Below are 72,089 nucleotides of genomic sequence, written 5' to 3' on the forward strand. Positions count from 1 at the left end.
AGTGGCTAGTGGTGTGAGAATGAGAGCGGACCTTGGATTGGCACAAGTGAGGACTCCTCACGCATGTGTAGTAAAACCTGCTGCATGCACTGTCCCTAATAGGCCCCTACAGCGCAGCATAGAGGAAGTAAGCGAGAGATGCGTTTCTTGCAAAAACGCTACATCAATGTGGTGTCTCTTCAAGTAGGCAATGACCTTACGGACCTTCCTATGATCGTTCAACCCAAGAACATTCCAGGTTAGTACTTTGAGTGTGTCTACCTCTGGGTCGTGCCCTTCTTCAGTTACCCGTGTCATGAAGTTGTACGAAACCACCATCGCTGAATATTATGTAACTGAAGGGAACTGTGCTGCAGGCAAAACCAAATAAAGGCAATATGCAACCTTGCTTGTGACTCAAACCCCAACCTCCCACCACCCACATCAAGGCCCCCCCCCAACCAGGACCTGAAGAATCGAAATTCCGAAGTGCCCCAACATCAGAACGTACATCTTGCTAATTAAAACAAAAAGACCCCCCCCCACACCACCCTCTTCTACCCACCCGTGAAAACAGCAAAAACAAGAGTCCCTGTGTGTAAATCACTCGAGGGCAGAGGTTGCCACCTAAGCTCTAGTAGACCAACCTTTGGCAAAGTGTATGTTAGTCCGCACATCGACTTAATAGTAGTATACATTGGCTCGCGAGATATTCAACTTACAGTTCGTAGCCCAAAGAGACTGCAGTCAATACTAGAAAATATGTACCCTGTAGGAGAGTAGGGTCTGGTATCCTATGGTCACCCCATTTTTTTTGCTTTTTGCTTCACTGGTTTTCGACTTAATGTGGCTGTGGGCCTGCTAATCAGACCCACAGCCCTGCTGTTCTCTCTCTAAATTCACAACCATGTACTTTAGGTACATCACCAATTGGGATTGGGTCACCTTATGAGCCCCTGTACAGTGTACTATAGGTACCCAGGGCATAGGTGTATCCAAGGCCTACCAGGGGCTGCAGCATATCTTTTGCCACTCCTGGCTGATCACTCAGCTGGGGCAAGGTCGTGTAATCACCCCTTGCTTAGATATAGTATACCTATGTCTAAACCTATATCTGGACACCTATAAGTCACTCCTATGGCAGGCCTTAACAATCCTGGAGGCAGAGTGCTTGGTTTTATGTGAGATGGGGCTCTAGCATGAGCTGAGCCTGTCTGCAGCTTTCGGAACCATGTCCTTATAGCTGTTCTGGGATATTGCCATACCATATACTCTTAAGTGCATTATAATCTTCGCGGTTAGATGCTATCTTTGGTTTGGCTTTATCAAAACACGTCGTGTAAGGTGTCATACACTTTGGAATACTACCCCCTCGCCAGTTCTGGCGACGGGGGTAGCATTCCACCCTTCTAGAGGGAGAAGACATGTTACTAACCTTAATCCCGGTTAAAGTTAACCAGAGCCTCAGCATCACAAAATGGATGCTGCTGCAACAGACTAGTCTGGCCTCCTGCTGCTGGCCGAAACTCCGGCAGGGGAGGCATGGACAATAGGTTTCCTGTCACAGGGAGGTGCTAGCACCACCCCAGACAGGAGATAGTGGATTGGTGCAGGGAGGGCTGAATGAAACCAGACACTGCCTGGGGCACACAAGGTGTCCCATGCATAGCCCAGTTCAAACCGGTGCTGGGGCACTCCAGCCCCAGCTCTGGCGTGAAACTGGGCAAAGGGAAAGGGGTGTAACCACCCCCTTCCTGGGTCCCACCCATAGGAGGGACCTAGCAGGTAATCCAGCCCCTTGATTTGGAATAAAGGTAGGAGCTGTGTCCATAGACTTTAGATAATCCTGACTGAAACTTTGAAACGGAACTCTGGACCCTTCGACATCCTACTCGACGTAGAAGACTGAAGAATCTCCCTTGTGGTCAAGGAGTGACCACCCTGCACAAGCAGGCACCATCAGCGCTCAAAGGTTTTCTTTGTTGTTGCTCCCGCCGGAGCTTGAAAAACAGAGACCAACAAGAACCGGACTTCCAGACATCCAACAGCCCGATCCACAGCCACAGCAAAGCTGAGACCCGTGGATGCGACGTGGGACGTGGGACTGGCCATCTTGGAAAGCCAGCAAAATGCTTCCCGTGCAGCTCCCGAGGCACCCTCGAAGCTGTGCATTGGGGATTGAGAAGCCCTAGCCCCGAGCAGCTTTTGCACCAAAGATCACCTCTCCACACTCACCTAGTGCTGCGTGGGGCCCTTTTGCATTTTCCTGCTCGACGCGTCTGTCCGGTCACTTGCCCGTTGGCTAGTGGCCTCTGCGACGACTAACCTTCGAATTTTTACTGCTGGTCTGGTTGCTCCAGACTGGCCCTTGCTCCCCTGAAAAGGAGCAGCCCATCAGACCTTGCTGGTCTGCCCCAGAAGCCATCTTCGATTCCTGCGTGGGTTGCATTTGCCAAGGGCTGTTGACTCCGAATCGAGAACCAACACCGCCGACAGCGAGAGCCTTCGTGGGACAGTCCGTGTCCACCTCTTGGTTGACGTCGACGCCTCCTGGTCCACATGGCAGCGGAGACAAGCTTCACAACATCACCTGATCGCAACCCGACATCCCTGGTTCCTTCCTGGTTCCTTCCTGGTCACTGGCTAGTGACCCAGACTCTGTCCCCTCTGCTTTCAGGTACTCTACATCTTCGATCCACCCTTGGATCCAACCGGACTCTTCTCTCCTGGTCGCCTGCAGCATCTATTCTCCAAGGCTCCATAGAACTCCACGACGAAACCCGACACACTTTGACACCTATGCACCCGCTTCCTGTGGGTGAGGTAACGAGAGTACTCCCGTGCTCCTATAGAGGTTTACACCCTTAGTGTCCTAGTTTTTAGTGGTTAAGTTCTAGTCCAGTCGGAAGACTTCCAAATCTGCAACTTTCTAACTTTACGCACCCATTGACTTCTATTGGTGCACACGTGTGCATGTAGACACTGTACCCGCATCCTGTGGGCCTCCTAACTAACTACAGTTAGTCCAGTGTAGCCCCAGCGATTCCCAAGGCCCTAGGCCCTAGGCCTTACCATTGTTCGTGACGTGGTTCTTATACCACTATTTTAGTATATGGTTTTAGGGGCCAACAGGGCCTATCCATATTTGTGCAACTTTTGTATGCTATATTAAGTTTCTTGTTATACGCTTGTGTTCCTGTGCTCATAAAGAGTTAAGGGGATTTATTTAGTAATAAATACATATATATTTTGAATATATAACCTGTGTGGTGTCCTTTCATTTGGTATTAAAAGGTTTGCATATGGTAAAACAGCTGGCTTCACATGCCCTCTTGAGTTTAGCCTAAGACTGCTTTTGTCCATGCTACCACTAGGATAGCTGGTCTAGAAGGTTGACTTTACAACCATCACCATAAGGGTAGTTTGGACTGGTACAGGGTGCTCACTAGAATAGTGAACATCATACACCAGGCCAACTTCTCACATTGGTGGCAGCGGTGGGATTTGAGCTTGCTGTTGTTTTACCATTGCAATCTTTTTTATCATTTGAAAGATCACATTAGGTACCATAGGTACATATAACAAAGATTAAAATACTTAAGTTCTACTGAACTTAGTTGTTGTAGAGGAAAGGGCCTAGCACACCCTGACTACAACTCCTAAGGAGGTTTAGTGGGTAAACACTCAGTGTAGGTAGGTGCATCACCCACACCACACTAGACATGTCTGGCACAGGTGAACCCTCCAGTTCTCTACCTGTGGTAAGTGACTCTCCCAGGGCACCCTCCAGATATGATATGCCTAACTTTCGTGAGATGAGGTCATTGTGTACCTCCAGGAGGTTGAAACAGGGTTCCAACCCTACCATCCAACACCTGATAGAGGTCCTAGAGGCAGCTGATCTTGAGAAGGCTTCTAAAACAGGCCAACCAGATATTACAGGTGATGGAGTTCCATCTACAGAAGATGATCCCTTAACTCCAGAAGTAGAAGAGGAAGAGGAGGAGGAGGTAGAGGAAGATTCAGAAGATGGAGATGATAGCCAGGACCAAGTCAGAAGGCTTAGCCAGGCTAACCTAAGCCTACATGGGAATGGAGAGGTGTTTCACCCCTCCAGGCATAATAGTAGACTTAACCCAGGCAATAGAAGGGAAAGATCTCCTTCCAGGGAATCTCTCCTCTCTAATGCCTCAAGGGGTTCTCAAAGGGGAATGGCTTCCCCCCAGAGAAGAGAACATGAGGCTAGAATGAGAGCTGTCCAAATTCAGATAGAGAAAGAGGAAACAGCCCTGGCCCAAGCTAAACTTGCTTTAGCAAGGGAGCAAAAATTAAGTGGATTAGATTCCACTGGTGGCAGCAATATCCCTAAGGATAAAGACAGGTCCTATGATCATAGAAACCTGAGTAAGATTGTGCCCCCCTACAAAGATGGGGATGACATCCACAAGTGGATAACTGCTTTGGAGAGGACCTGCATGGTACAGCAGGTTCCCCCAAGGTCAGTGGGCAGCAATCTTGTGGCTCTCCTTTTCAGAAAAAGGAAGAGACAAGCTCCTCACTGTTAGACAGGAGGATGCCAACAACTACTCTGTCCTGAAGAGTGCTCTAACTGATGGGTTTGGCTTAACCACTGAACAGTGCAGGTTAATGTTCAGAGACACCCAGAAGACACAGACTCAGGACTGGACTGACTTTGTTGATTGTGCCACTAAGGCTCTGGAAGGTTGGTTACTGGGAAGTAAAGCTACAGACTATACAGGATTGTACAATCTAACAATGAGAGAACAGATCCTTAATAATTGCCAGAACCAGTTGTTGCACTAACACGTGATTGACTCAGATCTGACCTCTCCCCAAGAGTTGGGAAAGAAGGCAGACAAATGGGTCAGAACCAGGGTTAAGCAGAGACCCCAGAACCAAGGTGGTGACCAGAACAAGGCAGACCAAAAGGGTGGAGATCAAAAGCAAAAAGACCAGAAGTCTTCTTCAGGCCCCCAAAATACTTCTAATGAGGGGGGGGGGTCCCAAAATGTCAAGAAAAAGAAGAAAGAAGGTCCAAAGAAACCTTTGTGTAATTATTGTAAATCTGCCTCTCACTGGTTTAGTGAGCGCACCAAGAAAGGTACAGCCCCTACCACTGCAGCCCCTAGGGCACCTGCACCCCCTAGTACAGTCAGCAGTGGTATTTCCCAACCCAAGGGTATAGTAGGGTTAACCGTGGGTACTGAGGTGGATTCTGGCCTACTCAGGCTGTTCTGATCTGTGATGTGGACATGGCTATGTCTACTACTGTGGTCCCAATAATTTGGGCAAGTACAAACAGACACCTTTGATAAATAACAAAGTGGCTCAGGCTTACAGGGACACATGTGCCAGTGTCACTATGGTGACACCTAACTTTTTGGACCCTGGACAAATTGTACTGGGTGATAATTACCTAGTGACTAATGCTAGCAATGTCACTACTACACATAGTGTGGCAGTTGTTAATTTCTCCTGGGGAGAGGTAACTGGCCTCAAAAGAGTTGTGGTAAGTTCAGACCTCCCAGTTGAATGTCTTTTGGGCAATGATCTAGAGCAGTGTTTCCCAAACTGTGGTCCGCGGACCCCCAGGGGTCCCTGACACATTCCCAGGGGGTCCGCAGGCAGCATTTTTAAAAGCACTGCAAAGTATCTTGTTTAATTAGCAGTTTTCGAAGAACAATAAAAGTGTCAAGATAACAACAGTGATTAATTTCCCTGCTGGAGAGACATGAGAGTTTTGTCCAGTGGCAGCGGTAACTGAACTAATGTAACACAGAGGGTTAATATGCCTACTGCAAAGAAGTGTACCATGCATTTTAAAGACAGTATTTGATATGCATCGGTCAGTGGGTTACTGCTTATGTCAGAGAGATTCTTTTGTTACAGTGCAGTTCATAAGTGACAATCGTAATCTAGCACAGTGACCAAAAAACTGTCATCAAACAGCTGCTTGCAAACTGCAAGGTACAAGTTAGTGACATGTTTTTTTTCAGTCTTTCAGTATCCTGATGCTTCTAAAAAGGTTCCTTTGGGTGGAAATACATTTTTATTGTTAAAGTCAATACTAACCACTGTGTTATGTTCTGAATCCTGAGTTTGTGCTTCTCCAGACCAGCACTCCTTGAGTTTGTGCTTCTCCAGACTAGCCTCCTTGGCTTAACAACACACTCTACTACTTCAGAAACGCAAGGCTGCACCATATTTACAAGAATATGGTGCAGCCCTGTGTTTCCCCTGTGCTGGCGCTACATTTAACAGGGGAAAATTGTTTATGTGCAGGAAGGTCCACCTTCCTGCACATAAACAATCTTGAAATGCCATTTTGTCACTTCTATGTGCACTGCTTAATGCATCACACATGAAAGTTACAAAATGTCTTTCTTTTTTAAAGATTGTTTATGTGCAGGAAGGGTCACCTTCCTGAACATAAACAATCCAAGGCATTTTACAAAAACAAGGAGAAATGAAGCATTTCTCATTGTTTCGCCAAGTTAAGACCAGGTATTCCCTGGCTCTAATTTTGGCGCTGCTTCCCATTTACGCTGCTCTTGTAAATTTGTAAATAGTGGGCAGCGTCAAAATCAATGGGTGTCGCAGGGGAAACGCCCACCACAACACGCACTGCCCACCTCTTTCACGCTAAGCATTGTGTCAAAGGGGGTCTTATTTACAAGGGACCGTTAAGCCACGTTAAGTGGCTTAACCTTGTTTTGTAAATAAGGCAAAGCCCCTATCGCCACGGGAACGTTTCAGAAAGTGATGTTCCCATGGTGATAGGGGCTTGTAAATATACCACTAAAATCATTAGTAATTTGAGTATTTGTTTTGTGTGCACATGTGTGTTAATTGTTTCCGAATTACTGTTTTAATGTTTCAAATTTAAATCCTACAAATTACTTGGGGGTCCCCGGCTTCCAGTGGTGACTCTATGGGGGTCCTCAAGAGTCAAAAGTTTGGGAACCACTGATCTAGAGGACTCAGTATGGTCAGAAGTGGAGTATAGGACTCATGCAGAGATGCTAGGTATTTCAGCACATGTCCTTGCTGTAACCAGGTCCCAGGCCAAGAAGTGCCTACCTGAACCTGTGCTGGATCTAGAAACTATAGATCAGACACAACCCAAGAGAAAGAGCAAGAGGGTTAAGGCAGTGCCTTCCCCCTTGCCCCAGGTTGAGGATCAGCCCTCTCAGGAGGATGATTCTGTGATCCAAGAGGAGACTGTCCTGGAAGAGCTTGAACCTGATCAGGTTGAGTTTCTGGGGACAGGGGGACCCTCAAGGGCAGATCTGGGGCAGGCTCAGTTAACAGATCCTTCTCTTGACCCCTCAGACAGCAAGCTGGTGCTGAGGCTGCTGGGAATGCTCAAGGTACCCATAAAGTATATTGGGATGATGGGCTCCTTTATTCAGAGGCTAGAGACCCCAAGCCTGGTGCTTTCAGGAGGTTGGTTATACCTCTGCAATTTAGGGGCTTCCTTCTAACCTTGGCCCATGATATTCCTCTGCGGTACAAAAGGGGGTGGTGATGGACGGAGCATCTGAACCAATCAAACACTCACACCCAGTCAAAAGATCTAGGTTTGATCCATCACCGTTCTTTAGCCCACTCTGCCACCCCAGTTCAGACATGGCTATATGCAAATCAGTCTGACCCTGTGCCTCATGGGAACAGTCCAGCCCGAACTGCCAAGCCATGCCTTCCCTGGACCGGAAACAAGCTTCCGAGGACCGGTTTCTGGCATTACAGCCGTCTCCAGCCCGGCTTGCTTGAATCCAGTGGTAAAGTGAGCAAGGGACTCACGTCTGAGCATATCCTGCCACACTTATGGCGGCCAAAGCGGTACAAAGGGGGTGGTGATGGACGGAGCATCTGAACCAATCAAACACTCACACCCAGTCAAAAGATCTGGGTTTGATCCATCACCGTTCTTTAGCCCACTCTGCCACCCCAGTTCAGACATGGCTATATGCAAATCAGTCTGACCCTGTGCCTCATGGGAACAGTCCAGCCCGAACTGCCAAGCCATGCCTTTCCTGGACCGGAAACAAGCTTCCGAGGACCGGTTTCTGGCATTACAGCCGTCTTCAGCCCGGCTTGCTTGAATCCAGTGGCAAAGTGAGCAAGGGACTCACGTCTGAGCATACCCTGCCACACTTATGGCTGCCAATGTCGTACAATGACTCACCAAAAGGTAGCAAGGGCTCGACATCCGCGTTGCCCTGCTGGAGCAGATCCAAAAAGGGATCGGTGAGCAGAGAGTAAGAAGGAGGCTGTAACTATAAAATGTTAGCAGCTTTGCGAATGACTGTTGCAAACGCAGTACTAGCCTCCGTCATCCTTCTAAAAGGCGACAGCAAATCAGAGTTAGGAGACGGTTGCAGGCTAACACATCCACCAAAAACCAAAAGCCCTTCAGTCTGAGGATGTTCAAGGACCTCCAATTGCTCCACATCAACATGTTCTGAAGAACGCTCAAGCAACGCTGAGGGAAGGGGGGGGGGAGTGAACAGCCAGAGACCTCATCCTCCATTTGAAAAGGAGTAGGAAGGGAAATCTCATTGAATGACGTCGATGCGGCGCTGCAGCAACACTGATGAACGTCAAAGGAGCCTCCATCAACTGCCGTTGGGACGGCGTCGACTCGATATCCACCACGACGGGAGACTGCGTTGTGACACGACATCGACTCAGACAAGTCCCCTGCGGCGGCCACATCAGACGTCAACCCAGGAAGCCTCACCAGACTGTCCCCGGATGCTGGAGTTGGAGGACTGTGGCATGACGTTTGTTTGGGAGGCCCCACCAACGTTGCTGCGACTCCGTAGTTGGGGTATTAGATCGGTGCCAAGGGAGAACCCGCTGGCGAGCACCCAATCTGAGTATTTACTACCTCTGAGGGGCCTGAAGGCGTGCCAGAGAGAGGGGTCGGCCCGAAGATGGCCTGCAAAGCCTGGTAATAGGCTTTCATCTGGGCTGTAGTCGCCCCAACCCCAAGAAATAGTGGAAAGGTGGAGGTCGACTGCTGAGAGGCCGTGTCTGGTAAAGACCGGGAACCACGGGCCCCGACATCACGACTACGTGAGGCCGACGGCCTTCGCATCTTCCTCTTGTGCTTACCAGAGGAAGGTGAGCGACGTCCTCGAGAAAGATCTTGTGACCAGTCCCAGGCCGAGAGGATAACCGACGATACTGTGACTCCAAATGAGCCATCCTGGCGGACAACAATTTCATCCTACGTTCCCGCAGGGCGTCACACTTGGTGCTCGCCCCAAGCACCACATACAAATCACGTGTGGATCCGTCGCTGACATCTGCTGCGAAAAGGTCTCACACGATTTAAAGCCCAAAGGCATCAGCGCACTGTTCCTGGATGCGTAAAGGCGTCAGTAAGCCAAAAACTAAAAGAGCCCAGAGGAACCGCTTCTCCTGGACCCGCGTCGCAGCACGCAAAAGAAAACAGTAGAAAACTGACATTAGCACACCAGGAGGGACTTTTATGGCTCACTGACATCACATCCGTGGACGTCAGAGTGGAGCCATGCGACACAGTCTCCCTACGCGCAGAGGTACTGCTAAAAAAATCTACGAATCTAGACTGGAGCCTGGAGGATATTCTAAGTTAAGGAATCTGCAGCTAGATGTCTCTATCAGATTTACCAATACTATTTTGTAGCAATTGTACGCATCCTGATGACTATGTTTTAAGAGGACGCTTTTCGCATCCCATTGCCACGCTATGGCTGACAACGTAAGTTAATGCACGTCACGTTAGCAGCTAGTGATTGTGCTCTTGTCAGCACAGCTGCATATACGCTGACCTTTCGGCGTCTATTTATAGACACACTCTCCGGGAGACTCGCAGAGACGGGAGACACACCCAGAGGAATTCTAAGAACAGAGGTAACTTTATTGATTGCAGCTTGGCCCTTTAGTTCTTTAACTTGGATCAATGCATCCCTATGTTTATTTTATAATACTATACACTTGATGGTTCCCCTTTTCTGCTTTGTCCTGTTTTTTCAGATCTAGATTAGATTAATTCTGGCTCAACGTACATTGCCATGCATGTCGATTTATCAAAAGAATAAAGGAGTGTTTTCCTGAAGTCTTGGGTTTCTAGCCCTTTTTATGCAAGTACAAAAATTTTCGAAACAATTTTCTAGCTTGCTACAAACCGTCCTTAGTGTTGATGTCTGTCTTTAATTTCAGCACAACTGTCTCCTGTATCTGTTACGGACCATTGAGGTCGTTTTTGAGTCTCATTTCTTTGACTAGGAGCCTATGGGCCTAACTTTTTTTGTTCGAGCAGTTTTGTTACAGTAGCTGGAAGGTGAGCCGCAGCGCCACATAAGAAATAACTGTTACTTGCATCTATTATTCACCCACACATTAATTCATGATATCTCCTTATTAATTCTGTAAGTTGCTCCTTTTGTCCTGATGAAGACCCCCTTTTAAGTAACTATTGGTCCTTCCATCCTCATTGGGGTCGAAACTTCGACTTTATCTTATATCAACCTGTACTCAAATTTCATTCACATGTAGATAATGGCAAATTGTTTACTGTATCTTTTCTTTGTGGATTATGCTAGATCAGCACTCAACAGATTGTTAGACAGGTTTTATTTCCATTTATTGTAAATATTGTAATTCATTGTACTTTCTACCCTCATCCCTAACCCTAAACAAGCACTCCTTTGAGCACTTGCCTCCCTTCACTTGTCAAGGAGCACTGTTTCTTTATAAGTATGATGTACAAACTGATTGTAGTACAACTAATTCATTAAATTGATTTTCAAAATATTTTTGAAGATGTGTTTGTTTTGGGTGCTTTAAATTTTTCAAAGTCTATATATTCCGTTTGGACCAATTCTCCTATGTAACTTACCTGACCCTTGTCCAGTTGGATTACTAGTTTTCCCCATTGTTGTGTAATGGCCTTTTCCCCTCTGGAGCATCATTTTGTCATCTCTGGCCTTCTGTGACCCTTCTTCCACAGCTCCAAACCATGAGCCCTCATGAAATGCAAAGCACTTAAATTCTTTCACAGAAGAGGGACAGAAGGAAGAGAACATCTACATTGCATTTAGAAAAGCTGTTTTTTTTCAAATTTGGAAATAGATTAAAGATTGTGGCCCTCTCTTATAATCTATTGCCGGATGTGGGCGTTGCTTACCCAGGATGAGGTCTAGCTTCTACAGCCTCCTGAGACATCCTCTTTTCTTCCTGCCCCTCCTAAATAGCCTCTGTATCACATTTCAAACCAGACTTCAGTATGAATATGGAACTGAGGATTGGGCGGACCTTCGGGAGGCATTGGATTTTCACGCTTGGGAGGCACGATTGAAGTTCTGTCTCTGACTCCTGTAAAACTGTGTATAGCTGGCCGGTTACCTCATGCAATTTGCTAGTGCTTCTCCCACGACTGCTGTGATCTGTGGCCTTTTTGGGAAGCGGTTGCCACAACACAGTGAGATGATCAGTCTTGCTCCCTTATCCTCCTACTTGACCTCACGCACCCCCCTCACTAGATTTATCACACTGCCAATGACATACTATCTGGTTATGATCTTTGAGGGTGCGTGCCTACTTCCCCCACTTTCTTCTCCCACTCCCACCTTATCCACATCTTTCTTCGCCTCATCTTTTTCCTCTCTTCCCCCTTCTCTCCCTTGCATGTGGATGTGAGTATAGACTCCCTGTTTGCTTTTCTTCAAGATTTTTTTTTCATGTTCCACTTTTCTCCCACCCCCCAATCCTACTGACCATTCTGTGTACAGATCCTGAGTGTCCTCCTTGATATTGCCCTTCCTTGTCATTCAAGGGCCACTGCCTCGTGCGAACACCACATGACTTGTACCCAGCTCTGTTTCATCTTGCATTGTTTTTTCATACAGTATTATTGTTTCACATATGGTACCTTAAGTTCCCAGTTCCCCCTATACATTGTTTTGATCTTACAATACAAATTTGTGAAACAAAAAAGAAAATCCTGGCCTAGTGTTATGAGGATAGGTGGGAAATAGTTGAATAACTTAAGTTTGCCCTCTTTAGATAGGACTGTCGAAAGTGGTTTCCTCTAGTAAAGAAAATTGGGAGTTTAAGCATTTTTTTGTACACGGCTGCATGGTCTACATAAGTTGTAAACATCTTTATCTGCATTTTGTAAGAGTAGGTTGAATGTGGCCATACCCACCAAACTGTTCCACAGAATTATCCCTTCCCTATTGCAAAACTTCCCAAACATACCCTTGTCTACATTCTGGACTACAAGTCCCAACCACAGTGATCCAGGAGTCCCCATGTTTAACGGTTGTCTTCCGCACTATTAGTTCTCCCATATAGTAGGTACAGATTGCTCTCCATTAGGCACAGAGTTCTCAGTCTCTTTGGGCAAAAAAAAAAAAAAGCTTCTGTTCTCTCGAGTTTCGGATCACTAAATTTGTTTAATGACATGCAGGGGAGCAGAGAGAACGTTTTGGTCTAGCACAGCTCCTCCCCAACTAGACTTCTATTCAGCTAACGAAGTTCCGTTGAGATGAAAAAATGGGTTCCAAAGTCAAGTCAAGTCAAGTCAAAGAATTTATATAGCGCACTACATACCCAGAGGGTCTCAAGGCGCTTAGGGAGGGGAGGAGGATTACTTATCAAATATCCACGTTTTAAGTTGCTTTCTGAATGCTAGGTGGTTCTGGGTAAGGCGAAGGTAAGTGGGGAGTGAGTTCCATGTTTTAGCTGCCAGGTATGAGAAGGATCTACCTCCCATGGTGGTCTTGTTGATGCGAGGTACAGTGGCGAGGGCTTGGCTGGAGGAACGTAGTTGGCGGGAGGGGGTGTAGAAGGACAGTCGTGAGTTGAGGCATTCTGGTCCGATATCGTAGAGTGATTTGTGTGCGTGGGTTAGAAGTCGGAAAGTGATCCTCTTATTGACGGGTAGCCAGTGGAGGTTTTTCAGGTGACCAGAGATGTGTTTGTTACGCGGGATGTCTAATATGATCCTGGCTGAGGCGTTTTGGATGCGTTGGAGTTTTTTCTGGAGTTTAGCGGTAGTACCTGCGTAGAGGGTGTTTCCGTAGTCCAGTCGGCTCGTGACCAGAGCATGGGTGACTGTTTTTCTGGTTTCGGTGGGGATCCAGCGAAATGTTTTTTGAGCATGCGAAGAATGTTGAAGCAGGATGAGGAGACGGCGCTGACTTGTCTGTTCATTGAAAGTGAAGAATCCAGGATAACGCCTAGGTTCCGTGCGTGGTCTGTCGGGATGGGTGCTTTTCCAAGGGCTTCCGGCCACCAAGAGTCGTCCCATGCAGAGGGGGATGTACCTAAGATGAGGACTTCTGTTTTATCTGAGTTCAGTTTCAGACGGCTGTGTTTCATCCATTCGGCAACTTCTTTCATTCCTTCGTGTAGGTTAGTTTTGGCGGTGCTGGGGTCATTGGTGAGAGAAAGGATCAGTTGAGTGTCATCCGCGTAAGAGATGATGTTGAGGTTGTGTTGGCGGGCGATGGCCGCGAGGGGGCTCATGTATACGTTGAAGAGGGTGGGACTGAGTGAGGATCCTTGTGGTACACCACAGATGACTTCAGTGGCCTCGGACTTGAATGGTGGAAGGCGGACTCTCTGGGTTCTTCCGGTGAGGAACGAGGTGATCCATTCAAGTGCTTTTCCTTGTATTCCGATGTTTCTGAGGCGTTGTAAAAGGGTGCTGTGGCAGACTGTGTCGAAGGCTGCAGAGAGGTCGAGGAGGATGAGGGCGACTGTGTCTCCATTGTCCAGCAGAGTTCGAATGTCGTCTGTTGCTGCGATGAGGGCGGTCTCAGTGCTGTGTTTTGCTCGGAAGCCGGACTGTGAGGAGTCGAGGGATTTGTTGGCTTCGAGGAAGGCGGCGAGCTGGTTGTTGACAGCTTTCTCGATGACTTTGGCCGGGAAAGGAAGGAGCGAGATGGGGCGGTAATTTTTGAGTTCGGTGGGGTCCGCTGTGGGTTTTTTCAGAAGGGCGGTGAGTTCGGCATGTTTCCAGCTTTCCGGGAAGGTGGCGGAGTTGAGTGAGCAGTTGATGACGTCTCGGAGGTGCGGTGCTATGACGGAGTCTGCTTTGTTGAAGATGTGGTGAGGCCATGGGTCTGTGGGGGATCCTGAGTGGATGGAGTTCATCAGGCGGATGGTGTCCTCAGTGGAGATTGGGTTCCAGTCGTTAAGGGTGTTCAAGGGGGGAGAATGTTCAGCATATGGTTGGGTGGGTTGGTCTCCGGGTTGGTTGTCGAAGCTGTTGTGGATGTCTGCAATTTTGTTGTGGAAGAATAAAGCCAGGGAGTCGCAGAGGGCTTGAGAGGGGGTGATGTCGTTGGAGTTGGCCGAGGGATTGGTAAATTCCTTGACGATGTTGAAGAGTTCCTTGCTGTTGTGGGCGTTGTTGTCTAGTCGGTCCTTGAATGCTGATTTCTTGGCCTTTCGGATTAGTTGGTGGTGTGTGCGGGTGGCGTTTTTGAAGGCGTCCTTGGTGCTAGTGGTTGGGTCTTTTTTCCAGGCCTTTTCAAGGGAGCGGCAGAGTTTCTTGGACTTCTTAAGATCATCGTTGAACCATGAGGCCTTCTTGCTGCCAGGTTTGCTTTGACGTTTTTTCAGTGGTGCTAGGATGTCGGCGCTGTTGGATAACCATAGGGTGAAGTTGGTGGCGGCTTGGTCTGGGTTAGAAGAGTGGGCTGGGGTGTTAAGAAGGAGCGATGAGGAGATCTGGTCGATGGTGATTTTGTTCCAGTTTCTTTGCAGAGTTGGTTGGGGTGGTTGATGGGTTTCGGCTTGTTGTAGGTGAAGTGAACGCAGCTGTGGTCAGTCCAGAGGAGATCCGTAGTGTGGCTGAAGGAGACATGGTTGCTGGAGGTGAAGATAGGGTCGAGTGTGTGACCAGCGATGTGGGTGGGGGAAGTGACCAGTTGTTTAAGTCCGAGGTTGGCGAGGTTGTCCAAGAGGGTGGTGGTGTTGCGGTCGTTGTTCTTTTCAAGGTGAAAGTTGAGGTCTCCCAGAAGGATGTAATCTTTGGAGGGGATCGCGTGTGGAGTGATGAAGTCCGTGATGTCTTCACTGAATTTTGCGCGGGGTCCTGGTGGTCTGTAGAGGAGGGTGCCTCTGAGTGTGGTCTTGGGGTCGATGTGGATCTGGAAGTGAAGGTGTTCAGAGTTGGCGAGATTGACGTCAGAGCTGGTTGAGATGTGGATTGATTTTTTATGGATGATAGCGATTCCTCCTCCTGTGTGGCCGGTACGGTCCTTGCGTGTGATCTTATATTCTTCAGGGATGGCAATGGTGATGTCTGGGGCGGAGGAAGCGTTCATCCATGTTTCAGTTAGGAAGGCGACGTCTGGAGAGATGGTGTCTAGTAGATTCCATAGGTCAATGGCGTGCCTGTGGACCGATCGGGTGTTGAGAAGGATGCATTGTAGGTGGTTGGTGTCGGGAATCTGAGGTGTGATCGTAGCGGAGTTGGTGACGGTACCGACGAATTTGCAGGAGTAGCAGGAAAAGGGTCCATGGGTGTGTCCAGGAGCGGCTTGGACGCAGTTGGGGGAACGGCCGGGGTTGAGGGCTAGGAGGGTGGTGGCATCGTAGGTAATGCGGGAGGGCTGGGCAGCGCGAGGGGCAGGGGGTCTGGCGCTGGGCGCGGTCCAGGCGCGGACGGGCGTAGACGGGCTTACCTTTGGCGCACCTTCGGCGCGGATTGGGCGCGGTCGCTGCGCGTGAACGCTGCGCGCGGGAACTACTGTCATAAATGGATAGTGGGGGGGGAGGGGCGAGGGCGGCTCAGCTGGGAGGCGGGGCGGGCTGCACAAGACGACAACAACAAACAAAATGGAGGAGGGGGGAGCACAACAGAGCGCTTGGGGAGAACGCGCTAACACAGCAGATAAATTAACAATCTAGAAGCCAAAGCGCTTTAAAAGCAAAGCGGCAGCCAGGCAGAGCTGTAGGCAATATTAAGGAGGCAAAATCGACAAAAAGCGCTGCCCAACGATACCAGTAGACGCCAGGGGCACTGGGAGCGACCACTCCGGCCAAAGCGAAGAGCGAGTCACAGCGCTTCTAGGTAGGGAAGCGCTGTTTGTAGTCTGTGGGAGGGCGGCTCAGCTGGGAGGCGGGGCGGGCTGCACAAGACGACAACAACAAACAAAATGGAGGAGGGGGGAGCACAACAGAGCGCTTGGGGAGAACGCGCTAACACAGCAGATAAATTAACAATCTAGAAGCCAAAGCGCTTTAAAAGCAAAGCGGCAGCCAGGCAGAGCTGTAGGCAATATTAAGGAGGCAAAATCGACAAAAAGCGCTGCCCAACGATACCAGTAGACGCCAGGGGCACTGGGAGCGACCACTCCGGCCAAAGCGAAGAGCGAGTCACAGCGCTTCTAGGTAGGGAAGCGCTGTTTGTAGTCTGTGGGAGGGCGGCTCAGCTGGGAGGCGGGGCGGGCTGCACAAGACGACAACAACAAACAAAATGGAGGAGGGGGGAGCACAACAGAGCGCTTGGGGAGAACGCGCTAACACAGCAGATAAATTAACAATCTAGAAGCCAAAGCGCTTTAAAAGCAAAGCGGCAGCCAGGCAGAGCTGTAGGCAATATTAAGGAGGCAAAATCGACAAAAAGCGCTGCCCAACGATACCAGTAGACGCCAGGGGCACTGGGAGCGACCACTCCGGCCAAAGCGAAGAGCGAGTCTACACTGAAGGTCTGGACCCACTCGATATTAAGGAATAGTTCCTATTTGGTAGAGACTTCTAGCCACTATTTCCTTACTTTAGAATATTCCCGATGTGTCAGACTGGATCCGGCAATTTGTGTGAGCCGGTACGTGGCTTAGTTCTGCATGGTGTCATCCACGCTTGACATGAAGTTCATGGTGCCTATACAGGTGCCACCCAGGCGTGCTGATGTCAGTTCTTTTCTTTCCGCAACAGCCAGTGCAGATTCTGGAAGAGCTTTTCCTTAGTCAATTTTTGACCAGGCTTTTTCAATGTTCTGTCAAAGTCTTTTTTGAGGCATACCTCCTGGTGTGCAGGGATGTTTTCGAGGAAGGCTGGCTTTCAGCCCTGTGGCACCTGTTACCGACAGATGTAGGTGACGGACCCACACCTTGTATGCCTTTGGTGTCTCGAGAAGGACAATGACCTGAAAACCTACCCAGACTGCGTGCCATGCCCACTAAAACCTTGAGGAATCCATCCCTCAAGCTGATGGTGCTGGATGTGCAATGCAGCGATGTTCATGGTACCAGTCAAGAGGAATGTCCTGGGAGCGGTCGCAGACCGTGAGGTGTCATCACATTCAAAGTTGTTGAGGCTTTCGAGTAAGTCCAATTCCCACAAAAAGAAGTCCAAGCGTGCTTCGACTTCCCATCGGCCTACTAGATGAGGAAGTGTCACCTCTCAAGGCCTGACTCTGCGGTTGAGACTCCCAAATTTCCAGGAGCTGGAGCGTCCGCCACTGAAATGTGCAAATTTTATGAGGTAATGCACCTCATCTTTGGGTGGCCCGTACCCTCTGGTGCGCCTTCGTGCCCTGTGGGTTCAGGAGGGGCCCCTTACTGGATCCACGCCAGCAGCCAGTCAGGCCTCAGGGATCCACAGATGGATCCGAATCAGCGGCCGTCGAGCCACCGCGATCTTACCCGATGCCGATCCAGAGACAGACGCTCCCAGCGCCATCTCCATTCTCATCCCCGACATGGACCCAGAGGGGTGTTGCCTAATGCCGGGGCTGACCGAATCCATGCCTTCCAGGCCGGAGCCTGGGCCCTATTTTTATGGGCTAGGAGTCAAGGATGATTGGGAAGGGGTCCCTGGACCCTGAGGAACACCAGCCTTGTGAGGAACAACTGGACTGGGCTGAGGATCTGGTTGAAATCAGCAGACTAGATACTTCTCCAGATACTGGCATGCTTTATCCCTCTACCATGGCTACAGAGGAGGGAGCTTCTTTCGCGCAATGGTGGTGCGGTGGGAGCTGAGGTCTTGGAACTTAGTTGGCAGTCGAGCCTAATGTCATGACAGAAGTGCTTCAGCCGGAAATTACCCTTTCAGAAACACTTCTCCCTTTCAATTAGGTACTTACTGAGATCCTGCTTGGACTTGGTCCAAGGCCAACATAGAGGCTCCTATGAACATGTTGATTGCCCACCGCCACCACCCTGCTCCAGGGGACCCAAATTTACTCACAAAAAACCCTACCTAGGAGAGCTTGGTTGTCCAAGCCTCGTCACCTCACTTAAATTCTGGAGCATTCACTATTGCATCCCTGGACAGGGAATCCAAGAGGTTGGACAGTCTTGGAAAGAAGAGGTTTTCTTCTGCCGGCCTGCCACTGCGGTCTGGGCCCCCCAACACGCCTCTTGGGCTATTCCCAAGAGCTGTGGGATACTGTTTTGCAGATGCTGCCAACGGATTCGGAGACGGCCTGGAGCGTGCTCTCACAGGTTGTTGCGGATGGGAGAGATGCAATGAAGTTCACCATCAGTTGTGAACTTGGCACCACTGACTCACTAAGCAGAGCGGTTTCGTCGACAGTGGCCCTGCAATGCCCCGTCTGGTTGAGGACGACTGGCTTTTCTGGGGATGTCCAATCCTCACTCATGGACATGCCCGTTGAGGACTCCTGTCTCTACAGAGACTGGCGGATTCTGGGCTGGAGTACTTTAAGGACAACAGGGCTACGACCAGGTTCTATGACCCCTCGTCACCCTCAATCCGTCTTTTGCTCCATTCGTGCCCACGGAAGAGGCGGGCAAGGATAAGTTACTTACCTGTAATCCTAGTTCTCTTCCAGAGGTATACTCATCAAAGTCTTTAGCACTGAATAGTCCCGCTCACATGCGGGGATCCCGGAGCAATAACAAATTATATGCATATACTACACACACACACACACACACACACACACATATATACACACACATTTATAGGTAATATGCATATACACATATGCAGCCTAAAACCATCTTACTAGGCTCAAATATGCTAATATTGCATTGTAAATTTTTACATTTGAAATAATAAAGAAAACATACACCATGATATTTTCATGATACAGAGAAAAAACTGCTTTCAGTTTGTTTTGAAAACACAGCCTTTATTTTCAAAGGTAAAAAAGCAAGATCATAGAGGCAGATTAGCCTAGAGAGGCTGCATACAGAACAGTTGGAAAAAGCTGGCGCTGTGCCTTTAAGGCCTCCAGGCTCCCATCATGCCCCACAGGTGACAGGTCAGTTCTTTTGGATGGCGTATAACAGTGTAAGCACAGCATGGGTAACAGATACATATTTATGGACATGGTATTCGCCCGGGGAGGGTTGCTTATGACTTTGATGAGTATACCACTAGAAGAGAACTAGGATAACAGGTAAGTAACTTATCCTTCTCGTCCAGGGGATACTCTTCAATAGTCATAAGCACTGAATAGAGTAGCAAGCCCATCCCTATACCCTGCGGACGAATACCAGCATATCATAACCTGTTAACAAAACATGTTTCTCAATCAATCAATCAGTCATTTGTTAAGCGCACTACAAACCCGTGAGGGTCTCAAGGCGCTGGAGGGGGAGGTGGGGGCCGCTACTGATCGAACAGCCAGGTCTTTAGTATCCTCCTGAAGGTCAGCAGGTCTGGGGTCTGTCGTAGGCTCAGTGGGAGGGTGTTGCATGTCTTGGCGGTGAGGTGGGAGAAGGATCTCCCGCCGGTGGTTGTTCTTCAGATGCGCGGGACGGTGGCAAGAGAGAGGTCGGCGGAGCGTAGCTGGCGGTTGGGGGTGTAGAAGGAGAGCAGTCTGTTGAGGTAGGCTGGGCCGGTCTTGTGGAGTGCCTTGTGTGCGTGGATGAGGAGCTTGAAGGATATCCTCTTGTTGACGGGGAGCCAGTGCAGGTTTCTCAGGTGGGGGGTGATGTGGCGTGTCGTGGTACATCGAGGATCAGTTGTGCCGAGGCGTTTTGGATGCGTTGTAGTCGATTGAGGAGCTTGGTCGGGGCTCCCGCGTAGAGGGCGTTTCCGTAGTCGAGTCTGCTGCTGACAGGGCCTGGGTGACTGTTTTTCTTGTATCTGTCGGGATCCATCTGTAGATCTTGCGGAGGGTGTTGAAGCAGGAGGAGGAGACGGCGTTGACTTGCTTGGTCATTGAGAGCGTTGAGTAGAGGATGATTCCCAGGTTGCGTGCGCGGTCGGGGCTGCCCCCAGTGCCGTTGGCCACCAGGAATCGTCCCAGGCTGACTGGTTGGAGCAGAGGATGAGGACCTCCGTTGTGTCCAAGTTCAGCTTCAGACGGCTGATCTTCATCCAGTCGGCGACGGCCTTCATTCCTTCATGGTGGTTGGCTTTGGTGGTGATGGGGTCCTTGGTGAGGGAGAGGGTCAGTTGAGTGTCGTCGGCGTAGGAGATTATGTTGAGGTCATGCTGTCGGGTGACGTGTGCGAGCGGGGTCATGTAAATGTTGAACAGTGTCGGGCTGAGGGAGGATCCTTGGGGTACACCGCAGATGATCTCGGAGGCTTTGGAACAGAATGGGAGGAGGCGGACGCTTTGGGTTCTGCCGGAGAGGAAGGAGGTGATCCATTCCAGAGCCTTGTCTCTGATCCCTGTGGCATGGAGGCGTGTGCGTAGTGTGCGGTGGCAGACGGTGTCGAAGGCGGCGGAGAGGTCTAGGAGGATGAGTGCTGCATTCTCCCCGTTGTCTAGCAGGGTCCTGATGTCGGTGGCGGCGATGAGGGTGGTCTCGGTGCTGTGGTTGCTGCGGAACCCTGACTGGGAAGGGTCCAGGATTCTGTTCTCTTCGAGGTATCGGGATAGCTGTCTGTTAACGATTTTCTCGATGACCTTGGCCGGGAAGAGGAGCAGAGAGATGGGTCGAAAGTTCTTGAGGTCTCTTGGGTCTGCCTTGGGTTTTTTAGAGTAGGGCGTTGATCTCGGCGTGTTTCCAGCTCTCTGGGAAGGTTGCGGTCTCAAGGGAGAGATTGATGACGTTGCTTAGGTGGGGTGCGATGGAGCTGCTTGCTTTATTGAAGACGTGGTGCGGGAATAGGTCTGACGGAGAGCCAGAGTGGATTGTGCTCATGGTCTTGATGGTGTAATCGACGCTCACGCTGGTCCAGGCTAGCAAGTGTACGTGGTCGATGGTGTGCTGAGGGTCTGTTGTGTTGCTGTCTGTTGGGGCTGTCTGGGTGTTGAAGCTGTCATGGATGTCTGCTATCTTGCAGTGGAAGAAGGTGGCGAGGGAGTCGAACAGGGCTTGCGACGGCGGGATGTCGTTGGTGTTGGGAGAGTTCCTTCACGATGTTGAAGAGCTCCTTGCTGTCATGTGCGTTGTTGTCGAGGCGGTCTTTAAAGGAGGTCTTCTTGGTAGCCCTGATGCTGTGGTGGTGGTTGCAGACGGCGTCCTTGTGTGCTAGGTGGCTGTCCGGAGTTTGTTCACTGTGCCATTTCTTCTCTAGTTTCTGGCAGGCTTTCTTGGAATCTAGGAGTTCTGGAGTGAAACAGCTGGCCCTCTTGCTGGTGTCTCTGTGGGGGGTTTCTTCAGTGGGGCAAGGGTGTTGGCGCAGTCCTCAATCCAGCGTCTGAGGTTGTGAGCAGTGACATTGGTGTTAGAGGGTTCGGTGGGTGGGCTGAGCGTGAGGTTTGCATGTAGTTGGTCTTTGGTGATTTTGCTCCAGCGGCGGTGGGGGATCTGTTGGGTGCGGTGGGTTTCTGGAAGGTGAAGTGGATGCAGCGGTGGTCGGTCCAGGAGTTCGTGGTGTGGCTGACGGCGACGTGAGGGCTTGAGGAGAAGACGGGGTCGAGCTTGTGGCCGGCGGAGTGGATGGGCGTTGTGACGAGTTGCCTAAGTTCGAGGTTGGCGAGGTTGTCGATCAGGGTGGTGGAGTTGCTGTCGCTGTTGTTCTCAAGGTGAAAGTTCAGGTCTCTGAGGAGGATGTAGTCGGTGGAGGTCAGGGTGTGCTGATGAAGTCGGCGATGGAGTCGCTGAACTGGGGGCGGGGTCCGGGGGGTCAGTAGACGAGGGTGCCTCTAAGGGTGGAGTTGGGGTCTGTTTGGATCTGGAAATGCATGTGTTCGGCATTGCTGAGCGCGTCGTCGGAGACCCTGATGCTGTTCTTGTGGACGATGGCGATTCCTCCTCAGACTCCATTGGTGCGGTCTCTGCGGGTGATCTTGTAGCTGTCTGGGATGGCTATGGCGATGTCGGGTGCAGAGGAGTTGTTCAACCAGGTCTCCGTCAGGAAGGCAACGTCCGGGGAGGTTGTGTTGAGCAGGTCGCAGAGCTCGACAGCGTGTTTGCGTGCGGAGCGGGTGTTCAGTGTATACATCGGAGGTGGTTGAGGTATTTCTTGGCGGGTGGTTCGGCGGCTCTGTGGCTGGTGTAGCTGCAGTTCCTGCAGGTGAAAGGACCGTGTGTGCGTTTCGGGGTGGCCTTGAAGCAGTTGTGGGTCCATCCGGGGTTGAGAGTGTGCAGAGTGCTGGCGTCGTAGTGGCGGCGGTCGTCGTGGTGGGTGCAGGGGCCAGGGGTTCTGGCTCTGGGCGCAGTCCAGGCACGGACGGGCGCAGACGGGCTTGCCGGGCGCCAGCGGCGTGACCACGCAGCGGCCGGCATATATGGGGAGGTGGGAGTGAGGAGCAGCTGGGAGGCGGGGGCAGCGAATGGGCAGTCAGGGGGGCGGAGCCGCAGAGGCGGGGGCAGTGAGGGGCGACGAAGGACACAGAAGGCAAAAGGGCACAACAATTGAGGGGGAAACGATGGCTACCCTCGACCTGGAATTTGCAAACATGATGAGTTCCCCACCGGTGGAATTTAGCCCAACCTTTATACCTAGGGGCCTAGAATCAGTCATAGATTTTATATTAGTACCCAATAAGTTTCATAACTGGGTGGAGAAGTTTGAGATCCACTCAAATGGCCTTAGCGACCATCTGCCTATTAGTCTTCAGCTATCTCTACCATCTTCCACTAAATCCTCTACAATAGAGTCTTTGGCATGGGTGCAGAATATAACTTTGTCTCGGCAAAATGGTTTTTCCCTAAAGTGGAGTGCGTTAGACCCCGTTGAAACAAATAAGGGGATCGTTACCAAAGCCCAGTTATATATTCAGACTTGTTTAGATGAAACGGCTTCAAGTAAAGAGATATTGGATGCCTATGGTAGCATTACTACGATAAGCCAGGAGACTCTTAGAAGAAATGTCAAAAGGCGCCCAAAAATACAGGGTGGTTTGATACTCAATGCACTAAAGCTTATACCAAGTTAAAAGCTACGCTTAGTGCTAAACCCAGAGACGCCGAACTAGTAAGGTCTTGTAGAAGGTTATATAATCAAGCTAGGGCACAACGCAGAAGGGATTTAAAAGAACAAGCATGGCAAAATTTACTCCAAGCCTCTGAAAGCAGAAACCCAAAGTTATTTTGGCAAGCGGTGAAAGCACCTTATTTTACTAAAGAGGACATGTCAAAAGTTGAGGTTGCCATTGATGAAAAGGCATGGATCGACTTTTTTTCTAATGTTTGTAAAAGGGATGGGGAAAGCCTGTTCCCTATTAAGGATAAGGATGAACAATATTTTACCCACTCACCAATAGGCCTAGAAATTCGCCTTGATGAGGTTTTAATGGCCATAAACACTAGTAAAGGAAACAAAGCTCCAGGCCCTGACGGGGTACCAAATGATGTTTTTAAACAAACCCCGGACCTTTTGGGCCCCAATATGTACGCGTGTCATACAATCATGCTGTGCTATAGGATTCATTAAAACGTGGGCTGAATCGGTTATAATACAGATACATAAGAAGGGGGATAGAGAGAGCCCATCTAATTATAGGCCAATATCCTTACTGGACTCCCTCATGAAGCTAGCGGGAAGGGTGGTCCTAAGCAAACTACAAACCTGGACAAATGACAACAATATCTTAAGTCCGGTGCAATATGGCTTTAGAGAGGGGATGGGTACTGTGGAGCAGGTCCTCAATTTCGTAATTATTCAGGGGAAATACGCTCGGGCTAAGAAAGAACGCCTATATGCCATCTTCGTTGATCTCACAGCCGCGTTTGACTGTGTGGATCATGCGAAGTTATGGCAGACCCTTGAGGAAATAGTAGTGGAACCAGCCCTAGTCTCATTCCTCCGCCAGCTGTATTCTGGGGCAACAGCTAGGGTACGGCACGGGACCAAGGGAGAATGCACTGGGTCTTTTCCCATAGAGAAGGGTGTCAGGCAGGGCTGTGTGCTGGCCCCATTCTTATTTTCCATTTACACTAATCCTCTGGAGAAAGAATTGGAGGCCAGCAACATTGATTGCCCAAGATTTGGCAAGAAACAAACTGTATCACTCCTGTATGCGGATGACGCAGTGCTTATGGCCCATACCAAGATAGGAGCCAAGAGGGCTTTAGCAAAATATAATCACTTTATGGCTTCAAGAGGGCTAAGAATTAATGCCAAGAAATCATTTATGATGGTATGTGGGAAGGGGCGGGCCGAAGCAAAGGGATCAAGGGTGGATGGCCTTACAATCGAATGTACAAAAACGTTTTCTTATCTAGGGGTTCTGCTTGATGGTACGGGGCAGTGGGGAGCTGCCATAAAAAGTAGGACCTTGTTATTTAAGCGCTCTATAGCGGCACTTATGAACTTTTCGAAGCAGTTGGGCAAAAGACCCCCGGAAATTCTTCTAAAAATATACAAGGCAAAATGCAGGAGTATTGCCCTATATGGGGCTGGAATCTGGGGAATTCAGAATGCTCCGACTATTCAGGTAGCTGAGAATTGTTTTCTAAGATATCTATTAGCATTGCCACAGGGTACAGCGACGTTTAATTGCCATGAGGAATTAGGTCTAGAGTATATTTCTGACCTTATAAAAATTCAACCAATTTTACTCTGGCATAGGGTATGGCCCGGTGAATCTTTGGAGTTAAATCGGGACATCATAAAGGATGCAATGGCCCTCGGCAATGTAAATTGCATCCCGTGGTTAATTTATGTTAAAAATACCTTTACGGATCTGCAAAGACCAGAATTATACAGTGACCCGGAAAATATCATTGGGATATCCAGGAAAGACTTGAAACTTTATGTACGTGTCACTTTGGAATGTTAAGAAGTGTGTGTGAACGCCCGAAACGTACCGTCTTAAAGCATCAAATGACCCTGCTATGCCAGACGATCCAACCATATCTATCTATTTGCAGTGTGGGTTTTGACCGTTTTCTCTTAACGCGGTTCAGATTTGAGATATTCTTTCGCATGGTAACTTTTCCATCAAGGAATGACTGGTCCAGGGACTTGAAACCCTGTACTTGTGATGACCTGTCAAATCAATCTACTTTCCACCTGATTTTATTTTGCAAAAATTATGATAGGGAACGTAAAAGATGGATTAGCCAGTATTTAAGACAAGGTCATTGGCGCCAATGCAGACCAGCGTATCTAAGCCTCCTGCAATTAGGTAGTGAGAAATGCATTATGGTTATGACTTGTTTTTTAAAAAGTATTTTTAAAAAAACGTAAATTAATGATGGTAACTGACTGATTAACGACCTCATCTGAAAAGTAATGTTTATAAGGATCTGCTTTATATCGAAAAGTTATTAATTTAATATCTTTTAAATTCTGTTTTAAAGTAGGATGTTTTAGTGTTTGATGTAATGTGTATTTATTGCGACGCTTTTATGATTTTATACTTTGCTAAAATCGAATAAAGCATTTTCTGAATCTGAATCTGAGGGGGAAACGAGTGGCACAGAGGGCTGAAAGGTCACAAAAAGGGCAGACAGGTCACAAAAAACGGGGGGAAACGAGTGGCACAGAAAGCAGAAAAGTCCCAAGGAAGGGCAAAAAGGTCACAAAAAATGTGGGGAAACGAGTGGAATAGAAGGCAAAAAGGTCACAAGAAGGGCAAAAAGGTCACAAAAACGGGGTGGGGGAACGAGTGGCACAGAAGACAGAAAGATCCCAAGAAAGGGCAGAAAGGTCACAAAAAACAGGGGGAAATGAGTGGAACAGAGGCAGAAAGGTCCCAGGAAAGGGCAGAAAGGTCACATAAAAACGGGGGGAAACGAGTGGCACAGAAGGCACAAAGGTCACAAGAAAGGGCAGAAAGGTCACAGAAATGCAGGGGCAGCTAAGCAACAGAAGGCAAAAACGGGCAGAGAGACACGGGGCCGCGAGGGGAGCAGAAGGAAAAAACGGGCAGAGAGACACGGGCCGCGAGGGGAGCAGAAGGAAAAAACGGGCAGAGAGACACGGGTGCAGCGAGGGGAACAGAGGGAGAGAGCGGGAACAGACCACGTACAGGCAGCGGGGGAGACAGACAACAGCAGTCATAGACACAACAATGAAAATGTAGTCACTACAACGGGAGCAATAAAAGAAAATACAGGCAATACAATGCAGGATGAGCAAACCTACGGCCTACCACTGGCCACCAGGGATGAGGCGCAGGTGGTAACCTGCGGGTGGTGGAGGGCCTCGAACTTCCTCAGAGCGGCAGCTGGAGCAGGGAGATACAGGTGGTGCTGTGCAGAGGGGGAGCAACCTACCTGGAAGGGTCAAGGGTCGCTTAAGTGTCAGAATCAAGGCAGTAATGGCGTGTAAAGTGTGAACCGAACGCCATGTAGCTGCTTTACATATTTCCGCTTCACATATTTCCCGAATAGGTACATTATGTTATGTTATTATTTGATAAAGCGCAAACAGCTGCCCCAGCAAAGAGGCGTCCCGGCGCTAGAGAACCACGGAAACTCAACAGAGGACAGAAGGAAAAGAAAGCTGGGAGGCCTAAGGGGAAGGGAATAGGTAGGTTTTGACGGCTTTCCGGAAGGCAGCCACATTTTCCAATGAGCGAATGTTCACTGGCAGGGTGTTCCAAAGTTTGGCTCCTAGCACCCTGAAAGAGCATCCACCAGTACGGGCTAGCTTTGTGCGGGGGACCGTCAGTAGATGTTGGCCTAGAGAGCGCAAGTTGCGCTGTGGCACATAAGGTGTGAGGAGTGGCCGGAGAAGTTCTGGGCGTCCAGTTTTAAGGATTTTAAAGATCATGATGAGAGTTTTAAACTGGATTCGAGATTCAATGGGTAGCCAGTGCAGCTTTCAGATTGTGGTTTTGGCTGAACATCTGCGGGGAAGACCGACCAAGGTTCTTGCCGCGGTGTTCTGCACGCGTTGCAGTCGTGCTATCTCCGCTTTGTTGGCGCCCAGAAGTAAGACATTGGCGTAGTCCAAGCGGGAGAGAATTGTGGCTTGGACAATCATTTGGCGAACCTTGGAGTCGAAGAAGCAGAGTATGGGATTGAGGCTCCTCAACAGGCCCACACAGGTGGCCGCTACTTTTTTTGTGTGGGTCTGGAAGTTAAGTGAGGAGTCCATCCAGACGCCTAGGTTTTTCACCAAGGATTTGGGGGGTGGAATGGTGCCCAGCGACGAAGACCACCAGTGCTGGTTCCAGTGGCTAGTATTCTTTCCGAGGAGCAGCACCTCCGTCTTGCCTGCATTAAGCTGCAGGCAGTTGTCCGTCATCCACTGGGCCACAGCAGCCAGACCATCTCTGAACCTTGCGGCAGAAGTAGAGGGACCTTCGATGAGAGTGATGGCCAGCTGCGTGTCATCGGCGTATGACACCAGCGTGAGGTCCCATTCTCTGGCTACTGCGGCAAGTGGTTGCACATATAGGTTGAAAAGGGATGGGCTGAGTGCAGAGCCCTGAGGGACTCCCTGTCCGATGGAGTGGGACTGGGAGAGGAATGGAGGAGCTGATACCCGGAAAGTTCTGTCTTTCAGGAAGGAGCGGAACCATTCCAAGGCAAGGCCTGAGATTCCCACAGTAGCCAAACGATTTAACAGAATGTTATGAGATACCGTGTCAAAGGCAGCGCTGAGGTCCAATAGGATCAGCGCAGCACTTTGACCGGCATCAAGTATCGTCCGGAGATGTTCCGACGTGGCTAGGAGGGCTCAGTGCTGTGGCCCGGCCTAAACCCGTTTTGAGATGGATCTAAGATGTTATTTTGATCCATGTGTTTAGACAAGGTGATGTTTATATGGGCCTCTGCGAGTTTGGACAGCCATGTGAGCAATGAAATTACCATTACCAAGCATCGCTATCGTAGCGGCTTTGACTCCTTTTATAATGAGCTCTCGGCTTGCCCGGGAGCCCTTATGCATCAGCTGATAGGATAACATGATACATGACACTATCCATCTAGCAATGGACCTTTTAGAGGCAGGAAAACAGTGTTCGATGGACCATAATTAACAAAAAGACGGTCTGCCTTTGAAATTAAAAGAACATTTATAAAGCGCTGTAGCTGCCCTGAGGCGTCCTAGCGCTGAGATGAGTGGTGCTTTCAGGTAAAACTGCTAACACAAGATTTTATTCAGATGTCTTAAAAAGGAAGGTTTTTAGGTGTTTGCAGAATAGGAGTAAGTTGGGCTCGGATCTCAGATGGAGAGGAAGGGAGTTCCACAGTTTGGCCGCGTTGTAGTAATATAACCGGCCCCCGAATCTTGATCTCTTGATCCTAGGAACTGTGACGAGGAATGAGTGTGCAGAGCGGAGCTGTTTGGTAGGGTGGTAGGGGGTGATCAAGGAGTGGTTAATGGCAGCGCCTGTTTTCCAGAAGGCTCGATGGGAGATGCAGAGAGTCTTGAAATTAATTCTCTCCCTGACAGGAAGCCAGTGAAGGCTTCTCAGACTAGGCTTGGCTGAGAGACGGCGGGGAAGCTGAAGCAGAGTTCGAGCAGCACAGTTTTGTATTATCTGGAGCTTCCGTAGGATATTTTGGGGGGCTCATAGGTAAAGGGCGTTACCAAAATCAAGACGGGACTGAATCAGGCCTTGGACTAAGATCTGTCTTGCCCCAAAGGGCAGGAGGGGGGAGGATCTTCCCGAGAAGCCTGAGAAGCCCAAAGCAGGTGGCTGATAGTTTGGTTGCCTGACAGTTGAAACTAAGTGATTTGTCCAACCAGACGCCGAGGCTTTTTATAGTGTCTTTGGGTGTAGGGGGAGGGCCAAGGCAAGCGGGCCAGAGTGAGTCAATCGTGGGGGCAGGGGGGGTTACCGAGGAGGATTAGCTCCGTCTTGTCTCCATTTAATTTAAGGCATGAGGAGGTCATCCAGTTGTTGACTTCTTCTAGACAGCCCCTCAGATTGACCTGTGCTTTGTGAGTATCTAGCTGATTGAGGGATACCACTAGCTGAGTGTCGACGGCATATGTAATGATTTGTATCCCGAACGGACGGACTATCTCAGCTAGTGGACTCATGTGAACATTAAATTGCGTCAGGCTCAGAGAAGAGCCCTGCAGCACCACACAGCCCAGGGGTTTGCTAGGGGAGATGATATCACCCTCAAAGACCTGGAATGACCGGTCGTCCAGAAAAGATTTAAGTCAGGCAATTGCTGTCCCTGAGACTCCTAGACTGAGGAGTCGATGCAATAGAATTTTGTGGTTCACCGTGTCGAAGGCGGCGCTTAGATCGAGGAGGATGACTGCCACCGATCCTCCCCGATCCAAGATCCCCCTGGCTTCTTCAGTCACTGCGACCAGGGCAGTTTCGGCCCCATGCATGGGACGGAAACCCGTCTGAGAGGGATCGAGTAGAAGGTTGATCTCGAGAAACTCAGTCAAGATCTTATTGACGTGTTTCTCCAAGATTTTACTCACCCAAGGAAGCAGGGAGATGGGGCGATAGTTACTGGGGTTGTTGGGGTCTAGATATGGTTTTTTGAGAAGCGCTCTGACCATCGCTCGTTTCCAAGGGGGAACCGTGCCTGTGGAAAGGGAGGCATTGAGAAAGTCCAGAATGGTGGGGAGAATACTGTTGGTGGCAGAGACCAGGGTGCGTGGGGGTGCCGGGTCATAGGGAGAACCGGACTTTACTTGGTGTATAATGAGGTCGAGCGTCTCTGGGACCAGGGGTGGAAGATTTTCAAGAGTGTTTGGGAGGTGCCGCCCAGGTTCCGATGGAAAAGTGGGTGTGCAATCGGAGTCACTGGCGGTGGGGGAAAAGGAGATGTAGATCTTTTGAAATTTTTGGGAAAAAAAATCCGCCAGGTCGTTTGTGTGTTATGAGCTGTGGGGGGGGGGGCTGGGGGGGGTTAAGGAAGCTTAGTGAGGCTTTTGACAATCTGATATATTTCTTTTGGCTTGGATGAGGCTGCACTGATATTTTCTGTATAAAAAGATGATTGTGTGGTTTTGATCTCGTTTTTATAAGACCTTCTCGCTTCCCTGTGGATGATTTTACTTGACGGGGAGTAGCCTAGTCGCCACTTCCTTTCCAGTTTTTTGGAATGGCGTTTCATCTCCCGAAGTCCGGGGAGTACCAAGGTGCAGTTTTTGAGTTACGCTTAGACTTAATGCAGCTTATAGGAAGTATAGAGCCCAGTGAGTTCGAGATCCAGTTATTGTAGTTTTCAGTAGCTAGAGTGGGATCCTGAATTTTTGAGGGTCTCGAAGTTTCTAAGGCTGTTATCCAGTTCTCTAGGGGACGTTTTGACCAATTTCGCGATTTACGTGTGGTTGTGATCGAGAGGAGGGGGGTTTGGGTGTTCCAGATGAGGGGGATCAGGAAATGATCGGTCCACGGGAGGGGGGAAGGAGAGCCCACCGTGAGGTCTGCGCAGTTACTAAAGACAGGGTCAAGAAGGTGGCCTTTGGTATGGGTAGGGGAAAGAACAAGTTGTTTTAATTGTAGTGCAGGGAGACTGGCTGTCAATTCCGAGGCGGGATGATCTGAATTGTCGTTAAAATTAATGTTAAGGTCCCCCAGCAGAGTGTAATAGATGGGCTACTAGCTAGGTCAGCAACAATGGAAGGTAGACCATTGTGAAACTGTTTTAAGGTTCCAGGTGGGCGGTAAATAAGTGTCCCGGAGAAGTCAATAGAAAAAGAAAGACCTTCACAGTCTGGGATTGGATCAGAAGAGCTACGGCAGGCATAGCGATCCTTGTAAATAATTGCCAGGCAGCCCCCTTCCTGTTCAAACGATCTTCCCGTAATATCTGATACCCTTGAGGGAGGGCTTGCACCAGATCTGGTTCTGAATCTGTGGTCAGCGAGGTTTCTGTTAAGAAGAGGGCATCTGGACAGAGTTCTTCCAAGAGCATAGAGATTTCTATGTGGTGTTTGGGGAGTGATCTGCAGTTCAGGAGATACATTTTCAACTCCGACTTTTCCTTTTTGGAGTGGATCGACCTGAGCTCGAAATTGCACTGAGGACAGAGGGTGTGTGGGTCCAGTGGGTGCCAGGAGTGGAGGCATGGGGCCTGTGTGGTTCCTCTCATTTTGAGGAGAGTTGGGGCTGTAGCTCCTAATGTGGGTGGAAAAATGTGCAGGGGTTGTGGCCCCTGCCAGGCGCAGACAGGCTCGCCTTTGGCGCGCCGGCTGCGCACGTCCGCTGTGCCGTCGCTGACACACTGGCTAAAAATACCGCCGATCGAGTGAGCCTGGCTCTGCCCTCCCGATTGGAGGTGGCTGGCCTGCCTATTTCCTGGTATACCCTCCACTCAAACGGCACACAGCCACGGTGGAACGGGGCGAGGGAAGCGAGGCAGTGCAGGACGTGGAGTTTGGGTAAGTGCGGTTTTAAATGTCCCTAATCGTCTTTTAAAACAATTCTGAGCAACGGTTGGCAGCCGTGGTGATGTTAGCAGCCTTACCAGAAGTAGTGGTACACTCTTTGTTTTATCTAGATAACATTTTAACACTTTTCAAATCTAGAGAATGCAAAGCTCTCAGCAGGAGTGACAGGGTTAGAAAAGAAAGGACGAGTGATTGACTGGATGATGTGAAACTCCGAGACCACCTAAGGAAGGAACCTCGGGTGAGTCCTTAGCACCACTCTGTTTGCATGGCAAACAAGATAAGGCTCTGTGGAGCATAAGGTTTGTATCTCGCTCACCCTGCGAGCAGATGTGATTGCCACGAGAAATGCAGTCTTCCACGAAAGATGTTCAAGAGATGCTTTGTGGATAGGTTTGAATGGAGGACCCATTAACTTAGAGAGGCCCACATTAAGCTCCCAGGAAAGGGGTGAAGACTTAACGGGTGGGTAGACCTTTTTAACATCCTCCAGAAAATCCTTAACAACTGGCATTTGAAAGAAAGAAGTCTGAGTGCGGGACTTTCTATATGCTGTAATCGCTGCCAGGTGCACCTTTATGGAGGAATATTGCAAACCTGCTTTGGTCAAATACAGTAAGTAGGGTAACAGTACCTGTTCCAGACCTCGAAGAGGGTCATGACCCTCAGCAGTACACCACATGTAAAAACGCTTCGACTTAAAAGCGTAAGACTTTCTCGTAGAAGGTCTCGGTGCCTCCTTTAAGATCTGCATGCAGTCTTGAGAGACCCCCAAATGTCCACATTGGATGAACTCGGGAGCCATGCTGCTAACCTCAGGGAAGGCAGATTGGGATGGAACACTTTGCCGCCCGCCTTGGTCATCAGATCCAGATGACATGGCAACCTCCTGTGTGGTACTTTGGACAGACCACCAGTGGCGAGGCCACTCTGGTGCAACCAGGATCATCTCTGTCTTGGATTCTTACAGTTTGTTGATCACCAGGAGAATGAGGGGGACTGGTGGAAAGGAGTAGAGTAATGTCTCAGACCAGTCTATCAACAGAGCGTTCCCCTTGGAGCCTGGCTGAGGGTATCTGGAGGAGAAGACGCGGCATTTTGCGTTTTCTGCTTCTGCGAAGAGATCTATGTCTGGTGTTCCCAAGCTGCGAAAGGTGTCTTGCGCAACCTCTTGTTTAAGCACCCAGTCGTGAGTTTCTACGAAATCCCTGCTGAGGCCGTCCGCTTGGGCGTTGAGGACGCCTGGTATGTGAACTGCGGAGATCTTCATGTCTCGTGCCAGAAGCCACTTCCAAATTGCCTGCGCTTCCAGAGACAGGGGTCTGGACCTAGTGCCCTTTGTTCAGGTAATACATCATTGTTGTATTGTCCGTCTGAAAAAGCAAAGCAGTTGACTTGATGGAGGGAAAGAACGCCTTGAGAGCCAGATGCACCACTCTGAGCTCCAGCATGTTTATGTGGTATAGCTGCTCTTTCTGACCACATTCGCTGCATCTGTAGGGACCCCTTGAGAGCACCCCATCCCTGAAGGGAAGCGTCCGTCACCAGAGTCTGCTTGGGGAGCTCCTCGTGAAACGGAACTCCTATCAGAAGATGAGACTGTTGCATCCACCATCTGATGGAGAGGTGGACAGACAGAGGCAAGGTAGTGTCCTCCCAGCGATTGGAGATTTGAGACCATTGATCCTCCAGAGTTTGCTGCAGAGGTCTCATTTGAAGTCTGGCGTTTGGGACCAGAAAAATTCACAAGGCCCTCAAGCCCAGAAGAGATGAAATGTGTCTGGCCATGGGATGAGGTATCCTCAGGAAATTCTGACACTTGTGGAGAATGGATGATAGGCTCTCCTCCGAAGGAAACGCCTTTGCGTTTACTGTATCCAGAGTTGCGCCCACGTAATGTATCCTCTGAGTTGGATTGAGGATGGATTTTTTTTTAAATTGACATGCAGACCTAACTGATGCAGTAGCTGAATGCAACAAGCGAGGTTTTCCTGCAGAAGAGTTGGAGACGCACATTTGAGTAACCAATCGTCTAGGTAAGGGTGCACAAAGATTTTCTTCCCCGTCAAGAATGCAGCTAATACTGCCATGCGCTTCAAGATTAGGCGAGTGGCTGACTGCAGCCCGAAAGGCAGGACCGTGAACTGGAAGTGGTCTGACAATCTGAAATTTTAGAAACGGCCGATGCCTTCGAGAGATTGGGATGTGGAAATAGTAAAGTAAAGCCAGCATTCTGAACCTCTCTCTCAGAATGAACTTGTTGAGAAGCCCGAGCTCTAGTATAGGCCTGAACTCCTTGTTTGGACCTTTCTTTCGGACCAAGAAGTATCGGGAATAGATTCCCTGTTGACGCTGGTGCCATGGAACCTCCTTGATGGCCTACTTTAGCAATAGAGCAGATGCCTCCTCTCTCAGAAGATTTATGCAATGGATTACAGTTTTTCGAGGAGCAACAGAAGGTGGAGGAGACTTGAATCTGATGGCATACCCATTCCTCACAATATTGAGCACCCACTTGTCTAGTGTTATTTTGGTCCACTCTTCCAAATGAAAACGGATTCTCTTCTCTTGCCGATTGAGTCCATGGCCTTACTGTCTTTATCTGGCAGTACCACAGATGATGCTGCCCCCGTGTGGTTCTTCCGTGCTGCTAAATTATAAAGATAAGGAGCGGTAAAAGTCTGTGCCTGTCACTCAACGCACTGTTGTTAGGTCTCTAAGGGTTCTACCCAAGTTGATGACGGTATAAGCAGTAAACGTAATTTTTTCTTTTGATCACAAACAAAATCATTTAATTAAATCAATCATTTTGTGAATGACACAAACATTCAATTTCTCTGTATTAGTCTATACATACAAAAACAGACTGAATGCAATGCATATATAATTTTATCATATGCAATTCATATTCTCAATATTTAATTGTCAAAAAATTTAACTTAATTTAAGGAGAGCCCAATGCATTTCAGGTGTGACCCTTCCTCAGGGGCATGATTTTCACAATAATTGTTTCAAAATCCTTGTAACCATCAACTGGATCAAAGAAGAAAATGGAAAGGGATGTAAATGAAAAGCAACGCTATGTTTGTAATAATTGTAAATACAAGGTAATGCAATATTTGTGCTTGCAACCAGTATCAGTAGTAGGTAACAATAAGCCTTAATCCCCAAGTAGACTCTAGGTGCAAATGAGAAATGTATCCAACGAAGGCCATTCAGTATTATAAAGACCATGGAGCCCAAAGTGTTTGTGAGTGAAGGAATGAGTGAAAAAACGTGCACGCAGTGCAGGCATCCTGCCAACTGACTTAAATGATTGGAGTGTAAAACCTCAAGGCATGAACAATGTGAAGACGACAAGTGTCAAACAAAGGTTGTATCTTCGGAAGAAAGCATTGCCAATGATCAGGACTTATCCATTCAGAGACCTCCTGCACCTACCATGCAGGAACACATTCCGAGGACCCATGTGGGAGACGGACCTTCTACTAGTGGCAAGCAATCTTTTTTAGAGCAGGGTCAGTCCACGAACCACCCACCGGACAAAGGAGATCCCTGTGGATGATTTTACTTGACGGGGAGTAGCCTAGTCGCCACTTCCTTTCCAGTTTTTTGCAATGGCGTTTCATCTCCGGATGTCCAGGGGAGTACCAAGGTGCAGTTTTTGAGTTACGCTTAGACTTAATGCAGCTTAAAGGAAGTATAGAGTCCAGTGAGTTCGAGATCCAGTTATTGTAGTTTTCAGTAGCTAGAGTGGTATCCTGAATTTTTGAGGGTCTGGAAGTTTCTAAGGCTGTTATCCAGTTCTCTAGGGGAAGTTTTGACCAATTGCGCAATTTACGTGTGGTTGTGTTCGAGAGGAGGGGGGTTTGGGTGTTCCAGATGAGGGGGATCAGGAAATGATCGGTCCACGGGAGGGGGGAAAGAGAGCCCACCGTGAGGTCTGCGCAGTTACTAAAGACAGGGTCAAGAAGGTGGCCTTTGGTATGGGTAGGGGAAAGAACAAGTTGTTTTAATTGTAGTGCAGAGAGACTGGCTGTCAATTCCGAGGTGGGATGATCTGAATGGTCGTTAAAATGAATGTTAAGGTCCTGCAGCAGAGTGTAATAGATGGGCTACTAGCTAGGTCAGCAACAATGGAAGGTAGACCATTGTGAAACTGTTTTAAGGTTCCAGGTGGGCGGTAAATAAGTGTCCCGGAGAAGTCAATAGAAAAAGAAAGACCTTCGCAGTCTGGGATTGGATCAGAAGAGCTACGGCAGGTATAGCGATCCTTGTAAATAATTGCCAGGCCGCCCCCTTCCTGTTCGAACGATCTTCCCGTAATATCTGATACCCTTGAGGGAGGGCTTGCACCAGATCTGGTTCTGAATCTGTGGTCAGCCAGGTTTCTGTTAAGAAGAGGGCATCTGGACAGAGTTCTTCCAAGAGCATAGTGATTTCTATGTGGTGTTTGGGGAGTGATCTGCAGTTCAGGAGATACATTTTTAACGCCGACTTTTCCTTTTTGGAGTGGATCGACCTATGCTCGAAATTGCACTGAGGACAGAGGGTGTGTGGGTCAAGTGGGTGCCAGGAGTGGAGGCATGGGGCCTATGTGGTTCCTCTCATTTTGAGGAGAGTTGGGGCTGTAGCTCCTAATGTGGGTGGAAAAATGTGCAGGGGTTGTGGCCCCTGCCGGGCGCAGACTGGCTCGCCTTTGGCGCGCCGGCTGCGCGCGTCCGCTGTGCCTTCGCTGACACATTGGCTAAAAATACCGGCGATCGAGTGAGCCTGGCTCCGCCCTCCCGATTGGAGGTGGCTGGTGATTGGCCTGCCTACTTCCTGGTACGCCCTCCACTCAAACGGCACACAGCCGCGGTGGAACGGGGCGAGGGAAGCGAGGCAGTGCAGGACGTGGAGTGAGGGTAAGTGCGGTTTTAAAAGTCCCTAATCGTCTTTTAAAACAATTCTGAGCAACGGTTGGCAGCCGTGGTGATGTTAGCAGCCTTACCAGAAGTAGTGGTACACTCTTTGTTTTATCTAGATATCATTTTAACACTTTTCAGATCTAGAGAATGCAAAGCTCTCAGCAGGAGTGACAGGGTTCGAAAAGAAAGTAGGACGAGTGATTGACTGGATGATGTGAAACTCCGAGACCACCTAAGGAAGGAACCTCGGGTGAGTCCTTAGCACCACTCTGTTTGCATGGAAAACAAGATAAGGCTCTGTGGAGCATAAGGTTTGTATCTCGCTCACCCTGCGAGCAGATGTGATTGCCACAAGAAATTCAGTCTTCCATGAAAGATGTTCAAGAGAGGCTTTGTGGATAGGTTTGAATGGAGGACCCATTAACTTAGAGAGGCCCACACTAAGCTCGCAGGAAAGGTGTGGAGACTTAACGGGTGGGTAGACCTTTTTTACATCCTCCAGAAAATCCTTAACAACTGGCATTTGAAAGAAAGAAGTCTGAGTGCAGGACTTTCTATATGCTGTAATCGCTGCCAGGTGCACCTTTATGGAGGAATATTGCAAACCTGCTTTGGTCAAATACAGTAAGTAGGGTAACAGTACCTGTTCCAGACCTCGAATAGGGTCATGACCCTCAGCAGTACACCACATGTAAAAACGCTTCCACTTAAAAGCGTAAGACTTTCTCGTAGAAGGTCTCGGTGCCTCCTTTAAGATCTGCATGCAGTCTTGAGAGAGACCCAAATGTCCACATTGGATGAACTCGGGAGCCATGCTGCTAACCTCAGGGAAGGCAGATTGGGATGGAACACTTTGCCGCCCGCCTTGGTCAGCAGATCCGGATGACATGGCAACCTCCTGTGTGGTACTTTGGACAGACCACCAGTGGCGAGGCCATTCTGGTGCAACCAGGATCATCTCTGTCTTGGATTTGTACAGTTTGTTGATCACCAGGGGAATGAGGGGGACTGGTGGAAAGGAGTAGAGTAATGTCTCAGACCAGTCTATCAACAGAGCGTTCCCCTTGGAGCCTGGTTGAGGGTATCTGGAGGAGAAGACGTGGCATTTTGCGTTTTCTGCTTCTGCGAAGAGATCTATGTCTGGTGTTCCCAAGCTGCAAAAGATGTCTTGCGCAACCTATTGTTTAAGCACCCAGTCATGAGTTTCTACGAAATCCCTGCTGAGGCCGTCCGCTTGGGCGTTGAGGACGCCTGGTATGTGAACTGCGGAGATCTTCATGTCTCGTGCCAGAAGCCACTTCCAAATTGCCTGCGCTTCCAGAGACAGGGGTCTGGACCTAGTGCCCTTTGTTCAGGTAATACATCATTGTTGTATTGTCCGTCTGAAAAAGCAAAGCAGTTGACTTGATGGAGGGAAAGAACGCCTTGAGAGCCAGATGCACCACTCTGAGCTCCAGCATGTTTATGTGGTATAGCTGCTCTTTCTGACCACATTTGGTGTATCTGTAGGGACCCCTTGAGAGCATCCCATCCCTGAAGGGAAGCGTCCGTCACCAGAGTCTGCTTGGGGAGCTCCTCGTGAAACAAAACTCCTATCAGAAGATGAGTCTGTTGCATCCACCATCTGATGGAGAGGTGGACAGACCGAGGCAAGGTAGTGTCCTCCCAGCGATTGGAGATTTGAGACCATTGATCCTCCAGAGTTTGCTGCAGAGGTCTCATTTGAAGTCTGGCGTTTGGGACCAGAAAAATGCACAAGGCCATCAAGCCCAGAAGAGATGAAATGTGTCTGGCCATGGGATGAGGTATCCTCAGGAGAGTCTGACACTTGTGGAGAATGGATGATAGGCTCTCCTCCGAAGGAAACGCCTTTGCGTTTACTGTATCCAGAGTTGCGCCCAGGTAATGTATCCTCTGAGTTGGATAGAGGATGGACTTTTTGAAATTGACATGCAGACCTAACTGATGCAGTAGCTGAATGCAGCAAGCGAGGTTTTCCTGCAGAAGAGTTGGAGACGCACATTTGAGTAACCAATCGTCTAGGTAAGGGTGCACGAAGATTTTCTTCCCCGTCAAGAATGCAGCTAATACTGCCATGCGCTTCAAGATTAGGCAAGTGGCCGACTGCAGCCCGAAAGGCAGGACCGTGAACTGGAAGTGGTCTGACAATCTGAAATTTTAGAAACGTCCGATGCCTTCGAGAGATTGGGATGTGGAAATAGGAAAGTAAAGCCAGCATTCTGAACCTCTCTCTCAGAATGAACTTGTTGAGAAGCCCGAGCTCTAGTATAGACCTGAACTCCTTGTTTGGACCTTTCTTTCGGACTAAGAAGTATCGGGAATAGATTCCCTGTTGACGCTGGTGCCATGGAACCTCCTTGATGGCCTCCTTTAGGAATAGAGCAGATGCCTCTTCTCTCAGAAGATTTATGCAATGGATTACAGTTTTTCGAGGAGGAACAGAAGGTGGAGGAGACTTGAATCTGATGGCATACCCACTCCTCACAATATTGAGCACCCACTTGTCTAGTGTTATTTTGGTCCACTCTTCCAAATGAAAACGGATTCTCTTCTCTTGCCGATTGAGTCCATGGCCTTATTGTCTTTATCTGGCAGTACCACAGATGATGCTGCCCCCGTGTGGTTCTTCCGTGCTTCTAAATTTTAAAGATAAGGAGCTGAAAAAGTCTGTGCCTGTCACTCAACGCACTGTTGTTAGGTCCCTAAGGTTTCTACCCAAGTTGATGACGGTATAAGCAGTAAACGTAATTTTTTCTTTTGATCACAAACAAAATCATTTAATTAAATCAATCATTTTGTGAATGACACAACCATTCAATTTCTCTGTATTAGTTTATACATACAAAAACAGACTGAATGCAATGCAAATATAATTTTATCATATGCAATTCATATTCTCAATATTTAATTGTCAAAAAATGTAACTTAATTTAAGGAGAGCCCAATGCATTTCAGGTGTGACCCTTCCTCAGGGGCATGATTTTCACAATAATTGTTTCAAAATCCTTGTAACCATCAACTGGATCAAAGAAGAAAATGGAAAGGGATGTAAATGAAAAGCAACGCTATGTTTGTAATAATTGTAAATACAAAGTAATGCAATGTTTGTGCTTGCAACCACTATCAGTAGTAGGTAACAATAAACCTTAATCCCCAAGTAGACTCTAGGTGCAAATGAGAAATGTATCCAACGAAGGCCATTCAGTATTATAAAGATCATGGAGCCCAAAGTGTTTGTGAGTGAAGGAATGAGTGAAAAAACGTGCACGCAGTGCAGGCATCCTGCCAACTGACTTAAATGATTGGAGTGTAAAACCTCAAGGCATAAACAATGTGAAGACGACTAGTGTCAAACAGTGGTTGTATCTTCGGAAGAAAGCATTGCCAATGATCAGGACTTATCCATTCAGAGACCTCCTGCACCTACCATGCAGGAACACATTCCAAGGACCCATGTGGGAGACCGTCCTTCTACTAGTGGCAAGCAATCTTTTTTAGAGCAGGGTCGGTCCACGAACCACCCAACGGACAAAGGAGATCCCCCACGCGGCAATGGATCAAAAGGGGAAAAGGCAACAAAAAAAACCCGTAAACGTCCAGACTACAGTGCAACCTGAAGAAGACGGTAACCTAGTGATCAACATTTCACATTGAGTTTTGAAACAAGAAGAAATAGGGGTACTAAGCAAAGGCATGTCTTTTATTCCTACATACACTTCAAATGCTTTTGAAACCGAGCTCACGCTCTTCAAGTTTTTGTGGAAACTACGATTGAGGTGTTCTTTCACTCATGTCCCACCGAACAAACCAACTCAGACACAGGAGAAATTCCGGCCAAACAGCAACTTCATGGCGCCTATTTCGCACAAAACTTTAGACACCTTCGAATTACTTGTCAAAAAAGACATCTAGAGTATACATTATCATCAACCCAAACACAGGAATCTAAGCTTGCATGAACAGAAAATATTAAGATCATTGTGCTCAGACACCAGCCTCATATTCCAACCGGCAGACAAAGGAGGAGCTATAGTTGTAATGGACAAGGAATTCTATGACTTGAAAGTCTATGATCATGTACTTAACACGGATACCTACATTCCATTACCATCTGATCTCACGTAGGAATTCGGAATGATCTTAGGACACATTCTCAACCACGCACAAGAGATGGGTCTGATTAATGATGCTATATCAAGCGATTTTTACTACCCACTAATCCTTAAACACCCCATCTGTACATGTTGCCGAAGATGCACAAAAATGCAGTTAACCCTCTATTCCGCCCTATTGTTGCGGGATGTGGTTCAATACATGAACCCGTAGGCCAATACATTGACTTTCATTTACAACCACTGGTCCAAATGGTGCTCCTATGTAAAAGACACTACGGATTGCTTAATCAAATTACAGAGCACAAAACATAATTTTAATGAAGATACATTGTTGTGTACTATCGACGTGGTGTCACGTACACCTCAATCCCTCATGGAGAGGGGATAGTAGCAGTGGAATGGCGAATACTCAACAGCCAGTTGGAAGAAGCTCAAGGCATTTTTCTGTTGGAACTACTGGAATTTTCCCTATATCGCAGTTACTTCTCCTGGAATGACAAATTTTACCTACAACAAACTGGCACTTCTATGAGCTTTCCTCGGGCCCCCTCATATGCAAACACCTTCATTGCAGCTATTGAAGACAAACACATCTTGAACATCTTGAACAATGAGCAATGGAAGAAATACCTAGTCATGTATATGAGATACATTGATGATTTTTTGATTATTTGGCGAGGGAATCGAGTACAACTGGAAAACAACATACTACAACTTAATCATTGCAATCCACGTATACAATTCTCACACAACATTCATGCACACAAGACCTAATTTCTGGATATCGAAATTAGGAACACTGCGACAGGTCTGGAAACTTCGGTTTATCGAAAACCCACAGACAAAAACAATGCCTTACATTTTTCCAGTTTCCATTCCATTTCATTGAAGAGACACCTTCCGGATTCTCAGTTTAACAGAATTAAAAGAATCTCTTCGAATGCTGAGGAATCTGATACACTGATTTAAGACCAAACAGATTGATATTGCAAAAGCGGATATCCATCTGAAGTTTTGGAAAAAGCCAAGTCCATTGTACAAACAAAAATCATGAAGATCTTTTAATTAACCAACCAAAAGCCAGAAACAAACGTGAAGTATTCGTGCTAAAACATTCTGTGGAAGCCATCAAAATTAAGACAATCATCAGAAAGAGATGGGAAATTGTGGAACAGGAACCAGATTTCCAAGAGGTATTCAAAGACAAACCACTCTTTGCGCACACATGCTCCAACATTTTTAGAGAGCTCTTGAAACCTAAACCAGCACAGCTGATTTCAGTATTCAAAGGCATGAGAAAATGTTTCAACGGCGGACAGTGTGGCAATGTCATTCTTGGAAACATCTTTCAACATCCACACACGGGGAAATCTATAAAACTCAAACACACCTCAGATTGCAACATGGAAGGAGTCATATTCGCAATATGTTGCCCATGCGGACTCATCTATGTGTGGAGAACTTCACGAAAAATTAAAACTTGTATCATAGAGCACAAAAGCATGATACGCAATCAAAACCGACACTCATGTCTAGCTGCACCTGGATTGACATTAGACACAGCGTACCACAATTTAGGGGCCGATTCCGATATCGGCCAGAAGGGCACCGAATCGGGTTCGGCATTAGCGGATCCGATTTGGAGGCTGAATTTCCGTCCGAGTCGTACACGGGTTCGGACGTCGAAGTGCGAACAAGCGCGAAATCTCCGTTTGAATCGTTTTCGGGTCCGAACCGATCCGAACGACTCGTTCACAAGCAAACCGCGGCGCGCAATGGAGACGTTTCATGACCGAGCTAGTACGATGCTCGATTTGGACAGCCGGATTGAGTCGGAGCGTCCGGCTCGCAATAGCTCCCGGAGTTGGACTCCAGGGGTCTGTGTCGGACCCCCTGCCTTACGACTCGGACACAGGGGGAGACCCCTGGGTCTCCACAACACAGACATGTACGGTGCGGATGGCACCGACGCGTACCCACTGTAGGGGGCGCACTTGTCCGTGACCTACCCATTCAGTGAATGGGAGCCCATGTACGTGTCGTACGACCGGCTCCCATTGACTTCTATGGGAGTCCGACTGAACCGAGTCCGACAGCATACGGCAGCATCGTACTCGCTCGGTCGGACTGCAGGAGTCCAGATCAGTCGGAAAACACCACAGATCCAGCTCGGTCAGAGTGTTTTCCAACCCAGATCGGAATCGGCCCCTTAGATTCACTATCTTGGAACATATCACAAGCAGAGGCAACATTGATATAACCACGAGGTTAGCTCAAAGAGAAACTTTTTGGATAAAGTTTCTGAACACCATTATTCCCAAAGGTTTAAATGATCATTATGAGATGCTCTGCTTTTTGTAATATGGGGATGTTCACACTGTTAGGCTGTTTTTTCTGTGATATTCCATTGTGGTTTTCATTGGGTGTATTCTGTAAATTTGTACTTGCTCCCACTATCGTCTCTATTCATTTTGCTTTTATTTCTGTAGATTTGGTCACCTTCTGTTACCTTGCTTGTTCTCCCGATTCAATCACGCCAACAGTACTCATGTTGCACTGGTTTTAAACTCGCATTGAGAGGCTCTATGTTTTTTTGTTTGGATTAATTGCACTAGTTTTCAATAATTGCAGCTCTAAGTTAATGTTCCCAGCAGGGGATCAGTTAAAATTGTGTAATCAGGCTGCGGGCCATACTACCAGACACGTAGTATATAGACTTGAGAATCATCTTGAGCGTTCAGCACAGAAGTCGATAACGTTTTTTCAATTGGATATGCATCACTTACATGAGACGCGTGGTGACGGATCATGCACATTTAAATATCGGCTTCCCTGTATTTGTGCACTCGGCTACACAGAAGTTCATTGCTCAGGACCGGAGAATCTTTAACAACTCGTAAGCGAGGCACATTTATAGAGTTACAGAGGTGGATCTTTCCTAAGTTGTGAATCTTTCCTAAGTTTCGGGGTGTGCACATTCTTTACACAGACTTTTTTCTCATCTCCAGATTAAGCTCGACAGTCAAGCACGTTTGAGAAAAACCTCCACTGAGCAGCTTGTATTTTCGGTAAGCGCGAACTACGAACTTTACCGTAATTTTAGCTTTCTGTTACATTTTACATGCCGGTTCGTTTTTTGATGACTTCGGAAATTCACTTTTTGTATGTAAATTATTGATCCTTGTACTTTTGCACTTTATCCTGTACTTTCTGCACCTTACTGTATATTTATACCTTTACCGTATTTTGAAACTGCATTGTTGCACATGTGCTTTTATGGTTTGAATCAAAACCGAAATAAAGTCTCTATTGAATTGAATTGAATTGATGACTGGCATTTATTGTTACAGATTACGCTGTTGTTCATTCTGGTTGCCTTCTGTTAAAAATTACAGCAGTAATAGCGGCACAGGTAATTGGTATTCACTTTTGTAGATTGGTCTACCCTTTTAGTACGAGCTATGATATGTCTTTTGACTAGGATTGTCACCGTTTGCAATACATGCTATCCCAGTGTAACAACACGAGGAAGGATTCTTGATATAGTTTTGCCATATGACTCAGTTTCGGCACACCATTGCAATAGTCTCGGATACAACCGTTGTTTGACACTCGTCTGCTTCACATTGTTTATGCTTTGAGGTTTTACACTCAAATCAGTTAAGTCAGTTGGCAGCATGTCAGCACTGGTTGCACGTTTTTTCACTCATTCCTTCACTCACAAACACTTTGGGCTCCATGGTCTTTATAACACTGCATGTTCTTCGTTGGATACATTTCTCATTTGCACCTAGAGTCTACTCGGGGATTAAGGTTTATCGTTACCTACTACTGATAGTGGCTGCAAGCACAAACATTGCATTACTTTGTATTTACAATTATTACAAACATAGCGTTGCTTTTCATTTACATCCCTTTCCATTTTCTTCTTTGATCCAGTTGATGGTTACAAGGATTTTGAAACAATTATTGTGAAAATCAAGCACAAATATTGCCATACCTTGTATTTAGAAATATTACAAACATTGCGTTGCTTTTCATTTACATCCCTTTCTATTTTCTTCTTTGTTGTTCCAGTTGGTGGTTACAAGGATTTTAAAACAATTATTGTGAAAATAATGCCCTTGAGGAAGGGTCACACCCGAAATGCATTGGACTCTCATTAAACTAAGTTACAATTTTAATAATTAAATATTGAGCATATGATTTGCATATGATACAATTATATATGCATTGCAATCAGTCTGTTTTTGTATGTATAAACTAATACAGAGAAATTGAATAACGATTGTGTCATTCACAAAATGATGTGATTAATTAAATGATTTTGTTTGTGATCAAATGAAAAAATTCTGTTTACTGCTTATACTGTAATAAACTTAGGTAGAAACCTTATGGACTTAGCAACAGTGCGTTGACTGACAGGCACTGACTTTTTCTGCACCTTGTCTTTATAATTTTGTAAAACAGGTCTTCAGGCTGGACCTCAAGCACTCAGCAGCACATATTGAATACATTGTTTACATTAGCACTTTATGACTAAATAAGCAATCACTACAGGAGGGCAGTTTGGTTCCCCTATTCTTCTATGCTGCTGACACGATGACCGAGTCAGGAGGAGGGTCAGCTCTCAGAAAAAGCTCAGGAGCCTTGCACTTCTTGGTGATCTGCGACAGGGCTGCTGACACGACGCTGAAGTCAGGAATTTCTGAAGAGCAGGCTCTAGCAGTCCCGGCACCAGGGGAAGCAGAGGCCTAGATGAAGACCTGTGATGAAGGGTCTCGAAGATGACTGATGTGGACGGGGCAGAGATAGGCATCTCGATATTAAGTTATGCAGTTATGCAGCCCCCCCTACATGAGACCTCGTTGAAGGTCACAATGCCATCAATGGGCGATACCTTACTCGGTGGTGAAGAAGAGAGAGTTGGAGAGTAGTCTGCTTTTGAAGGTCAGGAGTCTGAGGACCACAAAGAAGATCTGTGGCTTTGTTTTCTAGGAGAGCTGAAGGAGAGTTCTTGAAGACCAACTCCTAAGAGATCTTGACCTGCACCTTCTCAAACTCGTTGACCTTTAGGCGTGGCACGTCGCTCGCTTCCCACAGATGAGTGAACAGATTGTATGATCGGAGACCTGGACCTGCTAGGAGTATGAGCCGGCCTTGATATTCTCCAAATCTTCCACTCTCTTATGTCTCCCAGCCAGCTCGGAGAGATGTTAGTTGGAGGGGCTGGAGACAGTGGCGAGGTTTCTGGAGTGACTTGCACTATTCGGAGTTCCGTGGATGAAGAAACACTCCTGGAGGTCCTCACCTGGATGTCCTTCGGCATTGATTTGTCCCTCGACGTCGCCCTAGGTCTCTTGGCAGGAGAGGACCTATGATTAGACTGCGACTTCCTCAACGTCGATCTGGACCGCGATGTTCTCTGCGGTGACCGTCTAGGCCCCATGGGCGATCTGCGTGGTCTCGACGTCGACCTCCTCAGTGATGGATGCTTCGACACCAAGTGCCTCGATGGCGACGTTCTCGTAGGCGTCGTCGACCTTGACGGCGACCGCCTGCTAGGACACATAATTGGAGAATGACTGCGTCTTACCAGCGTCGAGCCCCTCGGCGTCTGGCTCGACGTCTATGTTTGTGGCACTCTTTAAGTCAGTGGTGTCTTCGACGTCGCCACAGGTCCGCTCGGAAGCGGGCTGTTCTGTCGTCGTTCAGCGACGGCCTCCTGCCGTCGTAGACGAGCCAGAACTAGACCGCCTACGAGATGGTGGCGACGTCGGCCTGTGATGGGATTTCGTACCTGAAGTCGTTCGCTTCTCCGGTGAATGGGGCCTCGACATCAACTTCGACACTGAAGGGGAGCACAAGGGTACTTTCGACGTCGATCTGTGCCCCGCCGGCGTATGAGAATGGTGTTTTCTCTTCTCACCCTCGTCTTTTGCGCACCAACCTTTTCTGAGAGGAGGGCTTCTTCAAGGGATGTTCTTCTCGGCCACTCGCTGATTCCTTTCCTCTCTCCGCATAGCATGCAGTTTGATTTTCTCTCTATCTCTAAGGGTTCTTCTAGAAACATTTCTGCAGTGGTTGACTCATCAGGTCTGCAAGATGAAGGTAGGCAAGCAATACAGACTGAGTGCGGATCTGATTTAGCCATCTTTTTTCCACAGGCCAGGCACTTATTAAATAAGGCCGGCTTTTTAACAGGAAAAAATTGACCAAGTCAGAAAAAAACAGAAGAATTTAGGACCCCAAGTTCTAAAGACGTCGAATGAAAGTCAAAAATTCACTTTAGACCAACAATTAGTGACAGAAAACCACTGACTAGCTCAATGCTCCAGGATCCTCACGGAAGGAGCTGGAAAAAAGAACTGACCTAACTATCACCTGTGGGGCATGATGGGAGCCTTGAGGTCTTAAAGGCACGGCGCCAGCTTCTTCCAACTGTTCTGTATGCAGCCTCTCTAGGCTAATCTGCCTCCATGATCTTGTCTTTTTACCTTTGAAAATAAAGGCTGTGTTTTCAAAACAAAGAAATTTTTTCTCTGTATCATGAAAATATCATGGTGTAGGTTTTCTTTATTAATTCATTCATTTGATCTTTATTTCGGTCAACATATAACCATAAAAGATACAATTTGTTAAAAAGAAAAATGTTACATTTTCAACACTTCCTCCATAATTTCATATGTAATCAAAAGCGGGTAGGACACAAAGGACACAACGGACGGGGCATCAATCTTGATTTGACATTAAAATACATAGCCTCAGCTTCGCCGTAAAACCTATCTAATCCATAAATAACATTAAAAATATGCTGGCCATCTATTTGCAAAATTAAAAACCTTCACATCATTAAAAATGTACAAAAATAGGACGGATGAATCATACAATCTTGACCATTTGAAAGTGCAAGTGCTGATCTTGGCCTATGTTATGAACTGGGCAAAAATATTTTTACTTGTTTTCCTTTTATAGCTTTAACCCCCTTCTCTTCCTTCGCAAAAATACATTAAATAAGAATCTACTTACAGCAAAAACTATTTTTTGCGAAGAGTCAGTTATTAGAATACGTAAAGCATTACTACAACTCCTGGTGCCTAAGAGCCTGCAAAGGGGTTTGATCCAACGTTTCCTCGCAGTAATATATGCTCCGCAGAATAATAATATGTGCACATCATTTTCCCTTGCTGGCTTTGTGCATAGGAGGCAAAGGTCACTTCCCTTTTCCCCTTTCTCTCTGTTCCAGCTAGATGTATTAGCACCTATTTGCAAAATTCCATACCTGAATTGTAGAAATAGCGATTTTGCTAGTGGAGGTTCTATCATCTAAAAAGGGTTCGCGAATAGCAACATCTTTAAAAGCTAAGAACCTCAAAGTTAAAGAACCCACAGTGGCACTATTCAACAGACTATTGGCTATATAACTCCAATAAGTCAATTTTAGATTCTTTTTACAAGGTGGCGTAAGTTTTTGAGGGTCGCTCCAGTAGTGGGGCAGGCCTAATTTTTGCATCCAGGACATTACATGTTTCAGCCATGGGATATCTCTTGGTCTGTTCACCTTTGTAATTTCCTCCAGCCCAACTTTATAGTGGATTAGTTCTGGGGTCACCCAGATCCTTATCCAGAATAATAGCAGTGATTTGTGCGTTTGATATTCAAATCCATAATTACTGGCAACAAAGGTGTCCTATTTGGAAGTTTTAACAGTTGTCTAAAGTATTTATTTTCTTACCGCTCGAAGTTCTTTTTACAATGGGATCCCCAAATCTCAGCCCCGTAAAGTGCTGCCGATTGGGCTTTAAATTTGTATACTTCCAAAGCTGGTGAAACAGCCTTGAAAGTACTAGCTTTATGCTTCTTTAATATGGGGATCGAGCTCTGAAGCAGCGTTATCCTGCTTTTTTCTAACTGTCCCTTCCAGAGTAATTCCCAGGTAATTAAAACTTTCAACATATTCTAGTTGCTGGTTATTTAAAACAAGATTTTTTTTAAAAAAAAGACTTGTGGGGGTTCAGAGCCATATATTTGGTTTTAGATGCGTTTATTTCAAGACCTTTTTGTATACAGTAGCTATTGAAAGCATCCACCAAACATTGCAGTCCCTTGGGGGTTAGTGAAATTAAAATGGCATCATGATAATAAAGCCGGAACCGCTTCGTCCCCAAGGTGTGGAGAGTCATGCTTACAATTTAAAAGGAACTTGGGGATATCATTTACATAAAGTGAGAAGAGGGTTGGTGCCAATACGCACCCCTGTCTAACTCCTCTTCTCACCGGGATTGGTTTAGTTAATTCTCCCATTGGTCCCCATCTTACCATTGCGTAGTTCCCTGTGTGTAGCCTAATTAGTTGCCTTAATAACTCTGGTGGTACCCCGGTTTCCTTTAGTGTAGCCCATAATTGGGTCGGGGAACCAGGTCAAATGCAGCTCTTAGATCTATAAAAGCTATATATAGGCTGCCCTCCCTAAATACTACATATTTCCAATAAATTCACAAGAACCTAAAAACTTGATCGACGGTACTTGTTTTTGGTCTGCACCCTGCTTGATACTTTGTTAAAATATTAATTCAAATGTAAAAAATGTACAATGCCATATTTGAGCCTAGTAATATGGTTTTAGGCTGCATATGTATATATGCATATTATCTATATATGTGTGTATCTATATATGTGTGTATATATATATATATATATATATATATATATATATATATATTACCTACTGGCGGTCGCCAGTAGGTATATATAGTTAGGATTTTTTCTCTATGGGATTTTTGAAAATTCTATGTCTAATAACTTTGGCGTTTGTGGACGGAATTGGCTGAAATTTTCAGGAAAATGGAACATTTTGTTTCTGAGCAGCCACTGAAAATTTGGGGGGGGGGGGGTTCGTCAAGGGGGGGCCGAGAAAAAAGGGGGGTCCCAAAACACGTTTTTCCCATGTTAATTTCCATAGGGCGGTTGGCCTCACTTTTAGCCCGAATGGCTGAATGGATTTGCACGAAACCTGGCAAAATTGTAGGGACTGGTAGCCCGATGTGCCTTTGCTAGGTCTCAATATATGTGTTCCAGTGGATTTTGAGAAAATTAACGTTCAAAAAAATATATATATCTGTAAGCGTGCTCTGGGCAGTGCCCCGGTTCGCGTACCTGACGCGTAACGGAACTTCGCAAAGCGAAGCTGATTGGCTCTCCGGTGTCTGTCAACATTCTAAACAGTCCGGAGCGACCGCCATCTTGTCTCTCGGTAGGATCGAGAGACAAGAGGAGGCCAAAACAAAGGGGGAAATGACCATAAGGGGGCATAGTAGATCCTTCCTGACCCCCTAGGTTTGATGTGGAGGCTTTAAAAGGGCCCCGCGGGGCAAAAAAATAATAATTTTTTTTTGTTTTTTTTGCGTGGGTAGCGCCCGGTACGCGCACCGGGAAGCGGTCCGGGGAGCGTACTATAAGGAAAAAAGAATGATAGACTATGATATTTTGAAATATTGTATGTTTATTGATTGTTCTTTTTGTTGTTTTTTTTTTGTTTTTTTTGTTATTTAAGTAGCAGTATTTATGATTATTAAATATACATTTTTTGGGGGAATTGTGCACAGTATACTATAAGTCTGACTTTACATTATAATCAATTTGGTACTAGTTTATAAATTACATATAAAAATGATTAAAGACTCAAACAATTTTTTAATATTAAATATAATTTTATTTTTCTGATTCTTTTTCAAAATTTAATAGAACGTCTAACATTTGACTGTCCGATATGTCCTCTTGTTGAGTGAACATAACTTCCCACATTTGACCGTCATCATAATGAAGTAAATGATCCACAGATTCTACACATTGTAGAAGTTCATGGTCTCGTGATTCATCCATGAATTCCAAGTCAATGGGTTCAATTATTTCCTCATTGTTCATGTCTAGGACAATTTCAAAGGAAACGTTCTGTTCTCCTTGCATTTTTGTGCTGAAATTTGAATAAAAAATAAATATATCAGTAGAGATAGGGCACTGTTGGGTTTAAGTTCAGACAGGTACTTTTGAGGCATGAAGTAGTACTATTAAAAAGTGCCTGTGAGAAAGCCTATGTAAATTCATAATAATACCACAGAAACCTAAATCAATCCATAATTATAATAAACAAGCCTTTCTCAATGTCTAACTCTTACAGAGGGATAGTATATAACTATCTGAAAATGTTTTCAAATTTATAAAATAATATCTTACCTTTTAAAAACAAGTTTAAGTTGTGAGTGAAAATGATCTTGCAATGTAGTTCAGGAAGTAGTAGTCAAAATGGCTGTGTTTTTCTCTCTTTTTTTATATATATTCAGGTACATAACCAATCAAATGTCAGGTAAAAAAAAAGTAGAAAATGAAAGTAACATTTTAATTGGTTGTCAATTCCAACACTTCAGATGTGTTTTGTGAAGTAATTTACCTCAGGGTATTTAGAGAGGTCTACAGGCTAAATGGCTAAATGGAATTCCAAACAAATGTGTGAAAATGGTAGGGATTGGTATGTAGTATGAGCTAATCTATATTTGGTGAAAGTGTCTCCAGGGTTTCTTCTGTAAATTACTTTCCCACCTTTTTTAATGGAGCGCTTCCCGGTGAGCGCCCCGGTACGCGAACCGGCAGCGTTACGGGAGTCCACCATTTTGTGTTTCGGTCGAATTAAGATACAAGATGGAGGGCAAATAATGTTCAGAATGGGTAGAAGGGGGCACGGTAGACGTATTTTGACCCCCTAGGTTTTCTGAGGGTGGCTGAGGAGGCCCATATGTGTGAAAAAAATCATTTTTTAAAAAAAATTCGCACGGTTAGCTTCCGGTTCGCGTACCGGGTAGCGTTCCGGGGAGCGTACTTTGTTGAAAATTAGTGAAAAAAGTTAGAGTAAAATAATAATTGTGAGTGATCAGATGTAGGGTAGCTCTGAGAAGAGCTTTTGGGTTTATGGTACATTTAGGTACTTATAAGTAGGTACCAATGCACATTTTTAAATTCAGAATGAAAATTCTGTTCCCTTCATCTGAGAAGTGAACTCCATCTCCTCTGTAGATATCTTGCATGTAGTAACATAAGTTATTGTTGTAGATGGAGCCCATTCCATGGTCTCATGTAAGCTGAAACAGATTTGTTTACATGCTTCCTCGATTTCTCAATTTGTGGACAAAATTGGTTCGACCACCTCCATTTCTGTCTTTGGCATATATTTAAATATACCAAGGCAGTTTGAGGAAAAAGTGCCATCAATTGCTCAAAGGTGTCCTTTAAAAGCATTTCCAGACCTACCCCAGTCAAAGTGCCCAAGTCATTTCCTCCACAGTGCACAATTAACAGGTCAGGTTTAGGCAAATGCATAAAGGTTTTCACCAATGGTATCAATTGGTGACATTTTAATCCTCTGTGGCCAAACCACTTAATTTCCACATCTTGTAAATTGAGGTTAGGTAAATTTCTGTTATCAGCATACCTCTGAGCCCAGTAGATGTAACTATCTCCAACAATCTAGACAGAAAACATGGCGAGAGGAGGTTCTGCTGCAGTCAGATGAAGTGTGGCAATGAAATGGGAGTTGAAAAAATAAGAGTTTAAAATGAAAAAAACTGTGGAGTTTCAGTGTTAATGAAGCAGTAGCAGTGATTGGTGGATTTTGATTGCTGAAAACAGAAAGTTAGGGTGCATGGATGAGTTCTTTGAAAGATGTAATTTGAATGGTCAAAAAAAATCATTTTATGAAAGATTGCACTGGATATGCAGGTGTACTGAGAGTTCAGAGTTCAATTGAAACATTGTTGTGTGAACTTGCAAACATGAGAGGTCTTTCAGGAGGTGGTAGAGGGGGGAAGGGTGTTGATTTGAAAAAAGTGAGGGAAGAGTTTTGATTGGGTGACATGAGAGATATGTGTGATGAATTACAGCTTTTCTGTGCTTTTTATAGCTGCAGACTCTGGAGTGCATATCTTTTGCTCTGCTAAAGACAATTTGGTGTGTTTCTGAGACTGTTTTGAAACTCAGAAAGTATTTGCTAAGGTGAGAAAAGATTCATTTAATTAAGATAGAGAATAGTATGGTTTAGGGAGAACATTATGAAGAAAGTTGTGTATTTAAAATTTTGATTTGTGTCAAGTGTTTTACAAATAGATTTTGTTTCTTTGTGTTACATAGCAATGTTAAAAGTGACGCTAAAATAGTGCAAGGGTCTTACAAAAATGCTTTCATGTGTCTTAGGGTATTTTAACTCACTTCCTCATGAATGTAGGTATATAATTGATTTAGATGTTGTGTTTAAAAACGATTTAAGAAAACAATTAGGTTTCTGGATATGTACTGCTAGAGATTCATAGGTTGCTTGGGGCATATTTATAAGGCCTTTGAGTCTCTCTGATGTTATTTTTCACATTTTAATTTAAGACCTTTCTCTGTGGTGCAAGGTCCTTGTAAATATGCCCCCATCTGTGCTTGGCAAATTTTGATTTTAATTCTTTGACTAACATAGCCATGTTAAAAGTGACCCAAAAATGTTGCAAGGGCCTTAAAAAAAACGCTTTCATGTGTCTTAGGCCATTTTAAGTCATTTCCCCTTGAATGTAGGTATTTAATTGATTTAGATGATGTGTTTAAAAACGATTTTTGAAATCAATTAGGTTTCTTGATATGTAATGCTAGAGCTTCATAGGTTGCTTGGGGCATATTTATAAGGCCTTTGTGTCTCTCTGATGTTATTTTTCCCATTTTAATTTAAGACCTTTCCCTGTGGTGCAAGGTCCTTGTAAATACGCCCCCATCTGTGTTTGGCAAATTTAGATCTTGATTATTTGACTTACATAGCCATGTTAAAAGTGATCTAAAAATGGAGCAAGGGCTTAAAAAAAACGCTTTCATGTGTCTTAGGGCATTTTAAGTCACTTCCTGATGAATGTAGGTATATAATTGATTTAGATGATGTGTTTAAAAACGATTTTTGAAATCAATTAGGTTTCTTGATATGTAATGCTAGAGCTTCATAGGTTGCTTGGGGCATATTTATAAGGCCTTTGAGTCTCTCTGATGTTATTTTTCCCATTTTAATTTAAGACCTTTCCCTGTGGTGCAAGGTCCTTGTAAATACGTCCCCATGTGTGCTTGGCAAATTTAGATTTTGATTATTTGACTTACATAGCCATGTTCCATACAGTTCTCACCTTCTGCGTAGTCTTTGATATGCTAGACTCCATCTGCACTATGAGATACCTAAGCAAAGGAAACACAGGTGATGTGATTGTGAAATGAGGAAAAGAAACTCCACATTTTTCAATTACATCACCTGTGTTTTCTAAGTTTACGAATGACATTGTGCAGATGAGGTTTAGGTCTGTCCACGGACACAGAAGAGGTCTGGCCTTTGTTCAAGAGTGAAGTGGACATGACTTACTTCATTGGTAGGCTTTCACATGTATTATCTCCTCTGTACTCTTCAACAAGCGTAAATTTCATCTGCAACCCTGAGTAGGCCTCACCTTAAACAAACCTCTGGATAGGCCACACCTTATCGTCATCCTGAATCAATCATTTAAAATGTTAGGGACAGATTTATGATAGGTGTATGACTCTTTTGCGTCACTGTGCGTCACTTTTGTGACGCAGCGGCGGTGCAAAAGATTTGCTATGTGGCGACATATTTACAACTTGATGCATCTAGGCAGATGTGTCATGCTGTAAAGTCCCATGCCACATGAAACCGATGCAGCAGTGATGCAAAAGATGCACAATGTTGCAAGACAGGCCTCATTTCATCTCCAACAAGATAAGAAGCTGAATCTTCTGTAAATGTCAAAATTGTTGTATACACTGCTCAACTTATGTGTACTCTTTGATATGCTAGAGTCCATCTGCACTATGAGATACCTAAGCAAAGGAAACACAGGTGATGTGATTGTGAAATGAGGAAAAGAAACTCCACATTTTTCAATTACATCACCTGTGTTTCCTAAGTTTACGAATGACATTGTGCAGATGAGGTTTAGGTCTGTCCACGGACACAGAAAAGGTCTGGCCTTTGTTCAAGAGTGAAGTGGATATGACTTACTTCATTGGTAGGCCGTCACATGTATTATCTCCTCTGTACTCTTCAACAAGCGTAAATTTCATCTGCAACCCTGAGTAGGCCTCACCTCAAACAAACCTCTGGATAGGCCACACTTTATCGTCATCTTGAATCAATCATTTAAAATGTTAGGGACAGATTTATGATAGGTGTATGTCTCTTTTGCGTCACTGTGCGTCACTTTTGTGACGCAGCGGCGGTGCAAAAGATTTGCTATGTGGCGACATATTTACAACTTGATGCATCTAGGCAGATGTGTCATGCTGTAAAGTCCTGTGCCACATGAAACCTGCATCAGTTTTCATATAGGTGTTTTGTTGCAAGGTATGCATTAATTTGCATGAAAGCCCTGTAAAACTAACACAGTGAAATTTAGAAGATTTCACTGAGTCAGCTTTATAGCATTGCTGAATCAAATCCTTACGCCTGTTTGAAACAGGCATAAGAAGTGATGCACCATGCAATGTGAGGCTTCCTCCTGTGCATTGCAGTAGACATGTTGCGCTTATGACGTGATTCCTGCAATGTGCTGCTTTTGCGGCACAGATGCGTGACGCATCTGTGCTGTTTTTGCTCAATGGTGCTCCACATTGTAAATGCGGCACACTATGGGTGGCAGAATCAGCGGTGCACATTAACTGGTGCATCCGTGGGGATGCGCCAGTTAACATAAATCTGCCCCTTTACATTTAAGTATGAGCAGGGGACACAGAGTTGGTGAGGGTTATCCAAGGTTAAGAAGAGATGAGTCCTGTTCACTGAAAACTTGGACATAGGCCTCACCTCCTCAGCATCACTGGACATGGCTAAATAATAGCTGCAAAATGTTACTCTTGTTAAACAATTTTACTATTATAGTCTCGGAGATTTGTCTCTTACTCTGCAACATCTCATTGTTGTTCTCTTTCTTTAAAGATAACGACAACATCAAGCATGAGTGATAATGATCAATCTGTTGATCTCGACATTATCATTGAAATTGTGATTGAAACATCAGTGGAAGTAGATCCCTTGGATGATTTAAATCCTGAGGATGATGAAGAACATGATGAGGATGCCGATTTGTCAGAATTGTATGACATAGGGTGGGAAGCTGACCTGCTTGAGCCTATGGAACTATAAACATTTATTTTTAAAATTTACAATAAATGAAAAGTAAAAATGTAAACCGTTTCATTTAAAATTAAACACACCTTCAAAAACAGGTTATGTGTAGTGTCTTCAATAAAATATTAAAATATGCTCATAAAATTAGATCAGATTCACATATAAAACAGCACAGGTAAAATGTAGAAGCATTCCATTTCTTTTCTGCTATTTGTGTATTCTAAATTTGCCAAAGCACTAAAAAATATTCTATGTAAAAATGTCAATTAGTGTGTTAAGTTTTTGATGACTGTTATTGATTTACTGTTTGGTAATAGTGGTTAATAACATTTTTTATTATATTTTACCACAGATTCAACTGCAGATCATTTCAAATTTTGAGAATGCCGTCTAAGGATAGAATCAGAAAGGCTACAAAACGTCAAAGACAGCAGGTTCATCAATTAATGCAGCAGTCCTCTACAATAAAAAATCGTCAAGTCACCAAGAAAGCACCGGGTAAGACCACGAAATCATTCATAAGAAACATTTGTAAAAAAAAAAGTAGTACTACAGAAAATGTTTTAGTCCAGAAAAAGAGAAGCAATTTAAACGGAAAGGAAAGGCCAATCAAAAATGTTACTGCTAGAGCAAGAGATAACTCTGTGCATGATAGTAGAAGGAAACAACAGTTTAGGGACATTCGTAAACGAATGTTCCGCAACAGGATAATTGGCAATTTGTTGAAAAATATTAAGAAAGGTCAACAGAAAGTGGTTTTTTATAAGAGAAAAAAAAAAGTTGAGAAAGTTATTGATCAGGCATTCGAAATTAAACGAAAGTTATTTATTTTGATAATCAATAGAATTAGGAAGCTAAACAAGGCAATTTATGATTTCAAAACAAATAGTAGATGGAAGAGAACAGTTAATCGTAGTAATTTTTGTGAAGTTTTTTCAGGAGAATGGATGCATAGTTCAAGTTGTGAGGCATTTTTTAATGAGGAGAGTTATTTCCAGGATAATGATTTGGTGCATGCAGTTGACACCAATGGTCGAGCTTATGAGGTGAAAGATGGTTGTCCAGTTGAAAAAGAAAAACTTGTGACAACAGAGACAGAAGAGGTGTTAGGTAATGAGGTTTTAGGAAGACGTCCTAAGGGACCTGTGTACACCTGGAAGTGTAGTAGTATTTGCAGTGTGCGACAGGATTCCATCAATTTGCTTTGTGATTTTGTACGGACATTTAATAAGAACAGTTTGAAGCAGAAAATGAAGTTGTTGCAAGAATTAGATCCTTGCAGAGTGAGAGAAGTGACAGGTTTGCATGGTCATTCACTGGCTTGTCTTTCCAGGAGAGTACGCCAGAGTGTTTTTCATCATTTCAGGATGCTAGCAGTGCATCATAATAAAGTGAGGAAATTAGTTAGAATGTTGTATTATGCTGAGTCCAGCAGTTATGCTTAAACAATTATGCGCTGCTCTTTTGCATGGTTCTGAAATAAATGTGAAGAATATATGTGAAGAAATTGAGTTTTGTTACTTTGGAAGTAAAGAGGAGAATGTTGAAATTGACCAAGAAGAAGAGAGTAATGTGGAAGATAGTGTACAGGTTTCCAGTACAGATAATTTCCAGAGGGAAATTGCGACGTTTGAGGTGAAATCAAGTGAGAGGCCAAATTTCACTTGTGTGTGTTGTCGACGCACTTATTATAAGAATCAGACTAAGTTAGTGGATTTATATGGAAAAAGTGAAAGGGAAAATAATAGTGAATGGAAGGATTTTACAACATACTTGATGGTAGAAAATTGTTTTGATTTGGGATTGGATCAACGTGTGTGTACTTATTGTTGTAACAAATTAAATCAAAACCAGATGCCTGCTAGAGCAGTTCATAATAATCTGGAATTGGTTGAGATTCCTTCTGAATTGAAGGATTTAAATACTTATGAATCTATTTTGATTCAAAGTATCCATCCCTTTCAGGCTATTGTAAGAATGGAGCCAAAGACAGGGAAATTGCCTCCATCAGATTTACAGAGAGGATTAAAGGGAAGAGTTGTTTATTTGCCTCTAGATTTGAAGAAAAACATTAACACAATTGGAGTAGAAAAAGTGGAAGAGGAACCTCTTGTTATCTTAGTTAATGGGGTTCCGACAAAGAATAAGAAAATATGGCAAGATTTAGTAGATGTTAGGAAAGTCAAAAGGGCAACATTGTATTTGAAAAAATATAATAAATACTATAAAAATGTATATGTTGCAGAAGAGGAAGTAAGTGAGGAAGAGGATAGCGATTTGTATGCTGGTCAAATTGAGAAAGTAGAACCCTGTACTAGTGAAGAAATATATGAACATTATAGTGTTCATCCTTTGCATTCCAAGGAAGTCATGGGGAATGCTATTGAGTTGTTTCAAATGAAACAAGCGAAAGGGAGTCCCATTAGTGTTTGGGAGGAAAGTTTGGAAGCTCGGTGTTTCCCACAGCTTTTTCCAACAGGTCAGGGAGGAAGATATGATGAGCGACCTCATCAAATTCCTGCTTCTGAATACCGGACTTTGCGATTGTATGCAGGAGATCCTAGGTTTCGACAATGCATTCCTTATTTGTTTCATCTCCTGTTTGAAAGCGATCTGTCTGGACTGTCATATGCAGTGAACCACATCTTGAAAAGTGGTATACACATGCAAAACATCTCGGCAAGTGACTTTATGGATAAAGTCAATGTCCAAGACAGTATTTTGGATTCTCACCTGATTAATCTCATGGCGTGTCAGCGTGGTACTAATGAGTACTGGTACCGTCGTCATGGTGATTTAAAATGTATGCTGAGGAACTTAGGAACTCCCACATGGTTCCTCACTTTGAGCTGTGCTGAGTATGGCTGGGAAGACTTACTTGAATTTCTACGAGAGGCAAATGCTAACGTAGAAAACATCGAATTCAAGACACCCGGAGAACTGTGCTCTTTGGATCCAGTCAATGTATGTAGGTACTTCAATCATAGATTTGAAGCTATGATGTCTTTCATCATGAATAAGAAGAATCCACCTCTTGGAGAGGTGTTGGATTTCTTCTGGAGAAAGGAGTACCAAGCAAGAGGTGCTCCTCATATACATATGCTGCTGTGGATCAAGGATGCACCTAAGTTTGGAACAGATCCAGAAGACTTAGTGATGAGTTTCATACAACAGTATTCTACATGTGCTGTTCCAAACGCAAAGGAGGACAAAAGCCTAAGAGAACAAGTTCTACGCTTCCAAAGCCATCGTTGCGGAAAGTACTGTTGTCGTAAATTCAGAAACAAGGACAAGTTCTACACCAAATGTCGTTTCACCTTTCCACGACCGGTGATTTCTAAAGGAAGAGTGAACAGTTTGATGTCTTCGCTGCGACATAATGTGATGAAGAAATCACCTAAAAACACATACAATTTGAAAAGGAACGAAGAGTCCAAGTACATCAACGACTACAACCCAGTGATTTTGTCCATGTGGAATGCTAACATGGATATACAGTTTGTGGCTGATAACTGTATGGCTGTGGCTCGGTATGTGACATCTTACATCACCAAAAAAGAAAAGACAGAATTGAAGGATATGTGGGAGGACATTTCCCATGAAAAGAGCCTCAGTAAGAAGTTGTACAGTTTCAGTCTGAAGATGTTGTCGCATCGAGAAATCGGAGCTTACGAATGTTCTGACCGGTTGTCTTCAACAAGTCTCTATGCCAAATCTAGGAGTATCGTTTGGGCGAGTCTTGGTCTTGCTGCAACGCGTAATCGAGTTCTGAAACCTGTGCGGGAAATTGAGTATTTGGCGGAAAAGAAGCCAAACAGTACCGATATTTTGAAGACCAACATGTTGGATACATATTATCCAAATCGAAGCAGTCACCTCGAGAATGTTTGTCTGTATGAGGTTCTACAAAATTACATATTCAAGAGGAACATCAAAGAAGATATTGATAAAGGAGTGTATGCTGTAATTGGAAGTGAGGGATGTCTGGTCAAGCAAAGAAAATGCCACTTGGTAAACCATCAAAAATTGAGTGGCGAATCTCCTGAAAAAAAGGAGTTTTTCTATTTAGCACTTTTGCAACTTTTTAAGCCTTGGCGTGCAGAAGAGGAACTGCTTGGAGATTTCCTCTGTTACGAAGACTCTTTCACTGCCGCCAAGGAGACCATAGAATGTCCTGCTTTTCCCAAATATCTTGAAATGTTGAATGCGGAAATCGAGCAGGAAGCAACGATTGCAGCCGAGATTGCCAGAGACAGTTCTCAGGACAGTCAGAGTTCTGTTTCATTGAGTCAGGATCCACTAGGAGGACCTGTTATCGAAAATGAAGCTGCCACTGCCATGAATGAAGTGGAAAGAGCCATGGCACATGCTCAAGAGGATGTGGTTAACTTAGAAGACTTGGAAAGACAACTCAACGTTGAGCGAGGAAAATATATGACGAAGTTACCAAGCAAATTGATCATGGATTAAGTCATGAGAAGAAAGAGTGCTCATGTATGTCGTTGAAGCCTGTCCGACTGTACGTGAGTGGAGAAGCGGGAACTGGAAAAAGTTTCCTCATTAAAGCAATTTCATGTTATTTGCAGGAAAGGACTGAGTCATCGCTGTCTTGTGTTGTCACCGCTCCAACTGGACTGGCAGCACATAACATTAAAGGTATTACTTTGCATCGTCTATTGATGCTGCCAGTGGAGCATGATAACAAATTACAATACCACAAGTTATCTGGAGATGCTTGTTGTGAAGTTTCAAGAGTCTTGAGGAAAATGAAACTTCTTATCATTGACGAAGTAAGCATGGTTTCTAATGTCATGCTTGCCTTTGTGCATTTGAGAATGCAAGAAGTTCTTAAAACAGAGTATGATGTGTTATTTGGTGGCAAACACATCATTGTTTTCGGAGATCTTCTGCAGCTGACACCAGTGAAAGGACAACCTATGTTCAAAATGCTCACGCATGAAGATACCAGGAAGTGCCTAGGGAGCATTGGCAACGTCAATATATGGTTAAACTTCAATTATGCTGAACTGCATGAAAATATGCGTCAGGCGAAGGATGAAGATTACAAGAATATTCTACAAGATGTTAGAATTGGAAAAGTGACCGAGCATGGGAAAGAAGCTTTACATGCACGATTACTGTCAAATTTATATCCAGAACAAGACGTTGTGCCTGAGAATATTTTTCAGAAAATTACTGAGAAGAAATCTGGAATATGTTTGATGCCAACTCTTGCAGAATGTGCCATCTTCAACAACAAAATGTTGCATTTAGAAAACCAAGAGATTGTGAAACTGGAAGCTATTGACAGAGTAGAGCATATGGGATCAACAATTATGTTGTCTGAGAATTTGAAAACAAAATTGGATTCATTAGAGAAGACTATATCTAAAACTGCAGGTTTTGAAAAGACTCTGAATGTGTGCTTAAACTGCCGTATAATTTTAAGAAGGAATTTACATGTTGAAAGAGGTCTGGTAAATGGATCAATGGGTAATGTTGTTGATTTTGTGAAATACAGAAATAGAGATGGAATTGAATTTTTAAAAATTAAATTTGATGGCATTGAGGAAGTACAGCTAATTGGTCGTTGTTCTGCTAGATTTTTGCTTGTAAAAGACTTATATGTTCGCCGTAAGCAGTTTCCTGTTTGCTTGGCATATGCGGTGACAATCCATAAATCGCAAGGTTTAAGTGTAGACAGTGCATTGGTGAATATTGGCAGTTCTGTGTTCAAGGAGGGTATGGCATATGTGGCATTGTCACGAGTTAGAACTTTATCGGGATTGTACTTGATTGAGTGTGATGTCACAAACATTTGTGCGGATCTAGATTGTGTTAAGGAATACAATAGGTTAAGAAGAGAGTATGCGCCACATTTGCCTCAATATCCTTTGTTTGAGAAACGTGTGGTAGGCCGGAAACGAAGAAATGTGACCAATAGTAGGGAGGTTGTAGCAAAAAGACGAAAAGTCGATGAACCTGAAATTATAAGCAGAAAGAAAAAGGATTCTGTTGAAGATGTTGTTGGTTTTCAATTTGAAAACAGTTCTGGTGTCAACTGCTATGCTAATGTAGTGGTTAATGTTTTGTTTTCTCTAGAAAATGTAAAAGAAGAGATTGTGGTCAATTCTGATCAAAGATTTTGCAGTTTGTTAAATTCTGTGTTAGAGAAATGTAGCACTGATAGAACAAAAATAGAAAGTGTGTCTGAAATTCGAAATCTGTTAGACAGATGTTCAGGTCAAACACAATTCTCTCAAAATATTCAGCAAGATTGTCAGGAGTTTTTAATGTATATGCTTGATGTATTGCATGCTGAAGGTGTAGATGTAGATCACCTGTTTGGGCTTTCTTATCAATGGCAGCATGACTGCGAGAACTGTAGGGTATCAAGTACTACTAGTGTAGACTCAGAAAGATTTATATATTTAACTTTGCCAGACAGTAAATCAGTGTCCTTTAATAAGCTAGTAAAAGCAGCTGATCACAACATGGAGTGTAGCCAATGTACGTCTGAAATGTTGTCAACATTATTTATACGAACATATGGCCAGTATGTCATTTTAATGTTCCAACGATGTAGGCCTGATGGAACAAAATTGACAACTTTAATTAAAAATTTTGTGGCTTCACAGTTGTCAATATCAGGAAGGACTTTTGTAACTGCAGCAATTATATATCATGACGGTCCTTCAATAACATCAGGACATTACACAGCTTATTTAAAGTCTAGAAATGGCTGGTCATTCTGCAATGACTCTGTTTTAACTTTAAAAAAAAAAATTGCCTTTTGACCGTAAAAATTCTTACCTGGTGTTTTTAAAACCAAAATTTTAGGGAAGGAATCTCAGGATTTGCTCTGAGGAATTTCAAGAGGTTCTAATGGCTCCTACACGATTTGGCCTTGAGGATAAGTGTAGTACAGAGTCAAAAGTTATTTTTGAGTTTTAAATAGTTCCTGGAAAAAAAGAAGATTTTCTTACAGAAAGTGGTGGGCAGAGATTAGTTGAAGGACAACAGAGCATTTCCCAAAGCAAACGGTGTTCTTACCATAACACTTGACGTCATGGAAAAATAACTGCACTTTGTATGAGTTCAGAAAAACTGTTTCTTTTTATAAGCTAATTCAAGCAGCCAATCAAAACATGGAGTAGAGGGACTGTAAGTCTGCAATGCTGTCTAGATTATTGGTCCAAACTTTTGATTATAATGTCATTTTGAAAATCCAACTATATAAACCTGATGAAAGTAAGTCTTCAACTTTAATTACAAATGTTGTGGCTACACAGTTGTTGATTTTAGGAAGAACATTTGTAACTGCAGCTATTATATGGCATGATGGTCATTTGACAGATCCGCTTATTACACAGCTTATTGAAAATGTAAAAAAATTTGCTGTTTCGGAAATTATTCCCATTTGACTACGATACAATGTTGCCTTTTTATTTAAAAATATTCTTACTTTCTGTTTTTAGAAAAGAGAATTTAGGGTAGGTAACTGGCGTATAATGATTCTAGGGGTTGATATAATTTTATCTACTGTTTTATATTGCTTTGTGATTAAAAGTGATGTAGAGAATTAAATAATTGTAGTACTCATAGAGGTAGTGTAAGTCTGCTTCATAGTAAGCAGTATCAGTGTCATAGGAAATGTAGAACATGAGTGAGCAAGAAGGGTAAGATATTACTAGTCCAGGATTGTGAAAGTGATCTTGAACGTTTTCTTTCTGAAAGTTGCGGAAATACAAAATGACAGGATTTGCTTAGAAGAATTCCAAGAGTTATAAATGGCTCTTACACGATTTGGCCTTGTGGAAACGTGCGGTAGAGAGCGAGAAGTCATTTATTGTATGTAACATATTTTTCAAAACGATGGAGCTTTTCTTTCAGAAAGTGGCGGGCTGAAAATAATAGCAGCACAACAGAGTGTAAGCTGTTCATAGGATATCCTTCGACGTCATGGAAAGTAAGTTACTTTTCAGGAGTTCTGATTTCTGTTTGGTTATGTCATATGGGTTTTTTAAACACAATCATTTTGATTGTGGTTTTTTTCCCCGCTGTTATATGATGAATACCTTCAAGTCACTATTTTTAGTGAAATTTGATAAATTCTGAGAACAGCAAAAATAAACCATTTAACATGTATAATTAATTCTGTACTTTTTGTATTTATGATATACATTTAGAACTGTGTAGTAGGCATTGAAAAGCTGAGGCTTCTATAAGTGTCAAAGTTGTTGTATACAGTGCTCACATTCTACGTACTCTTTCATATGCTGGACTACATCTGCACAATGAGATACCTAAGCTAAGGAAACACAGGTGATGTGATTGTGGAATGAGCAAAAAAAATTGCACGTTTTTCAATTATATTACCTGTGTTTCCTAGCATTACACATCACATTGTGTAGATGAGGTTTAGGCCTGTTCCAGGAGACAGAGGAGGTCTGACATTTGTTCAAGAGTGCAGTGGACATGACTCACTTCGTTATTATGCCTGCACATGTATTATCTCCTCTATACTCTTCAACAAGCCTAAATTTCATTTGCAACCCTGAGTAGGCCTCACCTGAAACCAACGTCTGGATAGGACACACCTTATTGCCATCCTGAAACAATCATTTAAAATGTTAGGCACAGTTTTATGATGATTGTGCACCTATTTTGCGCTGCCATTGCGTCACTTTTGTGAGACAACAGCAGTGCAAAAGATGCACCATGTTCCAAGATAGGCCTCACTTCATCTGCATCAAGATACTGTTAGTTTAAAATGTATATCTTTAGGACTGTGTAGGGGGCCTGGAGAAGCAGAAGCTTCTGTAAGTGTCAAAGTTGTTGAAAAACTGTTTGTCCTTCAATCTTTTCCCTTGTCTTTTCTAATTTTTAAATACATGTTTTAATATTTTTCAAATGTTTGTTCTCTCTTTCACAGATTGAAAGTATAAAAATAACAAGTGACTAAGTTAACAACAATTATAAGGTAAATGTTTTGTACTCTTTTCGTTACATTTCTATCACATTTAACTACTATTAGTTCCACTGCTTCATTTCTTTAACCCTCACTTTCCTGCCTTTGCTACTTCCCTCATTCCTTTCTCTATTACTTACTTACTCTACTCCTTTCACTCCTTTTCTCAGTCTCTCTCTTCTCATAGTTCCTCACTCTTGTTCACTCACTCCGTCTCTATTACTCTTAGTGTCTCTGACTGATCACTCTTTCACTACTTGTTCATTATGCTTTCTCTGTGTAGTTGAAGCACACTAAGGGGCATATTATGAACACAGCCAATAAAATTATTGCTGTTTTTATCGGCTGAAAACGGCTGCAAAAGTGGTTTTAGCAGCAGTTTTCTGCCGCAAAAGCGGCTTTAGCGACACATTTCTGCCGATAAAAGCTGCAAAACTTTTATTGCCTATGTTGATAATATGCCCCTATGTTATTTAGATTTCTTTGCTGTTTCAATTATTCTTTTTCTGTTACTTCTTCTTTTCTGCTTTCTGTTTTTTCTCTCTGTTATTCCACATGTTTTAATCTTATTTTGAACATTCACTCACATTCTCTAAGAAACTCTTCTTTGTTATTCTTCTACTCTCCTTTTTTTCTTTCACTTCCTTATCTATTTTGTTTTTCACAATTATATCCTCTTCCATCTTTTCTTCGGTAAATAAATCTATTAAACAGTATCTCTGTTTTAGTCCCTATAGCTGTCTTTCTTTTAACATTACTCTCTGTTTACTTCCCTTATACTTACTCTTCTTTTTTTAAAAAAAAAAATTTTTGGTTCGCTCCCGGTTCGCGTACCGGAGAGCGAACCGGGAAGCGAACTAAAAGAAATAGAGGTTGCCAGAGTGCTAAACATTCTAGCAATTATTTTATAAAGAGGAGGTAGTTCTGAAAAGAACTTTTTTTTTAATGTTTTTGTTGTTTTATATTTTTTTTTATTTTTCTGAACATTTTTTGTTTTTTTTGTATTTTTTGAACAATTTTATGTTTTTTTTGGTTTTTTGGGGGGGAAACAACGAAAAACAGGCATTGGAAAGGGCTCAACAGGAGCAAAAAAAAATTAATTTTTTGGGGCGTTTAGAGCACTTGTGGTTTTCATATGCTCGGTTTATCAAATTAATACTCATATTGCCACATGAGAGTAAGTTACCGCAATATATACACACTATCTTCATGTGCACAAAGTTTTCTTGAATGTTTGGCACTGTTTCCCGTGCCTCTGGCCCCGACAGAGTTACCTGTGCCGATGTCCTGGCCACAGGAGTTGGTGGGTTGTCCTGGAGGTCACGCATCTCTGCCCTGCTGTAATTTAGTGGATGCCACCTCTGCATGTGACGGTGCATAGTATAGTTGCCGTAACTATACTTCTTATCTGTGCCTCTAGATAAGTCTTCTTTGCATATGAGGCATGTCACATAGCGAGTATTAACTTTTTTTTGTCCTTCAGGAAAAGAAAAAAACTGCCAAATAAAACTATTTTTATGGTGAGATATCCGGGGCTCCTCACGTAAAAACTGTGTTGCCTGTATTTCCTCTTCCTCTTCTTCATCCTCTTCCTCCTCTGTGTTGGGAAGGAACTGTGGAGGTGGTCCTCTCTTCCTATGAGGAGGTGGTGGTGGTGGTGCACCAGCTGCAGCTACTAATGAAGCCATTTTCTACTCAGCAAAATAGGTCTTCCTTTCACAAAGTTGAAAGTCAGAGTGAGAAAAAAGGTGGGGGCTTTCATCATTTTGGAAAAAAAATAGTTCTAAACCAATGAAAAGTGTTATTTTTAGGTCACATGACCTAGCCTTACATCATTAGGAAACCAAAAGTGAAATGAACCAATGAAAAGTTTTATTAACAAGTCACATGACCTGTTACGCTTATGTTACGCGCTGCGGGACGCGCCCCGGATCGCTTCCGGGGAGCTGCGCTTCGCTCCTCGGTTCGCGCTCCGGAGCACTTCCGGGTGCGCTAACGCGGCGCGTTATTAGACGCATTACGCGGCAACGTGATACGTCGCGCTTTCGTGACGCGCCCCAGATCGCTTCCAGGGAGCTGCGTTTCGCGTCTCGGTTCGCGTACCGGAGCACTTCCGGGTGCGCTAACGCGGCGCGTCATAAGACGCATTACGCGACAACGCGATACGTCGCGCTTCCGCGACGCATCACGATGTTGATTTCTAACGCGGCAGTTGCGCAAACGGAACGTTTACCGGTTCGCGGACCGGGTCGCGGCAGCAAATTGAGCTAACGGGAAGCTTCCCGGTTCGCGAACCGGGAGCGAACAAAAAAAAATAATAAAAAAAATTATTAATAAACATATAAAATATATTTTTTGATTTAAAGAAGAATACATTTTACAGCTATAGATATTCGCTTTTAAAAAACCAATGAAATTCACTGAAAAAACCATAGGTTATAGACCATATATAGTTAGGAATTAGCATTTACAAAACCTTGAAAATTCACTGAAAAAACCATAGGTTATAGACCATATATAGTTAGGAATTAGCATTTAAAAAACCTTTTTTTACTCATACAAAACCATTGAAATTCCATATATAGTTAGTTGTACTAACTATATATCGCGCACCCGCAATCCACTGCTGATCATGTCACATATTACATCATTCATGACATGGTCAGTGACATCACTGATGACATCTCAAATGACATCACTGATGACATCACTGATGACATCTCAAATGACATCACTGATGACAACATCCAGTGACTGTATGTTTCTGTAAAGTTAAAATATGTCTTACATATTGAAGAATGAGTGGATTTATAAGTGTCTGGATGAAGGATTTATTAGGTGCATGACTGACTGTATGAGTGACTGATTAAATGTGTCTCACTGAGTGCATGGGTTAGTGACTAAACGGTCTTAATTTGTGCATCATTATGTCTGTTGTTCTGTAAACTGCTGCATGTGTTGATCAGTACCTATATGAGTAACTATATGGGTTATTGGTTGATTGCCCAAGTATTTGTATGGGAGACTGAGTGTGTGTGTGGGTGGCTGGGAGGTGTATAACTCTGTGCATAGATGTGTGAGCAGTTGATTCACTAGATGTATGGGTTCAAAAGTGCATGTGGAAACACCTGTATGGGCGGTTGACTGTGTGCATGAGTGTATTGGTGAGTGAATGGATATCTCAGTGCTACATGTCAAAGTAAGTACATATGTAAAACAAAGTACATGTGAGAGTTGGCATATATAAATAACTGTGCATGAGAGCTAGTGAATGTGTGAGTGGCTGTATGGATCATTGTGAACTTGTATCAGGGATTGTATAAGAGAGTAAATATGTGTTAGTATATGTTTGAATAAGTAAGGTGTGTATAACTGTATAGTTGAGGAAATGGAGGTGTGATTGATTCTTTGCATGACTGACTAGGTGTGTGAGTAACTCCATGGATGAGTGACAGTCTGTGAGTGTCTGTTTACACTGAGTGTATCTAAGGTTATATTAGAGTCTGAAGAGGTTCATCGTATTATCACATGAATGATGTCATCAGTGATGTGATCAGTAATGTCAAATGAGATGTCATCAGTGATGTCATCAGTGATGTCATTTGAGATGTCATTAGTGATGTCATCAGTGATGTCATTTGGGGGATGTCATCAGTGATGTCATTTGAGATGTCATCAGGGATGTCACTGACCATGTCATGAATGATGTAATATGTGACATCATCAGCAGTGGATTGCGGGTGCGCGATATATGGAATTTCAATGGTTTTGTGTGAGTAAAAAAAGGTTTTTTAAATGCTAATTCCTAACTATATATGGTCTATAACCTATGGTTTTTTCAGTGAATATATATATATATATATATATATATATATATATATATTACCTACTGGCGGTCGCCAGTAGGTATATATAGTTAGGATTTTTTCTCTATGGGATTTTTGAAAATTCTATGTCTAATAACTTTGGCGTTTGTGGGCGGAATTGGCTGAAATTTTCAGGAAAATGGAACATTTTGTTTCTGAGCAGCCCCTGAAAATTTGGGGGGGGGGGTTCGTCAAGGGGGGGCCGAGAAAAAAGGGGGGTCCCAAAACGTGTTTTTAACATTGAGTTTTCCATAGGGCGGTTGGCCTCACTTTTAGCCCGAACGGCTGAATGGATTTGCACGAAACTTGGCAAAATTGTAGGGACTGGTAGCCCGATGTGCCTTTGCTAGGTCTCAATATATGTGCTCCAGTGGATTTTGAGAAATTAACGTTCAAAAAAAGATATATATCTGTAACAGCGCTCCGCTTCGCGTACTTTTCGCGTAACGGAGCTTTGCGAAGCTGATTGGTTCTCCGGCGTCTGTGAACATTCCAAACAGTCCGTAGCGGCCGCCATCTTGTCTCTCGGTAGGATCGAGAGACAAGAGGAGGCCAAAGCGAAGGGGCAAATGACCATAAGGGGGCATAGTAGATCCTCCCTGACCCCCTAGGTTTGATGTGGAGGTTTTAAAAGGGCCCCGCGGGGCAAAAAAAAAAATAATAATAATAATCGAACGGCTGAATGGATTTGCACGAAACTTGGCAAAATTGTAGGGACTGGTAGCTCGATGTGCCTTTGCTAGGTCTCAATATATGTGCTTCAGTGGATTTTGAGAAATTAACGTTCAAAAAAAGATATATATCTGTAACAGCGCTCCGCTTCGCGGAGATAAAATTATCTCTGTATTACCTAGCTGTTGCTAACACCAGTTAGCGACCGCTAGTAGGAGATGGCGACCATCTTGGGCCCCACTTTGCATGTCAGTGATATTTATCACTAATGACATGCAAAGTGGGCATGCCAAGATGTTAGCGACTTGAAACAGTCGCTAACATCGCTATCTCCTATTACCAACTTTTGGAGATATTCGCGCTAAGCGCGAATATCTCCAAAAGCTACCACCTGCCCTGAGCAGTTCTTAGCCATGTTATCCAATGGGAGGTGGATAACATGGCTAAGAGCATTAGCTCGGTAATGCATGAATATCGCTGAGTTTTCAGCGATATTAATGCATTGCGGTCGTTTTTTATGGCATTTGCGATAAACCTTGATAATAGCAAGGTTTATCTGCGATAATTTCTGACGATGCTTAGCGGTAAAAAATTCGTTGCTAAGCATCGTTAGGGATAAATATCGCTTAACTTTGGTAATATGCCCCAACGTCTGTTAACGTTCGATTCGAAGGAAATCAGGAAGTGTTGAAAAACATTGTCTGCGCCATCTTGCCTTTTTTCAAATGCCACACTTTTGTCGTGCACGGCAGCCATTTTAGATGACTTGACCAGACCCACTCTCTGCACGCTGTCGATCCTTAGCATGGCTCCCCACCCTCGCAAGCATCTCCCCCAGGCACTGGTCACCCCCGCTCTCTGTCTTATGCATGGGTAATAAACCTCCCCCCATCTGCGCTGCTCTTCCCTGAGAATCACACCCTGTGCCCGCCCGACACCTCCCTTTCGCCCTATTCACTACCGCACCCTCTGACACTCCTTTTCCTCTGTGTCCGATTGTCCAGGCCGGTCCTAGGCTATCAGCTAGCCCTGCAGATGTAGTTTATGGCCCCAGCTGTATTGAATCACCCCTCTTCAAAGGAGTTATAGTAGATCAAGGCCCACACTCGATGAGATCCGTCACAGCACACGCGTTCCTACTATCTGAAAACCATCCTGTATTGTGATTGGGGAGGGGACCGAGCCTGAAGCGGAAGATTCCAGGGATGACTCTTTGTACATCAAAGTTTTTACAATTATGTGTCACATTAAAAATATATAGCACTCCAACAAAGTAGTAAGATTATAAAACTTTAATAACTTATAAATATATACAACAAAACAAAAACAGTAAAAACATATAAACATTTTTAGGGAAAAACAACGAAGTAGCGGTCGGCTGTGCGAATAGTCCCAACGCAGCACAACGTCCAGATTTCTGGACGCCACCCAGGTGATGTTGCCTGGGTGCCGCACTGATTTCGGCATTCGGCGTGGGGCGTCGCGGGGGGTGGGTCATCAGTAGCAAACTGTTGTGCGAATAGTTCCAAGGCAGCAGGACGATGGCACCAAGGTGATGTCCAGTAAGTTGCCGCACTGGTTTTGGTATCCTACAATGCTGCTCCGAATAACTGCGTGGGGGGCCCCGGGGGGGGGGGGGGGAGGCGGCGTGAACGGGCCTCTCCAGGTGGAGTCTCGTCTGTTGTAGTGGGGCGCCCCTTTACCGTTTCAGTTGCCATTCCGTCCGCTTTTGGTCCACTGTGTCAAAAGCCGCAATTCAGCTGAGTTGCGCCCACTCTTGCGGTGCAGCGATAGGCGGCTGCCACAGGACTCTCAAAATGGCGGCAGGCTCTTTTCTTTTTGGGCCTGGTCCACTGAAATGGCCCTGGGACACCTTGGAAATCGGACGACTGTCTGCTAGGTCTTGGACCCCATTCTCGAAAGCGTCCCCTCCGCCTTGAGGATTCAACAAAAGTTTTGGGGGCCCCCGACTCCTGCAGGCTTCTGGTGGGGAGCGGCTGCCATGATTGCTCGCGGAATGACCACGACGGAGCCACGAGATGGTGGTGCTTTCATGCTGACGCCAGCTTCAGTCTGAAACATCCAGAAACAAGGTGGGGCTTTCATCGTTTGGGAAAAAAAAAAGTTTTCATCCAATGAAAAGTGTTATTTTTAGGTCATATGATCAAGCCTTCCATTATTAGGAAACCAAAAGTAAAATGAACCAATGAAAAGTTTTATAAACAAGTCACATGACCTGTTATGCGGCATAGGGTATAAAATGCGGAGAAAATACGTTGGCACGTGAGGCGGCGTCAGTAGCGGACCGATGTGCGAATAGGCCGAAGGCAACACAACGCGCCAAGATCCGGATGGCACCGAGGTGGTGTCCAGCAAGTTGCAGCACTGGTGTGGCCATCCTACAATGCTGAAAGTCGGCGTGGGGCGCCCCGTTGGCCTGTGAGTTCGCGTCAGTAGCGGACCGATGTGCGAATAGGCCGAAGGCAGCACAACGCGCCAAGATCCGGATGGCACCGAGGTGGTGTCTAGTAAGTTGCCGCACTGGTGTGGCCATCCTACAATGTTGAAAGTCGGCGTGGGGCGCCCCGTTGGCCTGTGAGATGGCGTCAGTAGCGGAACGATGTGCGAATGGGGCCAAAGGCAGCGCAACAATATTTTCGGAATAGAAGACACCACAAGGCGCTGAGATGCCAACATCCGGATGGCACCGAGGTGGTGTCTAGCAAGTTGTGGC

The sequence above is a fragment of the Lissotriton helveticus genome, chromosome 11, assembly GCF_964261635.1.
Source record: "Lissotriton helveticus chromosome 11, aLisHel1.1, whole genome shotgun sequence".
In the NCBI taxonomy this organism is placed as follows: Eukaryota; Metazoa; Chordata; class Amphibia; order Caudata; family Salamandridae; genus Lissotriton; species Lissotriton helveticus.